This window comes from Oculina patagonica, chromosome 6 (genome assembly GCF_052425735.1).
Source record: "Oculina patagonica isolate OP01 chromosome 6, crgOcupat, whole genome shotgun sequence".
NCBI lineage: Eukaryota > Metazoa > Cnidaria > Anthozoa > Scleractinia > Oculinidae > Oculina > Oculina patagonica.
Genome location: NC_135763.1, coordinates 24187132 through 24248079, shown reverse-complemented (window position 1 = coordinate 24248079; position 60948 = coordinate 24187132). Strand labels below are relative to the sequence as shown.

Genomic DNA, 60948 nt, shown 5'->3' with positions numbered 1-60948 from the left:
ATAAAACTAAACGGTTTAGCGAGCGAAACAATTTGTGTTTGAAGCTCTTGTGTGTTTCTTCGACGGCATATTTCTAGCTTTTTTGAGCACTCTATGATCTGTTTTAGCGTGGAGATGTTTTTGCAGTATAGCACATGTTCGTTCTGCAAACCCCTACTAAAACAACGGGATTGATGCTATGAGTTGTGTGCATATGTTTCTTTCTTTCCACTACTTGACGTCTGTTGAGTGCAGTCGTTTGTATTGCTCGCACGAGGTAGAACGGGGCCCGTCCAGAAATCAACAGTCAATCGTAAATAAAGGTGACGGGCCTACACGACTCCTACGTTCGTGACATTAGAATATTTGCCGTTAAATGTTTAAATTCGGTCTTTCGACCTTATTTGCTTCTGACTTCTTTCTGAGGGTACTGTTTTAATTTGGGGGCAGTATGTGGTAAATAAAGGTGACGGGCCTACATGACTCCTACGTTCGTGACATTAGAACATTTGCCGTTATATGTTCAAATTCGGTCTTTCGACCTTATTTGCTTCTGACTTCTTTCTGAGGTTACTGTTTTTTTGAGACATTATGTATTGAAGAGAGCCGTAAGATGATTGTGGCCAAGGAATTCGAAGTGTCTAGAGACGTTTTACAAGTCCGCGTTTTACTAGTCCGCGTTTTACTAGTCCAGTCCAGTCTACAAGTTAAAGACACATCAAGACCACCCCACTGTGAATTGCCATAGCACAGACAAAATTATAGTCAATATCTTATGTGTTTTTAAGAGAATTACATAAGAACCAAGGCATGTCTTGTCTTGCCTTACATTGACATGCAATAATTTGGAAATACTAAGTTCGTAACAGTTTAAGACAGAATCCATCAGGAATTTGAGTAACATTAATTTTAGTTACGCAAAAATTGAGCACCAGAATAATTTAAATCCTTGTGTTCTTTCATACCTTGTTAAAGGCTTGACATGTGATAACACCAACATAACACCAACAACAGTTCTTTATCAGTGGGGATTGAAGAAAAAAATGGAAACATCATCACACAGTTGACCCCCATGCAAAAACACTCCAGGATGTCACGGGGCTGTTTGGTGTCCGTCTGCCAATTTCTAACTTCAAATTCCAATGTTAAATTCAGTTTAAATTTTCAATATTTCTTAGTTGTCTAAATTTTACTAATTCTTTTAAAAAAACTATCACCTGCCAAACATCCCCAAAAATCACTCAAAAAAATACAAAATACCGCAATACATAGATACATGGGATGAGTGAAGTTTCCTTGGATTCCTTGAAACACCAACAAGATATTTCCGTTTAAGGTGGCTGATAATGGGTTTCAGTATTTCCCAGTCCTTATACTTTGGTTCAGGACTAAAAGCCTTCATCAATTGCTATAACAGTAATGGTATGAAACAAATGTTCAATCATTCATCAACAAGTTGTGATCATTTTCTTGACAATAGTAGTTCCCCGGTAAACGGTTGTAGTACTGTCCCATCAAAGTGCAATGCCTGGAAAATACCGAAAAGCACACGACCTTCAGGTGAAACCGCACCTTACAGTATTACCAATACACTGCACTTTGCTAAGTCTTAAAACTTTACATTGTCTAGTCGTCTACTTCTGCTGTACTGAACCCTGCCTTTCAAGGCAAAGCGCCCGATTTTAAGCTTCTCAAGCTTCTCAATGTTCTTGTTCAAGAATGTCCACTTTTAACAATTTTAAAAGGATGCTTAATAAGAACATATAACGTCTGAAAAGACATACAGGACATTTTAACTTTGGAGTGTTAGATTTTGTGCACATTCCTTACAATCTTATAATCTTAAATCCTTCATCCTAGCAATCTCTAAAAGACCTTGGTCAATGTCGCGTTCCTTTTGTTTATGCACATGGTACTTGTTCAGTAAACCCAAATGTTTTTCAGGTACGCACGTGCGTACGGGTTGTTACGCCCCTGTCTTTGACTACTGGAGATGAAGTCTAGAGATGAGCAAATGCACAAACCTGAGTATTATTATAAACTTTAAACTCTTCGCCTAGGAGAAATTGATTGATACGTAGTTGTGAGAAATGGACGTTTCATCAAGTTAAGACTACTCTTGTCCAGAGGCAAGGAGCACAAAGAGCTGAAATGCAGCCTTCTTATATTTGCTGATCTGCGTTTTATTAACTAATTTCAATTATTTTCTTGTCTTAACTTTCACAAGGAAATCGAAACAACTTTAAGTCAAGTGTATGATCATAAAATACCTATGTTTTCTACGAATTCCCTTAGTGTTAATTTTCTTGTTTTCCTAACTCTTTTACTTCCAGTGTATCACCAGGGCCCACGTCAACCTTGTACAGCAGTTTTTTTCATTTTGTTGAGGGGAAAAGAATTCCCACCCACCCCTCCCCCATACACAACCAAACACCCATAGAATTCCTTTCCCTTTGTCTGTACACACCACAGTTTCTCTATCCAGCAGGGACTTTCTCAAAGAAAGAAACAGATTGAAAGTTTGAACCTTCGCAAGGCTTCATGTGACGGGCTTTGGCAAAGTTAGTATCCTGTTGGGCGTGACGAAAATCAGTTAAATACGAATCATTAAATTTTAATTTGTACTTTGTTTCCCAGGATTCAGTTCCAGACAAAATAGTCTCACTTAATTCAAATATAGACAGACAATAATTTAGTGTATTTCAACGTTCTTGCTGTGTTTTTCAAAGCGTTTTGAAAGCCCAGACGCACTTTGATCACGAATCGTCCCCCAGGCCGAAATTTTAAAATAGGTTCCCCTAAACCTAGCGTCTACAAACTTCTATAATCGATTTCATGCTGATTTCATTATGCACCTGTCTTGCTTGTCCTGATGGGAAAAATCGTAATTAAAATTCGAGTTTTTCAAGCAAACCAAAACTTTAAAATGGTCTTAAAAGCGTCTATCAGTTCCAGAACTTCCACAGACAAATTAGAAGACAGTGCATGAAGCAGAAACAATTTATGCCAAAAAAAAATTGGTATTCGTAATTTCCTTTGCATGAGCGAGTCTATCGGTTGTCGTTCAGTTTATACACTTCAACCTTACCTGATTTTTTAACGTCATTAAGCAAAGATGGTTGCTTCTTGGAGATGCATGTTAATTGAGATACAATGTCTTTTAGTAATAACCATAGTCCAAAAAAAGTGTTCAACGACACCTATTTGATATGCGACTAGACAGAAATAGAATCTAACATGGAGCTTACGTTTAACGTCCATTTTTCTGTAAAATTAAATTTTTAAAAGAACTATTCTAAAGTCTCAGTTCTTTTCATTTTTAACGAAGTTGCTGCAAAACTTGGCGAATGTTTTCTCAGTTTTCAACTAACGTGTTGAAACACAGTGACGTATAAAAAGTGATGGATGGTTCGTATTTTCAAACTTGCTAAACCTTCTGAAACCTTTTCACATTTATTTTGACAATGGTAGCGCTTATTTAATTCAAAGGGCACAAACCATGCGAGTATAATCTATATTCCTTTTATGGTTAGTTTAGCAGTGCTCCCGTTTATTCCCCTCCGAACTCCCCCCCCCCCCCCCCTTTCTTTATCAATGTGGTGTACTTAATTCTGACTGACAGAAATCATATAGCAATGTTAGTATTTTCCCGACTTACGGAGCATAGATTAGATTGAGCTGCCACAAACACCCAGGATTTTAGTATTAATCCTCTCCCAGTAAGCCACTGAATGGAATTTTTTTTAACTTTAAACCATGCAATTATTTATTATCTCTATTTTTTCAGAATATAAAAGTTTAAGTCAGATTGTAAGTGATTTTTTTTCACTTTTTTAAGCGCTTACGCACAAGCTATAGTTAAAATACAATGCAACCACGGGAAGGGGACGTTCGTTTTAATTTCTTCAAATCAGACCCACACAGTTTTTCATACAAAATCGTAGTCGTTAAAAGAGTGTAAATGTTAATTTGGAGAATTGTTATGTCTAAAATACACCCATGTCTGGTTTTTAGAACCAGCTGCAAACCACAAATAAATATAAGGATACTGCGATTGGCTTTTGGCAATAAAATTGAGCTAACGGCCTGCCAACATTTTATCATTCCTCCCACAATCTTCAATCAATGTTGTCTAACAAGCGACGGTTGCTTAAAATCAAAATTAATTGTTACAAGCTAAAGACATGAAAAATGCAAAAGAGCTATGCGGTGGCGTGCAAAATCGTTTTGGCGTGCATGTTGCAATAATCACCCAAAATCAAGCCGACAAGATTCAAGCCGAGCAACAATTTTCTCAGCCGTATCCATTCAATTTTAATCCAAATAAAAAGAAGGCGGACCAGGATTATGACAAGACGGTCTTTTATATTAATTTTTACCAGACATCCTCGAGCGAGACTCAAGGAAAAAACACGGAGCGAAAGGAAATTAAAAAACATCAAAAAACAGCGGGAATCGACGTCTTGAACTAGTCTTGGGGTCCCAGTGATCTTGCCTTGGGCAGTTCGAGGAAGATAGTTTAGTCTTCAAAGCTATAAACATGAATATGTTTGAATAAACAAGGCACATTTATCCCTTTTTTAACTAATCACTTTTTTCTTAACTAAAATCGTTTTAGTTTTATTTTTCCTTCTTTCTGATTTCATCTGAACAAAACCCTTATTCAAGGCCACGCACTGAGATGGATGAACTTTTTAGGAAGGTCCCCTGTATCTTCATGTTTTGATGTTAAGAGAGAAAATGAATAAAGCCGTAAAGAACCCAGTTTCTGAAAAAATCCGAAAACTGATGTATTCATAAAATAAATGGACTGTGGTTCGACATACCGGTAGTCTTTATTGAACGAATTTTTAGTTTCTTCTGTTTAGCACGTGTAACAGGAACGATTAGTAACTGTAAAACCTGATATTGTTTATATTTCAGCCAAGATTGTGTTCTTGTTTATCGTTACCAAGTAAACTTCTTGCACGAACAAAATGCATATTAAACGCTTTATTTTGCTTCGTGCGATCGATTGATAACAATCAATAAAATTTACTTCGTTTGAGATGAACTACACTCGGTGAAGGTTGGCAAGATTATTCATTTAACGAAAGCCAAAAATTGCATCGTTATCAAAAATTTTCCTTTTTTATCATTGAAAAGTGACAAAATCGATCCAGCCATGAACGTTGTTTTGTTTCAATGCACTTAAATCAATTGTTTTGAGTTTTTCGCTGAATCATTGATAAAATCAAAGATTGATTCAGTCGCGATGTTATGTCTAAAATGTACTGCTGGCAGACATTTTCCAATTCTAATCGTTAACAAGGAGGTAAATTGGAAACTAAGATCAAGAATATTAATTAGAAAGAGCACCGAATTAAAATTAATGGGAGTTTAAATTTCTTCGTTGAAAAATAAAAAAAAACCTTTAGATTCTGCCAACATTCAAGAAACTAAAACAACATGGATTTATCATTGTATTATTTTCTTTGGCACACAAAAATATTTCTTAAAATCCAACTGACTTGTCGAAAAGAGGATTTTAACAACAAAGCTCAGAGGCAATGTCGCCAGATAGTTCTCAAACTTGTAATAAATACGTTGAATCATGTTTCCTCGACGTATTTTATAAAATTGAGCTTGATGAATTGAAAAGCAAGCCAGCTATGCCCCTATGAGGATACACTGATTTCCATCGGCTTGTAAAATCTTTAGCCAGCTTTGCGTTCTAACTCTAGCTATAATTAGTTTCTGTCATTTTTCGAGTACTGCTTTATAAAATCAACCCGTCATTGTTGTTCTACGAGTGGTTTTAAATTTCCCGAAATTTTGCTTAAATATTAGATGATAAGAATGTAAATGTCAGATCAAAATCCCTTGAAAGCCGCAATGCAAAAGTTTTTTTGCTCAGTTTAGTTCAAATATCACGCGACTTACTTATGAGTTAAAAATGAAAGTGCGAAGGAAAACTAGCTTTGCATCTTATTCTTGAGCCTGTCCGAGTTAACGGTAAATTACAGAAATGACGCCATAAAATGTCCAAAACTTTGCAGTGAAACCACTCGCCTAACGGCTCGTGGTTCCACTTGAGTTTTGAACATTTTATGACGTCATTTTTTGGTCTATAAGGGTGTACACCATGGACAATGTGGTCGATTTGTTTAAAATACACCACTAGATTGAAAATACTTCTATCACTATAAGTTCTAAACATTTCAAAAGCACTATCTTTTGTGGATTTGGAGTCAAGCTCTTTTGCAACCACTACATGGCCAAACTTCTCTGCATGAAGTCGGAGTTGAAATTTGGTGTGATCACTTCACAAACAAGTTGAGAACAGTGTGGATAGCATATACTGATAAAAAGCTACATTTCCAACATGGTAATGCAATGTTTTTGAGTAGCATACCATGAAATATCTTCTAAGTAACTGTGTATACAACAAAGATGATTCATGTCACAGTGGATTATTAACACAACACTCGTATAAGGCTAAACATGAGCAGGTGTGTCAGACCATTTCACACACTCCACAAGTTTTATCCACTTGGTCGAGAGATAAAACTGGTCAATAAAAAATTCTCAATGTCTAATTTCTCCTGACAATTTCAATATATATCAAGCAGGCATTTTAACGAGAATTCAGACAATGATCAACTAAGGATTATCGACTAACAGCTACAAGAGAAGTGTGGAAATTAGTAAGGAGTATTTTCACGAAGAGAAGCATATCACTTAAGTGATATGCTTCTGTCACGAAGCTTAGAGCTACATAACCTGAAATCATACCCTCCCTCCCTACTACTCTCTCTTTCGTAAAAAGAAAAAAGAACGCCTGATCGCAGGTTAAGAGCTACAAGGAGTTAAGACTCTTTTCTTCTACTGAACTTTGTCGATTAGTCTAGGTCGATCGAAGAACACACATTTTTCCGGTTTTAATTTGTATACTACAGATCAAGTTCCGCTCTGTTAGAAGTTAAACGGTTTCCTCTTTAAATTTAAAATGATAATACGAAAAAAAAATGAGTTCTGGTACTAACGGTGCTTTAAGATAGCAAACTAGAAAACACTTCAACCATTTTTTTATAATCAGTGCTTACCGGTGGAATAGTTTCTGCATCGCTAAATAGTTGCATTTATCTTTAATTTTTCGAAGATTATAAAATACTTGCGTTTATTTCGTTTATGAAGAAATTGAAGGTAAATGTGCTTACGTTCATCACAGATACTTCACTGGAAACCTCTATCAAAGGCGTGGTTGCGCTGGTCATTTGGGGTGCGGTATTAAAACGCGAAACTCGAACCATGAAATCTTTTACCTCGATTAACACAAGGAATTTTCCATCAAGCAAGCAGAAATCATTCTAGAATCATAACCATTAGCTATGTATAAAAGCAAAGTCAAATTTACGCGTGGTTTGGTTTAATTTGTCATTCCTAAATATACACACTTAATTACAAGTATGAACAAACTTATTAGCACCCTGTTTGAGGAATACGCCCTTTTGGGTTAAAAAATAATTGTATAAAATTGTTTCTTTTTCTTGCGTTATTTTGCTAAGGATACTAGCATTGCTTAAGCTATTCTGCTCACAATGAATTCGAATCAACAACACTTTGGAAAATATAACAAAGAATCTAATAGATTACAATGCGAACCACGCTGGGATTGTTTTTATAATGTTTTGCCCTGTTTTGGAAATCTATTTCTTGTAAAACCTTTTTAGATAAAATGTTCTTGCTAGTTTTGATTTGGTCTATTGTCTTCTACATCTGGTTAATTCTGTGCCAGGCCACAATCGACTTCTCTTTCCGTCGTGTCATCTCATACCAATGCCGTAACTCTTCTTCGCTACTGTAATTCTGTCCGAGAGAAACTCGACCAACTCGATGTTTCTTTAAGGCCAGCGTGCGCGCTGTTATGCTTGTCACAGTAAGCAAAACAGTGACAGCGTTCAATTCATGTTCCGGCACGTGAAACAAGAACATCTCATTGTATTCGGGATCTATCATGTGTCGTCTAGGAGTAGTTTTACTTTTGCTAATAAGCTCGCCAGTGCTTTTAACAACTCGAACGGCGACATATGTCTCGCGCGCTTTTGAGTCAGTTAACATTCCTAAGTTCCTTGTCTTGATAACTTCCAAAAGAAGTTTTCCCGTAAGAGGGCGGTATTCCAAAGAGATTAAAATCTCGGGCCTGTCCTCTTCGGAGATAGCTAGTTCCCCTTCGTACATAATCGCTCCTGAAGCTGCTTCGGGGACATATGATCCGGGAGGCTGCAAATCGACCGAAGCAGGTATCATTTCGGAATCTAAATCCACCGAGCGAAGCCGAAGCGTTCCTTCGCCTAATAAGTGCTTGGAACCCATAGCGCCTTGCTCGTACAAGCGAAATCTTAGCGACATGTCCTTGATTTTGTCTTTCGGAAACAAATACATCGCCATGGGCTCGTTAAAATCCCTGGGTTTTGTTCGAAAACTCTGCCGTTTTCCCGGTAACAGCATGACGCTTACTTCTAACAAAGACGTATCTCTTTGATGATACGGTGGAAATTCTATTTTGGTAACAGTTACAGATAACTTGGCCGTGTGCATGGTGAAGTCTAGAACGATATGGAGCCGGCCAACCCCACGTACGTTTGAATCCATTGTCCAGTCAGACACAGTACTAGAGCTCGAGACCCTCTTTGACCCGCCAAATGTTCGCGGAGTTTCACTCCGACTCCGCGCCGGAAGGCTTCCAAACTCTCTCCGGGCTGCGCTAACGCGTACCGTCTCGTCGTCCGATACAATACTGCTGGTTTCTAAGTTCTGCTTGGTGCGGGCAACAACGCCCGACGCAGATCTTCCATTAGTTAAAGCGCTTAGGCCGTAACTTGGTGAAGTCGCAAGGGTGTTTCTACGCCTGATTCCTGCGTTAGGGACTTGTAAAGCCAAGGCGCCGGCGCTTGACTCTTGCTTTGATTTAGAAGGTAGTGGTAGGGAACTATTTCGTGTGAAGAACGCTGTGGTATTCTCCTCTTCATCATCATCTAAATACTCCGCGTCCCTTTCGTCATAATCTCCTTCATCTTCTACCGGTCTTGCTTCGCTAGAAGCTTGCCTGAAATGCAGACAACAGCGAAACAATGGCAAAGGCCGTATAAAAAATTTAACAGGGGCTACATTCATATCAGAAGCCTCAATTACGCGACATTAACAAAACAGTCCCCAGGTAGATATCTCGGCACAAATACATTTGTTGCTACATCTTTGTCTGCTAAACTCTTAATGCCTTAGTTCTGTTTATTTGCTTGCACCGTCTCGCTACCCTCATTGGCTCGCGACTCATTTAAGATGCTTTCATGTACCTACAAAATTAAAACATTTGCCCAGTCAATTATGTATGTTTTTCATGTATTGCATTCGTTCGCTTGGCAATATTTCGATAAGCCCTTTCTTTCCGCGCGTGAATTTCAAATGAGTTTTCGCTTTTGAGTAAATCGAATTGCCGTTTCTCTTTTTTCATTCAATTCAGAATGCTCTATTCACGCGTATTAACTTCTTTCTATTGTCAACTTTATCTTTCCCAGTGGTGGCTATTGACTGAAAAGCCAAAATATTCTTAAGCATTTGACTTTACAATTATTAGGAACAGCTGTATTCATGTTTTGAACTCGGGCTCCTTGCTCGTGCGCGCTCAAACCAAAACATGTCAAACACTCGACTTTTAGTCATATTTCAATTATTTATTTTAGATTTTCTAACCATCTAATTCTCGATTTTCTGCGTGCATTCAGTTTATGTTTAGCTCAAGCCGAGAAGAGAATTTTTTTTGCGGCGGAATTCCCAAACCCCACCCTGACACTTACGCAAGTCGACATAAAGAACGCTATTGAATATGAAAATAAGCTCACAATAAAGAAATAATTTTATACCCTACATTTCAGATTTCCTACCTATTTTCCTCTGATGATTTGTCCGTGTTTTGAGCCTCTCCCTCTGGGTTAATAATGCTTCGAAAAAAGCCACCGATTTTCGCTGTGAAATCCATTTGAGATGCGAGGAAATTCTAGACAGTTGTTCGTAGTGCATTAGCCGTCCATCTGGTCTCGGGAATATTGAAAATGAAGACTTTTTCTCAAACTACTGAAAATATTAGAAAGAACATCAATTAGGACGCGCTCTTTTCACTTTTCGCCAACATAAACAAGATTCTATTGGTCGATTAAGAACTCGAAAAAAATTAACAAAATTGCAATTCGTCGAAAGCGAAAATACTGTTAGCGCTTGCTAGCTCGCTACGGAAATAAGATATGCTCTCCTGAAGTATATCTAAGAACTTTTTCCGCTCAAAAATATCTTGATTACACTTACCGTTTGCTAAGGAAAGAAATCCTTGGCGAAATTCTTCAAATTATCTTGTCTGTCGCTGCGTTTTTCATTATCGGGTTTTTGCTAACACAACTAAGATGCCGAAATTACTCTTGGGTTCTCGGAATTGTTACATTCACCCACACAAAATATTTCATTTTTTTCTTCTCATACGATCTTTCGCGAACGTAATTGAATTATTTAAATGCAAAATCTAGATGGAGTCAAAATTATGCAGCCCTGACCTAAAATGACCAAATAGTACCTTAGATCTGTTTCGGGGTCGTTTCGGAAAAGCTGTTTGGTAAATTCTCAGTTCGCTCTGTGTGAATTCTAGGCATCAAAAGTCTTATCGCAGGCAACAAATTACGACGACCCAAAATACTAGCCAACAAGCTTCGAGAAAATCAATTAATTATATACTGTTTTTCAACGCACCTGCCTCCAAATTTGTATATTTACATAAAATATTTTCCCCATAAACTCTTCACGTCGAATTTTTATGACACAAAATTTACTTTCGGTGGGTGTATATATTTTATTTCAACCAAGCTGACTCATAAATCAAAAATCCTACCACGGGGAAATTGAAACAGTTTCTTTTCGGAGCGCGCGACCGGCCATAAAATGGCTTTTATCATGTAACATTTACTTCGGCTCAAACAGCCTCGCTTATTTTTTTGCGGGCGATCCTTGAGCCTTTTATAATCACAGTTAGCAAATAAAAGCTTGAAAAGTCACAACTTGAAATAAGAATTGCTTTTCCTAATTTTTGACGTTGTGGTTTTCAAATCCTTAGTCAGTTTTCTTTCGCGATTTGTCCATTCGCCTTTCATTGCGAAGACAGTGTGTTTGTATATGTTTCTACAACAAAAGGGATTGTTTCGGCTTTTTACTTATAAGGCAGCCGCGTTCATTTCAAATGCAGCACCGTGAACGCGACCATCTGGCGCAGAAGTAAATAATTCCAAAATTAATTAACCCACCAGGGCTGCGTTCACAAACCAACATGACAAAAAACATGCAAATTACAATACTTCCTACAAGGTAAACGTTTATGAAATATGTTTTCTCATTTCACCTGAGCCGTAGTGCTCTTTGTTTCAGCGGCTCCTGCATGGCGTCGTTAAGCGCGTCATTTAAGCGTATGTAAAAAGGGTAAACCGCCCGAAACAACGCTCGCGATTTTATAAACTATACGACTTTGGAACTTAAATTTGGTCTCCCTTGATTTTCTCTAATCTTATGATAATTTTTGTTCTCAGAGTATTGTTTATTAGCAGGGAGTGAACTAATTGTATTAACTTTTTTCAGCTTAGCTGTAGTATACTATAATTTTGAGGATTTTCTTTGAAGGGGAGACAACTTTAAACGACCCAAGAAAAAAAATGTTTTAAACTGTGTGCGAAATCAACATATCGTTTCAACTTGTTAGATTATGAAGCAAATTTGTGATAACTCTTTCAATCATGGTGATCAGTGGTCTTCCAGAATCACAACTGTTATGTTTAAGGAGCTCTGTCACGATTTTAACGTTTTTATTGAACAGCCATAATTTATATTTGTGTCGTAGGAAACCTAAAAATAATGGTCCATTTTTGTTAAAGCAATGAAACAGTTAACAAGCATTTTTGGCTGCGGATGGCTAGGATGAAAATGGATTTTTTTCTTTTGGAAATGTATCGCAATGTATCTCGTGGCGTAGCTCCTTTAACACATATCTTCTTGCGTGTTTCGAGAATTGAAATTTTTTATCTTTACTGTCCCATCAGAGAAGCACTGGAAGTAAGTAAAAACAAGTAAAGTAAGTAGGTAAAATATTTATTATCGTGTCAGTAAGTTTTTAGAGATTAAAATCTTTGACAAACTAATTGGGGATACTTCAGGGGTAGACGCTATCAGTAGCGGACAATTCACTTTTGCATAGATTTTGTTTCGCCTAATTAAATCAACAACGTTTTGGTATCCCCACATTGACACATGGTATAACCATAAAGGAAAATATATAAGATTAAATAGATCAAATAATGAAATTGTACAAATTTTAATTTGGAAAATGTCACTGCAGTAGTTCTGCTGATATAGAGGTGAACGTTATTAAAAGAACAGTACCTTTGAATTCAATTTTAAATTGTGAAGGAGTGAAATTTCCTCTGTTTCCCAGTGAAATTTCTTTTCCGATTTGGGAATAAAAGACATACGTAGAAAGAAAGTGTTCTTCTTTTTTGACTTCATACAGTTTCTGAGATTTTCGAGTAATTTTTGGATTTTAAGGCACTATGGCCCCAGTCAAAAAAAGGTCCCCGGTCAAAGGTACGGTCAGCGGTAAGCTGATCAGCAGATGGAATTCCAGGTGCTTCTACCACTACCACGGTGCGCTCCCCCTCCCGGAAACTTCTACCTCCTCTAGCCTGAGTCAAAAAAGTCTCGTTTTTAAAAAAAAAGTAAATTTATTGAAATGCACATCGAAATAGTACATAATATATATACGCATATAAAAATTGGCAATCACAGTAGAAAAATTGTTACAGTTACTAAATTGCATTACTAGGTCAGAATTTTCTTTAAAAACCAGTTTCCTTATTTGAAGGAAGTTTTTGACCCCTGACTAACTACTTATTGATGCTTGGATGACCATAAAAATACTTTATCAGTACTCATTTATGAGGAAGTTAAACTTGATACATTACTTGCAGCATCATAACAAAACTACTTAAAACACATTTTGTGCTTTGAAAGTTTCAGGTCAGAAATGGGCTTTGTCACGGATTTTCCCAGATGTCTGAACAGCTATCGAACAGCTAAAATTTATATTTGTTTCGTACAAAACCTTTAAATAATGGTCCACTTTTATTAAAAAATTGCTATATTAGAGCACTGAAACTGTTAACAAGCATCCTTGCTTGCGGATGACTCGGATGGAATTGGATTGCAATTCTTCAAAAAAAAAAGATATTTATAGCCGTAGCTTGATTTCTATCAGCAAATAAAGGTTATTTCTTCCTTTAGATGTTCAAAGATAATGTTTTTCATAGGTTAAGTTGCCTACCACTAATTTCAGAACAGTTTAGACCAAAAATCTGCGAAATCCCCGTGACGCTGCCCCTTACTTGTTTTACCTGTTCTTCCTCTCCGACGAGAACAAAATAAGATGCGATAAGATGCATCTTTTTCTACCCGAGGAAAGAGATTAAAACACCAATGATTCAATCTGATTTCTGAATCCATATCAGAAAGGCATAAGAACTACTGTACTTCCTCGCACATTTACACTTCACTAAACCAACAAGCCTTCATTGCATTCCATTATATTTATAAGTTAAATACATTGAGTTTTGAATATAGAACACGCCCGAGGACCCCACGAGCGGAAAATCAGCCCTTGTATTATACGTATGTGGAACAAATACTTGTATTTTTCGTCAAAGTTGGCTAAGAAACATGACTAGTTGGCGTCATAACTTTCAGAAAGCTTTCGACTATTGTTTTCTGATTGATTTATGCAAACAACTGTATTTTGTTAAGTACCAGCATGAAATTCATGACAGTCCAGTTTCACCAACTCTTATATTTATATATTTTTGCGCGCAGGAGATTTTCGTGTTTAAGATGTCTTCAATGGAGGGTATTTTCTGCAGGGTATTCTTTCATCAACAGTCTTTAGAAGCGGAACTATTACTGAAGAACCCTATAAAACAGCGATATTGAAAAACTGGACGCTTACAATTTGTACGGTTCGACCGTGTGCTCAAACTATTCTCAAAATTCAACGATAGTGTCTATTTCACCACCGGCAAGGCCGTTTGGAAGGCGTTTAGAGGGCTTCCCATTTACCTTAAAATCTAGAAATGTTCCCAGGAAATAAAATGGATCGCATTAAATGTTTGCGCCGTGCTCTTTAAGAATACAGATAGAGGAAGAAACATTTGAATGGTATAGAAGTGTCTGACGATCTACTCCACCAAGAAAACGTGTCCGGCTTCGCCGGCAAACAACTGAATATGATCCATTTGATTTCCAACCTAAATTTTTCAAACCGTTTGAACAAATTACCAAGACCCGTACGTAATTTATGCGTTGTATTCGTTATTTATTCATGTATACCCCAATATGCAATCAGAAGTTCTCTGAGGGAAAAATATTATTTTGATCATTCGTTCTAGTACCTATAAAAGTCGATGTATTACAGATATACAAGAAAGCTCGAACGTAAATTTATGCTAAGAGTAAACTCGTACTGTGAATGTCTCATAATTTCTTGTTTCTTTTCTTGTTTCTTGCTTGGCATGGGTCAACTGAAAATTCTGTTTGTAAGCTAAAGAGGAGATAAAATAACGTTCATTTTTAATGTTATAATTAGTTTTTGACGAGTAAAAACAAATAAGGTTGTAATACAAATATCTGTGTTTATACCTTGTTATCAAGGCCAGAAAGTCCTTCGGTATTAGTAGCTACTACAGGGCGGTTTTTCATTTGACTGTCAGAGTATATGTGGTTGCTTTCCATGCCTTGTTACTGGCTCTTTGATTGGCTAAAACAATAGTCGTGTGCAAACCTGCTGTAATCATTCTCTAGCATGCTGGTTTTACATTTTAACCAATCATGAGCAAGCAGAAGCATTCGTGACTCGAAATTCTTTGTGTCATCAGTGTCATTTGTAAGAATTTGATTAAAAAGCAAGGAAATATCCCCTAATTGAATAAGTTTTATATTCTCATCATCGTTCTGTTTGACAGTGTATAAAACACTGTAATAGGAAAAATTAAAATGTCCACAGACATTAGAATGCACAGAGTTAAGCTGATGTTTTATATCAAGTTTAATTTCGCTTACTCCAAGTAAACTTTTGTGCAAAAATGTAATAAAATGAAAAAAAAAACTGTGCACAGATCGACCTAGAAATATCGTGTCCATTTTAGCTTTGTTTGTGATTAAATTTCGCATCTGCTACATAAAAACTATTTCCGGCTGATAAAATATTTACCATCGTGAAATGTAATTTATGCGAGGGAATCATTAAGAGGAAATGGAATAGAAGGTAAATGCCCGATTCCGCAGGAAATAACTTTCAAAGCTCGCTACACTGTATACTTTTTCTTCTTGTCAAAAGGCTGCAGGCGATAGCATTTCCACTGTTTCATTTTCTTCATTTAATTTCTAGTACTGCCTAAAAGACAAAGAGCGAACTGAACTAAACCTCCAAACAAGCAGAACTTTTCAACCGTTGCAAATAAGAGAAAATACCCCCCCCCCCCCCCCCCCCCCCCCCCCCCCCCCTCCTTTTCCCCCCCCCCCCCCCCCCCCCCACTCGGCCCCTTGGTGCGAGGCACGCAAACACGATAAAATAACAAGCAACATAAACTTAGGGAGTTCCTAATAAATAAAACCGCCTAATGCTGCATACTTAAATACTTTAGCTAGTACAATAATAATATCATTAAACATCAATTTCATTACTCGCAAGTTGCTGAAGAAATAAACAAAGTATTTCAAACTGGCAAGATATAGCAAAAGAATTTAGTTAACACCATAAAACATGCTTGAGGTTAACTGTAACACAGCTAGAAGGGGGTGCTTTTTGTTATGCACGATGAAATGTTAGTCCTGGGCAAGTTAACAGCTTAACAAATAAATAGAACAAGTAAATAATAAAGATGGTAAATTTTAAGCTCGGTGGCAAATAATAAAGATGAATTGTTCAACAATATTATGACACGAGCATTGGACAAAGAAAAAAATCTAAGTCCCCGACGGGAATCGAACTCATGGGCTCCCAGATACCGGTTATCAGTATGGCCTCTATTGTGGCCATCAAATAGAACAACTCATCAAAACTTACCTCATTTAAACAATGGGTGCCATTGCGTGATGACTCTCTCAGAGCCTGTCATGACTTCATTCCAGTGATTCTGTTGCTGGTGACTGCTGGACTGCTTGCCGAAGCACACCTCTCCGATATTCTCCCTCTTTCCTCGCCTCTCCGTCATGCGGTACAGTGTGAAAATCACCCCGATGGTCGCTAGCTTCTCGAATGTCACGCGAAACATAAACATCTCGTTGAATTCAGCATCGATGACGTGTTTCTTCAGCGAGGTTCGGCACACTCGTAGAACTTGGTTGTTGTCTCCGAGAAGTTTCATTTCAACCGCGATGTCTTGTGCCTTTGAGTTGCTCAGAAGACCGAGATTGCGGGTTTTGATAACTTCAGCAATCAGCTTCCTCGTCAGCGCGCGGTACTCTAGGGAAAGCAGGATTTCGGGTTTGCTGTCTTCTGCGGGTGTTTGCCCGCTGTCGCCCGTGACTGCAGCGATGTAGCGGGAATCAATTGCGTAGGTTTCCGGAATGTTCAGATCCAGTGCGATTTTGACCGCTTGTGGACCAAGCTTCACATCTCCAAGATTCACAACCCCCTGACCAATCATATGCTTGGACATGGCGCGATGATCGTACAAGCGAAATCGGAGAGACATCATTTTAATTTTTTCCTTCGGGGTCAGGATCATGGTGAACGGATCTTTGAATTTCTTGGGTCGCGCACGGAAGCTCTGTTGGTGAATTGGCAGAAGCATGCAGCTCACTTCCAAATCATCCATCTTCCACTTTTGAAACGGCGGGAATTCGACGCCCAGGACAGTTAGCGTCAGCTTGGATGTCTGAGAATCATAGACGAACTGCATATTGAGCCGTCCGCCAGTCCCGATGTCCCGCGTGGTTCCCGAAGCCGTGCCATTCTCTTGCACAACTTGGATGCTCGCGGGTGCGTTGAAATTAGGATCTTCTTCGCTTCCCACAGTGGAAGGCGCTGCGGAAGCTGTGCTGGCTTCCTCATAGCTCGGTTTGTAATCATCGCTCGGTGACACAACCGGCTCCGGAGGCGATGGCTTGTATTCTAATTCCATATCACTTGTTTTGTTGTCCCCCTTTCCAGCATCTTGTATAGCTTCTTTTCCTTCTTCCACCGGGGCGTCCTTTTGATCGTTGTTCGCAGTGCTCCCAACAGCTTTTTTCTGTACCTTTGGCTTCGATTCTCCGCCAGCACAACAACGTAGAAGCGAGAAAATCGACACAGATTTTTTCACTTCTTTCTCCTCTTTCTTCGACATGACGATCGTACTTTCACTCAAGCGAATAGCTCAGTCGTAAATCAAACTCGCCAAGGAATGCCTTTGTCTATTAGCCTTCTAATGCCCACTTCAACGCCTAGCAAAACTTGGAATTCTTCGACGAGAATTCGCAAAACTTCGATCGAAACTTTGCTCGCAGACGCTTCTGAGACACAAGAATGTTTACGAGACGTATCGTTAGCAAATAAACACTCTGCAAACGTACGCATACGAAGTATATCGGCACGAAATCTCGAACATAAATTTGACTTGTTAATTAGTTTAACAATCTTTGCCGCTCTTTTCTTCGGGAAATTTTTGTATTGTTTTCACTCCAATAGAATCTAATTTAAGACCACCGCCATACATGCACTTAAAATTGTTCGTCTCACTTCAGTAAATCTTTTCTTTTGTTTTCTTTGATTTATTGTTCAGGGCTATTGCCCAATAGTCAAGACACATGCAGAAATATAAAGTTTTAAATTCGCTTAGTCATAAAATCTACATGTTTATTACACACAACAAAGACTACATATCAGTCAATCACAATAATTTTTTTCATATTATAAATCGATCGACACACGTTTCCCCCATTCAATTTTAAATTTTACTCAAAATAGATTTCTGTCATAATAATTTGCCCTTTTGAGAGCATGAAGATGGCTTCTGAAAGCAACGTTGTGGAAAATTATTCCAAAATTGCGCGCTTCAAAAGTTCGCCTTAACTTTGAGCGTGGGAGTTGGCGGCGGTTATTTTTATAGAAATTTACTTTACAGTTCATCAGTTATTAACCCGCAACACAAACATCAACCCGTTCCCGGCTCTCTCTCACCGCCTCTTGGGGGCGGTGAGGGGCCCGGGCGAGGTTGCACAAACATGACAAATTACAAATCAGAAATAAACAAGAACAGCGTAAAAACAAACAGTCTAACTCAAGTTTTGTTAAAATGTTGATATTTACTAGTTGGGCAGTGTTGCATTCAGTGAGTAAGAATTGGAGGGAAAAGCTGCTATTTGATATTTCTTCCCAAATCTAAACAATAATTTAACTAGTGGTAACCACAGGTTAGAAAGTATTACTCATTTGAAGTAAATATAAATTGTAAAGAAATTTAAAAATGCACACACTTTTGGCTAAACAAACTTAAAATTCTGAATCTTCATGGGCGTAAACGATTGTGCGTGATCGAAGGCGTAATTCGTGAAAACCGTTACAAAAAGCCGTAATGCGCGAAGTTTGTTCAGTTCAACAAATTGAAACGAAATTTCTTTAAAAACACACAAACATGGGACGAAGCGCAAAATATCGCACCTGGCAGGTTAAAGTGGAGGAACACTTTTGTGGTCTAAAGATCTCTAAAAAGAGAATTGTTTATGTGGGTGCGTATTGCGTGTTCCTTATTGATTCGTGTCCGGACGTCGAATTATATCCTTCCTGCACAACAGGAAGGAAATAACTCGTAGTCGAGGTCTGCACGAAGGTTTATCGAGTCGTTTTTGACTTGCCGCAAATGACAAACTGACCGACTGTCAGTCTCAGAACATCCCAGTGCGACAAGGAGGCGAAAATTATTGTATACCTTCAACTAACCGCACAACCAGGGGCCATCGAAAACATTCATCCCGGACAGTTTCGATTCCTGATCGAAAAAGACCGAGTTTTCACGCAACTTACAGATTTCTTTCATGATAAACTCGTTAAGAATGTCGACAACTTTTTCTTAAGAATTTTACTTTAATTCCGACCATTAAAAATCAATTAGTAACTTTCAAATGTAACACGCGATTTAACACCTGCTTTTTGTGATCAGCAATATTATCATCGTCTCCGTGGTATCAACCACAAATAAAGCAGCCAATTGTACCCAATTGTTTTTCAAAATTTTATCTCAGCAAATGAAGTTACGGCATATCCTAGATATTATGCAAAATTAGGGGCTCCACATTGGTGAAACAACGGGACAGGAGAACTGAATTAATATAAACAAGTGCCATAAAAAACACTGAGCCATTCTTCAGATTACAGCCATGGCTCTTTGTGCAGCACAGTCTATCTAAATCTCTCCCTCCACCTCATACAGCAACACAGAAAGTTGTGAAAAATATATTATTTGGAGTAAAGCACTGTTTGTCAAATACGCACTTGACATGTAACTTTTCACGCGATTAAAGAGGAGATAAACTGCTGTATATATCAAGGCAAGGTTTCGAGTCGGGTCTCGTGAATCAGGAAGTTAAGAACGGTGGGGGGGGGGGGGGACAAGAGTTCGAGAGCGAGTCTGTATTTCGTGTCATGATCTCAGTTAACAGGCTTGAAAAAGCTTACTCTAACCGCCAACCAATGACTACAATACTATACTTTTTAGTGGCTCTTCTGTCCTGTCCCGTACTGTTTTGGGTCTGGTTGTTCAAAGCAGCATGCAGGGTGGTAGGAGGGAGAGCTCTGACGCCCTGGCAGCACGATTGAAGCAAGCGCTAGTAGGGCCTTGCTTACTTTTCAGACATGCGCGCTACTAGGCCACATGGTAGCTGGCAAAATATTATTAAATTCTACACCAGGGAGAACAAACTTTTCTAGGGAATTCTTTTCAAGTCTAATAGGAGGACCAGAACTTAAAAAGGGAGGGTAAAATATATTAACACGTAATTCAGTCTAAGGACATGCCAAGTGTAAAATTTTTTAATAAAAACGATATTTCTTCTTCTTCTTCTTCTTCTTCTTCTTCTTCTTCTTCTTCTTCTTCTTCTTCTTCTTCTTCTTCTTCTTCTTCTTCTTCTTCTTCTTCTCAACAGGTCGGGTTCATCGGGTCTGTTGTACAGCGGGTTGTTTCTAATGATCTTTCAGAGTTGTATTTTTCCTTGACCATGTTTATTATTATGGCTGTTTATTTATCATTTTTCAATAACTATTTCAGTTTACTAGCATGTAATAAAGTTGGAACAAATCCTTCACGTTGTCATCGAGTTTTGCTGTTGTCAGCATAAGCTTCTTTTGGCTACACACTTTTCACAGCTGTTTTCACGCTGGTATCAGCAGGTGTTTTGTATATAGCGATGATGTAATTGACAGAACTAATAAATATTCCTCAATATTGTTCAAGTATTTGATAATAAGCCTTATATTGCTCGTATAGAAGAGCGGAATTTGCTAATTGTGTCACAAACATTACACCGCAAACTGTAAATGTATCGCAAACTATTCCAGAATTGCAGTTTCTCATCATTTAATATCGCTGAGTGGCTAAACTTGCTTCAAATAATAATTTTTTCTGCTCAAAAATCGTCACAAACGACTAAGAATCGGCCTTATTGAGTTTGTTGTTTGTATTTTTTCTAGTGGTTTGAGGCATTAAATACAAATATGTGGTCTTGTATTTGTTTATGCAGGTCCTTAATTGCAAAGACAGTAACATAAAATTAAATGCCTTTTACAAAAGTGATTTTCAATAGTAAAAGACACTGTGCCGAGAGGTGTACTACATTTTCCGTTATTTTGTACACCACTAATATGTACGAGGTGCGGACCTATCTTTATACATAGGAGAAGTTGCTGAACTTGCTGGCACGTTCCGGAGGGGGAATCGGGCTTGTGATTTGATTAGTTCCCGTACTTTGCAGTTCTTCGTAGGTTTGACTTACATGTTCCGGAGGGGGACTTGAGCTTATCATTTCATTAGTTTCCGTTCTTAGCTGTCGTTCGTAGATTTTGATGGCATGTTCCGGAGAGGGACTCGAGCTTGTCATTTGATTACTTCCCGTAATTGGCCGTCCTTCGTAGGTATTGACTTACTAGTTCCGGAGGGGGACTCGAGCTTGTCATTTCATTAGTTCCCGTTCTTAGCCGTCCTCCGTAGGTTTTGCTAGCACGTTCCGGAGGGGGAGTCGAGCTTGTCATTTGATTAGTTCCCGTAATTGGCCTTCCTCCGTAGGTTTTGCTGGCATGTTCCGGGGGGAGACTCGAGCTTGTCATTTCATTAGTTCCCGTTCTAAGCCGTCCTCCGTAGGTTTTGCTGGCATGTTCCGGGGGGAGACTCGCGCTTGTCATTTCATTAGTACCCGTTCTTTGCCGGCCTTCGTCTTTTTCCCCGCTGATTTGCCCCTTACCCGCCTTACAACAGCACCATCCGAAACTTGAGAGGCACTTCTTGGGCGTTTTAATAGGAGAGACCGCATATAGCACAGTCAAGGCGAGTCCAAACTCGGTCAGACGAAACAAAGTCTCGTGAATAAACCAAGGCCACGGCGCAATGTTTTTTCCAAGCACGAAGTGATGCTCTATGACTTCCACTAAATCGTAAATTTTCAACGCAAATAGTGCAATACAGAAAAATATTGTTAGTGCGGTGATGGTAAAGACCTTCCGCACCGCTTTCGCGTTGAATGACGCGCGCTGAAGTCGGTGCGGAGTGTAGGTCGACGCTGGCGCGTAATTTTCTATGGCTTTCTTGTGCCGATTGTTTTCGCGAATCACTTTCAATCCGCTTTTAGTGATTCGTACACCCGTAAAGAGAGTCATGGATAGCAGATAAGCGGTGCAAACCATGTACAAAGCAGACGTACTTTCTACTAACGCCGTGACGATATCTGCTATGATAACCACACTAAAGTGCCCGACGATTATAAGAACTAGGAAGCGAATTTTTCGCAGCTTGGAGTATGTCAGAGGCGCAGTCTTTACGCTTGCAGTGAATGTTATCTGGATCAGAGCAAACGCCGCCATGAAGCAGGGAAAACCAAGACCAAAAATAATTCGATGAACGTACAGAGGAATCACGATATCAGCATCGTTCACATTAGTTGTCATCTCATAAGGGAATAGTACGAGCGCTACGGCACGAGTGACTCCCAGTACTATTACAAGTGAATGTACAGCGTACGATACATTGCGAGACACCTTTTCTCTCGATGTTCGTCTTTTGGAAGCTTCGATGAGCCTTATAGTGGAATATAAGGCAAGTCCCATGAATAACACTACAAATGATATCCAGTGAAGTTCCCAGCCCCATTTAAAAACTGCTTTCGCTTCTTCCCAGTTAGGCACTGGCTCGGAGTTTAAAAGTTCTCTTGTTCTTCCAGATCCAGCCGGGTTGACTTCGCTTATATTCCACGTTGCATTAACCATCGCTTTAAAACTGTTTCTTCGATTAGACGTGCTTTCAATGCATTTCATTTACATCATGAAACAACATACCTCGAGCAAACAGCCTGGTAAAATGACAAAGCAATAAAACTTGATGAATACTTTTAAACAAGAACTGAGTAAAATACGTTAAAACAGTCAGTGTTGTTTACGTAACAACCGGTGAAGTTATACTAAATGCAAATCACACAAGTAAGAGATAAAATAAACATAGAGTGGACAAGATGTTGCCTAAATTTTTGCATATGCGGCGACGAAGACCGAGTTTGCGGTTTTCATCCAAATGTTTGGAAATGTTGTATTTGTCGTTTCAGTAAAAGAGATAAACTCATTCGTGTGGATGCGGTTAATTTTCATTTATAAAATTGTCGACTTGGAAATGAAAAGAAAAAAGGCAGACCGAGAAGTCACTCAGTTTAAGCTGGTGTAGATAAGTCGAAAAGACGGAGCACGAATAACAATATTCAAATACCGTACCTCAAAGACACCACTGAAAACTTCAAAGCTCCATACAGGAATATGACTGATCATACAAGCTCGTACAGCGGTCCAATTTGATTTTAGTTCGTCAGTGTCAAGTTGTTTTTATCTTAAATCTCCAGATATGACGTCCAAAGGAACTTGAAACTCGTCAAAGGTGTTGAAAAATATTAGTCCCGCTTACCTGTTAGGAAAATAACCCACTTAGACATCGGCAATTTTCTCATGAACTAATATCTAAAATATTGGCCTGACTCTGTTTTGTTTGACGAAGATTCAAGTGTGTGGACAATAAACACAAATAAGTGCCAAATTACTCAGCGTTAATGCTTTTAAATAGGTTTAAAGGACAAAGTTATTAAATATTTTGCATCGGGAAAAAGTTCGAACACTTGATCAGAAAGGAAGCCAACAAAGTGTTAAAATGCAGTACTTCGAATTAAAGTAAGAAGTCACGCGATTTGAAAAGCGCCGGTGATATCGCTGCTTCGACAAAATTTGTGTTTCTTAGCCCTTAAATATATTAATTCCTTTTCTTGTGAAATAATTGTTCTGTTGTTTATACCGTGTTTACAGCCTTTATCACCATGGGGGCGGGTTTGGCAACGGGCCGGTGGAGGGTACCGGGTGGGGTGGCTGGAGTACTAAACACTCATAATCTGTATCACACATTATGACGATAAGTTCAGACTGAAAGATTAGTTATTTTTATCAGGCAGGGCTAACGTTGAAGTTTGGAAGACGGCTAATTGTGAAGAAAATGTTTAGAAGTTTACAATTTTGTATGTGGACTACTTACCCAGCCACCTCCACCCCTAACCCTACCCCCACTGCTCCCCCGTCAAGGATAAATACATAATTTCTGGGACAGGCAAATGGCTGTTGTTGTAAATGTCATTGCATCTGCAAACAAAGCAATTACATGAGCTACAATGCATGATTTACAACTTCCTTACAAGGCCTTCAAAACTGATGCTAGAAGGAACTTTGTCATGGATAAATTCATCAGTGATATTGTCTTTCTTTAAATTTTGTGAGGCGAGGGCTCTACGAAATTTTTTTGAACTTCAAAAACAGTACCAAACCCCGCGTGATAGTTGATTCGGGCTTCGCCCTCACCCTCAACTTTCACGCGAAGAAAATTTTAAAAAAAAAAAAAAAGGGGAATTTGAGCGCAGCGGGACAGCTGTACACAGGCTCGAATAGGTCGTGAAACCGGGGAGAGCAAGTTCTTGCTCTCCATCGGCAGTTTTATTTCGTTCGCTTCACAAAGAGTTTCGTTCTCTATGACTGTTCACACACGCATCCAATAATCAATACTTGTTTATTTGTTAATATTCCGCCGTGTAAACACGAAAGGCGGGGTAAGTCAAACAAAGAAAACAAATGGAACTATTTTATAAAGAAGAGAAAATCCAATACTGAATGAAGTAAAGAAAAGAAAGTTAGACAACAGTTAAACATATGACATTAAAATAAATAAGACAGCAAAAGAACGAAATCTTCCTTGAATTCCAAATGAAAATGCACAATAGTGAAGCAGGAAACGAAGGAATCAACAAGTTAGTTCTTGAACAGTTTACCCAACACTTCGACCTCACAAAAGTTCTCTATTTAGTTAGCAAAAAAATGTCAACAATCTAAACTTTCAACTTATTAAAACGATGCGACTAACGCTCATTCTGAGCTGCGACTCCGTTCAGTTGTAATCTGTTTTATGATTATCTAAAAGATTAGGACTAGAACGATTCGGACATCTGGAACAACTATGTAATGCTGAATATCTTGGCTTAATTATCCATTACAAAACAAGCGTTCAGCAAAACGCTCACTATTTCACACATTCTGTCGAGCGTAGTAAGGAATGGTTTTGCATTCTACGGATATTCCGGCAATGAATGCGCTAACCAGCTCCATAATTGCCGTAAAGTTCCAACACGATGATGTAAGGGCTGGCTGGGTAATTAGATGCTAACTGAACACAGATCCAAAGAACCGCAAAGAAGGTGCAGCCGAGTAACGTAAAATGAGAAAAGATTTACGTCCCTGAGTTGTTCAGGACTTTTTTTAGCTCTGAAATGGTCATATTCAACGCCCACAAGATCCTCAAACCGCAATACGGTTTTCTGATCACTATTTATTTCGGAAATACGAAAAGTACTTGTACTAAACTAAAGTACTAAGGTACTAGTTTCTCCGGAAAATCGACTATCATCTCACTGTAACCGTTACCCCATCCACCGACACTACTCCAACATGCGATATAAGTTGAGAGGGAGGGAGGGGGGCTAGGGAGACCAATTTTTATGCGCTAAAATTTCACGTGTGCAGGCTTATACACCTGATATTTTTATAATTGTTTGTAAAAGTATGTCAAACGTTTTGTCGTAAGGTGTATTTTTGTAAACGACACGTAAACATAAATCATTTAACCACACAGTCTTTATAAATAATTTCACTTATTCTGTATATTAGGGTACGTTCCTCTGCGTATCTCACGGAAATATGTTTGATAAGTTTTTGATAAAATAAAACAAAGAAAAGACAACACAAGCTTTAACACAAACCCTACAAAAGAAACATCAATCGTATGGAGGTGTTACAACGTCTTTGGAAACTTTTTACAAAGTTCCTTTACAATGAATTGTAGCTCTCACCAGTCACGTGATTGTCTTTGATTGACAACAACGAACCCAAACCCTTGTGCATTACCAAAATACGAACGACTCTCTCACGAAAGCCGCCGTAAATCTACATAAGCATTTCGAGTATTTACGTCAGTAACAGAGTCATTTAAGGTTCTAGCTCTAATGTGAACACAATAAAATGCAATATTCGATCGTAACTGCAAGCCGTTTCAACATTTCACTTCAGACGCTAAAGGATCGTTTGAATCTGGCTCAAGGTCTTTATCCACTTCGCTCCTAGCTGTTGCGACTTCTTCCTCTGTCAACGTAACCCAAGGTTCTTTATCTGTATGTTCTTTGTCTTCGCTGCTCTCCTCTTTATTTACTTGCGCTGTTTCTTCATCGTCTTCTTTTTCCGCTTCATTTTCGTCATCTTTTTCTTGTTCGTTTTCGTTTTGTTTTTCGTCGGGTTTGCTTCCTCTGTATTCGTGCGTGTAAAGCGGGACAAATGATTCAAAGAAGCCACATTCCTCGGTCAGGTTCGGTAAGAGCCAGAAGTGATGCCGCCCTGCTGTAAATACCCAGACGATTGCAAAGAAAACATAACGCACTAGAAATGAAAAACGAAAAAAAAAAAAAAAGTTTCAGGACAACATAGGTTTGCAAGCAGGCGATAATTTTGCTCAGGTACTTTCGGCTAAAAATAACCAGGGTCAAAACCCTGGGGGGGGGGGGACCAAATGCAGTGTTGCCCCTGAGATCCCCGCTCACTGCTCCCTACCCTAGCTTAGTCAGGTTGGCGACTGATTCACCACTCTACCCTAGGTACTGAATGAATGAAATCTGGAAGAAACCCTCGTATATTTTAACCCAGCACAGAACAGAACAGCCCGGAGCACCAAAAAACCCCATTAGTGTAATGTTAGAGTCGGGGTTCCTGGTTGGTTATAAGGATTAGCCTTTCTAAGGGTGTCAGTTCCAGACAGTGCTGGCGTGTTCCGGTTTTCCTGGTTACGAAAAGCCACGGAGCTTAAGAAAAGCCACGGAGCTAAGAAAAGCCACGGCTAGAACGGGCTTAAGAAAGCCACGGAGCAAGGTGAGATCGTTTAATAAACCCAGCCTTCATATTACTCTAGGTCAAGGGAAAGTGAAAGATTTTTTTGTTTGATTGCCTATTTTCATGCAACATTCTTGCAATGGGGATTTGTTATGATCTTTTATAATCTTTTTTCTAATCTAAATAGATGTCTTACCATTAATTTGAAACTGTCATAACAGCAATTTCCAAATGAGTGCTGTAAAACCGAAACCAAAGTAATCACTTTGGCCAATCACAAAGGACACAGACAATCCAGTGAACCAATCAAAACTCAAAGCAGATACTTTTTGCTGGCACGAAGCGCAGGAAAAACGTGTGCGAAGGAGTCACGATTGGTTTTGGTTTTACTTGTGATTGGCTGAGAAAGTGGCGTGAGTTTTTAAACCAATCACTAAGCGTAATGCAAAACCAAAGCAAATGCAAATTCTTTTTGACACTTATTCATTTTGTGTCCCTGAAACCCCTTCGGGGTGGTCTCATTTTCTCGTGCTCACTCTGCCGGTCAGTCTCCACTGACTCCGGCCTTCTTTTTGTCTCTGCACAGTTGTGGTGACTCTCCTTGGTCTCTACTCCCTGTGGCGATGTCCTCGCTGCCCTGACTCTCACTGGCTCGTATCTAATTGTTAAATAGCAAACCCTAACAAAATAGATACTTACAGAGGGCAAGCACCAGTATGGCACCCACAGCCACAGCAGCCAGGACACTCAGATACCACACATACTCTCTGACATAACTGGGCCACAAGGGGAACAGACAAATGGCAATTGTGGCTATCACTGTTGGACAAACAAGAATGAGGGAGAAAACGTTCAACATTAGCATTCAGCTGCAAATATTGAGTAAAGCTAATTTAAGAATAGAAATACTTCATAGGTTTGTCATCTAATCGTTAAGTGACTCTTGATTGATTCATTGATTCATTGACCACTGACTGTGACTGACTGACTGACTGACTGACTGACCATATGATGACTGATGATGACTGACTGACTGACTGACTGACTGACTGACTGACTGACTGACTGACTGACTGACTGACTGACTGACTGACAGTAACAGTAAATCTTTATTGTGCCTTACACTCCAAAGGGAGGTATTGGTCTAGTTACAATAAAGGCAACTATGCTAACAAATTACTTAATAACAAACAATGAAATTACAATGCAAATGTTTACGGTAATAATTGAACTATTAATTATACAATTATTTATTGATATAACTTTCAATTTAAAATTTCTTTTCTTTTTTGAAACATGAGGTAGATAGACAGACTGACGGACTGACTGACTGGGACTGACTGACTGATTGATTGATTGATTTTTTGATCGACTGCCTGATTTTTTGTTTCTTTAATTAATTGCTTCATTCATTTGTTGATTAGTTTGTTTGTAAATCAAAATGATTGGTTCATTGACTGACTGACTGACTGACTGACTGTTTCTTTTTTTTCTTCATTGATTGATTGTCTTTCTGACTGATCCACTGACTTACAGACCCACCAACTGATGGATGGACTAATGTACTTACCAACCAAAACTCCCAGGACAAAAGTCTTTGGATGAACTGGGTCAAACCTCCACACATAAGCCTGTGAAAAGGGAGTAATAATTAATGTATTGAAAATAAAACATGCTAACAGAAACATTACACAATCACAAAAGCTAGCCAGAAAAACAACTATGAAAATGCAAGTTATGACGAGACTACAACAAATAGGTCATATTCACAAGTTATAGAGCTTTAATTTAAACAAAGAAAAGAGCATTACATTTTACACAGTTGTATCACTTAAAAAAGTAATTTCACTTTAATTGTACCAACCTCTTCATCACCATCCAAAAATATCTGATCATCGTGTAATTCCAGCTTTACTTTCACCTAATAAATATCCAAGTCATAAAATTATATAACTTTACAACAGATGTCATGGCCCCACTAAAGGAAAAGAAATCCAAAATAGACAGTGTTTTGAGAGCTGGGGGGGGGGGGGGACTCCCTTATGAAAGGGATGGGGATCATGATGCCTGTCATCTCGTTGAAGGGTGTAAATTACAGATTTTGGCCTCACTGAGGGTAGGGACAGAGCACCAACATTTTTAGCTATTGAGGTCTTGTTTAGGGTTGCACAATGACATTGAAGAAATAAAAAACACAGTAACCAGTATACTGTGTTCGTGGTCTAGACCAAAAAGGCATTAAAATGGTATCATTTAGGGGTCAAAAAAAGCTTGAGCCATGCCAGGATTGGTCTCCTTTAGGGTTTAATTTAATAGATTGTCCTTTGGAGTCAACCACCAGGGTTTTTGAGAAGAGGGACAGTGCACGATAATGCTTTTACATTTTAAAGGAGCCAACATGTAACTACAACTAACCTTTCTCTTCTTTTTTCCATCACCATCTCCATTTCCTTCAGTTGACTAAACCATGAAACAACAGAAAAAAACTCAGTTACAATAAGTTAATAATATTGTTGATCTATGAATGTAGTAATAGCAAAGGTTAAAGCAGCATTAAGTCTGCTTCTGCAAAATAACTGAACTATTGTCATACTTTTTGTTTGCTTTCTCCGCTATCATCATCCTTGAAATTAATTAGAAACAACCACAGGTTAGTTTGCTTGGTTAGTCTGTTATGATGCCAGAAAATGTGCTGCACACAAATAACTTTAGTAAACATTTTTTTGGCACATGAAAGAAACATGAAACAACAACAGCAATGTTGTATTAAGAGTCCACTCAAGGAATCACAAGATCTCTACTGGACATTGTTGTAAATGAAGTCCTATAAGTGGTATTGTAAATACATGATGCAATCATATGCCTGGATCATGTAAGCACACAAATCCTGCAAATGTACACATTACAGAACTGCTGTAAGAACTGCTAGGATGCACAAAAAAAGATGAGGTGTTTGGTGTTCTTGGGACACAAGTCACAAGTAATAATATGTTCCACTCAAAACATTACTTTCTACGTAATACATTCATGTCCTTCAGGGAACCAGCACCGACATCTGCAGAATGTATATTCAGGAATTTACATTCTCTAATTCATTTTTATCATAAATTAGCCGTTTGGTTTACTTGCCTTTTTCCCTTCTTCTGTTTTCTCTTTCTTTTGTTTCTTTTTTGGTTTCTTGCCTTCTGATTCATCTTTCTCTTTCACAGCCTCCTTCCTCATTTTCCTTTTGCTTTTCGTTTTCTTTTTCCTTCTCTTTTTCCTTCTCCTCCTTGGTCTTTTTTACTTTTTTGATTCGAACAACACGATTGAAGAACCCCAAAATCAGTAACCTAAAAAGAGAACAATTATTATAATTATTCCCTAATTAATACTACTAACTTCCCCTGAATATCAGACAAAATTCCCCCTGTCCAACCAGCACACAGCCCTTAATATTTCTAAGCCCATGGGTTGTTTTAAGCTAAAATAAAGTATAACAATTTCAAGCATAACTTTGTTTTCAAATTAAATACAGCTGTTTTGTTTTGGATCAAGGTTTTGGAAAATTCTGCTTAACGGTTGGCTAAAGGTAGTGTGTTTAAAATTAAGTTCCTTGTGTTGTTAATCTCAGCATAATTCAGCATGTGTTACCCATTCTAGACCTTTTGGTTTCATCAATTTTCTTTTCATGACTTACATGTACCATGTTGTAATTAAATTTCCTTACATGTTCACTTAAGTTAATAGCGGAGCTCCCAGCGGCCCGAAAGGGCCGCAGAGCAGAGCCCCATACCCATAGAAAATTAACGGACCCATGCTTTTGGTTTTTCATGGTCTCATTGGCTGCGTATGGTTCGCGGGCGCGTGACGTACGTACGTCTGCAACATGCAGCCCCCCGATAGGATTGGTATGGTTAATATCAGCTTACATGTTGATTTGGACATCCCTGGTCTAGCAGCTGTCAAAACAAGGTTTCCGCTGACCAGTATCACATGACCATATCGCGGGCTCACATACAGAACTCATCGAGGTCGAATGTTTTTTCGAAGTTTACTGCTGACCAAATAATGGTTTATATAGGATCGCGGGCTCAAGTGCTATATTTTTTTCTGTTATCGGTCAGTAAATTCGGATTTTCAAAAAGGGCGAAGTGAATAACTGGGGAGCTCCGCTTTTAGGCTTGGCTAAATCTATTTAATATTTTTAAACAAATACTGTAATCTATAATAAATTTAAGCCCAACCATTTTGGAAATTAGATTTTTTGAAATCCTAAATTTCTCTTGCCAGTGGTAAAAAGCTCAAACATTTTGATCCTTGTACTTGTTTGTTATTACATAAAAATGCTTGTGCTAGTACACATTTCCCTTACTATAAATAAACTGTTTTCTTCAAAGTTTCTTCGCCATAGAAATCTTCAGCAAAACCAGGGCCGTACCTAGCAGGGGGCAGGGGGGGGGGGGGGTGGCAGTTTTCCCCGCTCACTTGCAAAAGGTGAGTGTTTTTTTATGTTTGTGATCCAAAAAAATTAACTTGGTAAGCAATCAGCTGGAAGAAAACATTTGGTCATTACTTATGTTTATCCAACTTCATAACAAGTACTAGCAAATAATTATTTACTACCTTATTCTTACTAATTTTCGCGCGTACTTAATTTCGCGAAAATTCAAGAGCCGAATTTCGCGAGTATTAATTTTTGCGATTGCAAGAAAAGTTAGAGGAAAAGTACCAGTATATTAAATTTCCCGATTTTGTCAGCATTTTATGGATCAGTTGCCAAAGACTAAGGAACCCCTGCACTGGAAATACACAAAGGTCTGGCTAAATGTAACTACAAGGAGCCTGCAAACCAGTAATCAGAGTAAGTGTGCTAGTCAAAAACAAGACAGAAAGGTATTTTTATAGGTAGATAGTTGCAGTTCCAAACACTTAAATTTTACTGTTTTGATATAAGATACGGTATTAATTTTCGCGTGTTTAAATTTCGCGCATTGTTTTTTTCGTGTGTACTAAATTTCGCGATTATTTTGAAATCGCGAAAAACGCGAAAATTAGTACTCGCGAAAATTAGTAAGAATAAGGTAGTGGACTAAAAAGTTAATTTCAATCCCTGACTATGGCATGGTCATAGGGGAAATGTATTTATAACATAACTGTAAAATCTAGTGGCTTACCTGTCCAAATATGATTCCACAGACACACGATCAGTGAACAGTATCTCAGTGCCTCCTTTACCAGATGCCCACTTTGAGTCCAGCAAACAGTCAATTGCTTTAGACCCTGAATGCAAAAATTAATTAACACGGAAAAGGTTTACTCTGCCTCTGAGTTTAGTGACCCATCAGGCCTGAACTTATCTCGGTTTTGGATGAAGCGACGAGGAGGCATTTGTATTGTACAAATCCCTCCTACAGTACTCCTCCATGGATGGGATGCTAGTCCATCACAGTGCCCATTTACACACCTGGGTGGAGAGAGGCACTATGAAAGTTAAGTGTCTTAACTTTTTAAATAACCAATTTTTTTTTCAAAAAACAACCGGCTCCGCCGAAGCCGGCTGCTATTTTGAACCCTGAGTGTCTTGCCCAAGAGCACAACATAGTGACCTTAACCAGGGCTTGAGCCTGGGCAGCTTGAACTGGTTTCCCATTTCAGGGTTGTTTTGCTCATGTCCAACGAAATCCCAGGGTGTGATCATAAATCATTTTACGGCAACGATAAATACAAATCTGTCCGACCACAATTTTGTTTTGTCCGACCAAGATGCTGTCAAAGTAGGACATATGTCATTTAAAGTGAGAAAAATTATTTGCAGCCCTGCATTTGGGGTAGCCTGCAAGTAGGCTCACATTTGGGAAAACACGCAAGAGTGGCAAAGCCGCAAAAACAGAATAGACTCACAAGACGTGAGACTTATTTTTTTAGGTTTGCTTCACTCTCAGACTCATTCTGGCAGTTTTGCCTATCACAAATGTATTCCTGAGAGTGGACCTGCTTGCAGGCTACATTTAGTAAATCAATCACTCAATATTTTAAGTTCTTATATAGTAGTTCAATTAGTTTTAAGCAATAAGAACAATAATCTATTAATTATTAAATTATGTAAATAGTATTTTCTTTAATTTTAGATTCTTATGACTCCTGAAGATTTTTTTGAGCCCAGCACTTATAAAGTTACAAATAGGTTTTTGAATCATATTTTTGACAGCCATGGATATGTTTTTCTATTACAACTACAGCTTTTTATACCTAAAAAAATAAATAAAAAAATAAATAAATAAGGGGCCAGGCATGTCCACCTTAAAGACCCAGTTTTTTATCGAGAAAAAAATGGTAAACTTCAGTGTTTGCTAATATAATAAGATTATTTCTGCTGAAGTTACATTAAAAAACCTTGTTGTGAGTACGGTTCACACATTTGTGGAGAGAAGTTAATTTATTATATTTATTCATGTTCCATGAAAATCAAGTGAACATAAATTTGGAAATTTGGAAAATTGTTTTTTCTGGTAAAAATGTTTTAACTGGAAAATTCTGCATACAACCCAAAGATTTTTGGTAGATTCAGGTTACTGGTATATACTTACACTCAAATTAAAGGGATCCTGTTTATGAAACATAAAACAAAATAGATTTTGAAAACAAAACACGAATTTAGGATATATACAGAAAATAAAAATAAAATAGGAAGCATTCAAGTATTCCAGATAACAAAATTCGCTAATAATAAATATGGCAAAGAAGAATAAACCGAGGTAATTAAATATTCAGCCAAAAGACGTACCACAATGAAGAGATTTGCACTAAAGAAAATAATAAAAGGTCGACCAAAACAACTGCTTAGTTGTGTTGTATGAGCCGAGAGAAGGTTAGCATCTCCCTCGATAAGGACGAGAAAAGTCTTCGGACTTTCAACCTACAACACATGGTTAAGGCTTTGCCACTTACTTCGTGGCATCTAACCAATTTTTTTCTTTTATAATTTCGAGTCAAGTCAGAAAAGGACACGTAATTGATCGTGGTCACATATGTGCAGTCTATGAAGTTCTGGTCGACCGCTCTCTCAATAATTCTTTCGCAAAATTCTAGAATTCAAAGTTGTACTAAGAAAAGGCTGCAATCACATACTCCTCCAGAATATAATAATATTTCCTTGTTGACGTTTGATCAGGGAAATAAATCTTCGTATTTTTCCAACATGCAAGTTTGCACTTCGCTATACAAGCTTGAAAGTAACCATAAAGCTTAAACCATTCAAATATTTGGGTAAATTTGTAGTGTGGATTAGTCAATTCAAAACTGACAGTTGAATACCAATAGCTTTCGCTTGTAAGGCAGGGCTAAAACTAGAGAAATAAAATCGATATTTACCGATGAAATAATCTACTTTTTCTCCCAGCAAAGTGGATGGTTTTGACGGGCAGTTCCATTTCAGATACTTTCCAATCTCGTTTTCTTCTTTTGTTGGTTCTTGTCTGTCTTCTCGTGACTAAGGAGCAAAAAACAAATACATTTACTCAGTTTACGTCAAAAACAATCCAGTCAAAATTCCGTCGTATACGGCTTTACGAAACTGAAGAACAACAAACGAACATTCATCGTTCATCGACCGAATATGTCGAGGGACTGTAAAATGTCCGTTCAAAATCGAAGTATCGCGTTATTAATACACAAAACAGAAATATAAAGTTACTCACTTCTTTCTTCTTTCGTCTCTTAATCAACTTTGTTTGATCACCCATGTTTCACCGAAGAAAAAAAACAAAACAAATGCAACTTCAGGAAGATGAACAAACCATTCACGCGTTGTACTTCTTGCCGTGGTCGGAGATATCCGAACAACGACGAACGATGTCGTCGGTCTGTCGGAGATTTTCGGTAGGTACTCGTAAGCCAATGCGCATTCGCAAATTGAGTCACGCAATTTAGATACCAGCGTGACAACTCAATTTGAGATACGGTAGACTTTCTGATCTTCTTTCGAATTGCCAGCTTGTAGTTACATGTTTTCAGCCTAATTAGGTTTTCAGCCTTACTTCGGAAACATTCGTATGACCTTCGAACAACACTTGGACAATCGTATGAAATCTTCGGTCTAGAAACTGCAAAAAGTTGCTCGAAAGGAAAAAAGTTACTCAAAAGATGAAAAGTTTCCCAAAATGTTGCCGAGCATCTTTGGAACTGCCCCAAACATGACTTACAGTGAAAATGCATACGTATATCCTGTTCAAGACGAACTGGTGGGGCCCTGAAGTTTTGCCTGTCCTGTAACGAGTTCCGCGGATAAGGCCAAATAAGGGAGTGCCCTTCACCAACAAACAAGGGTTTTACAATATTTCGCTTAGCCTTTCTTCATTTTAACACACTAAAAACAGGACATATAATAAACTGGCAAAAGGATACAGAAGGTAACGTGTTGACAAGCCGGTCTACATTTCAGTACTTGCGTGGAAAACCACACGTATTGATGTTTGTATAATCCTTTAGACCTGGCTTGGATCAGGGAGCCTGCGGCAAGTCTACCCGACTACAATTGGTCACGTCACTTCATAAGTTAGAAAGGAGCTGGAATAGTATGACTCCAGATGCTATGACATCTTGTTAATAAAATGAAAATTAAATTCATTCTACTAGGCGTAATATTTGTTAAGTTTGCCGTGAAGTACAAAAGTTTCTTACTACAAATTACGCAGAAATGAACTTACCATTAACACTCTTGTTTGTCAAATCATGACGTCATACGCCATGTGACTACCATGATTGCCAGTTAACAATTGGTTCATGCGTAAACAGTACAATCAGCATATTAAGGTGTTTTTTTTTCGATGTTTATCGGAGTTTTAAAAGTTTCTCTTAAACGCTAACTCGATAGCTTAACTCTTGATAAGAGAGGAAGCTCTCTTCTCTTGAATTCAAATCCTTCGCGCCATTTCCGGTCATTGATTTATGGCGTATTTAATTGGAGCTTATAAGTACTGACAGTAAATTAACTAAAGTAACTGTCCGATTAATATTTGAACACTTTTCTTGCTTCGGTCAGTTATTTCGAGCTACACAACATAATAGAGGCCTCGAGAATCTGCTGAGCTTAAAAATCGTTTTATTTGTATTAGATACAATATTCGTGACAAGGGCTCCTGTCGTGATGTAAGATGACATCAATCTCGTACTTAGTTGCCTCGTATCATTTATATCAGTCGTGTGCCTTTGATTTGATAAACAGTTTCTTTTCGTGGACCCCAGAGTACGCAGTTCTGCTTATTCAATCAGACACCGGTTTACCGACTAATGTCTCGTCAGGTTTTTTGCGCTTACTCAAAAGTTCAGTTTTGTTCTGTTTTGGAAACCGAAACTTACTCGGGGTTTCTCAATACTCCAAACCGCGAAATATTGAGCAAAATCTTAACAAGGCTATTAAATCAATAAGGTAATCTAGCATCAAATGCCGGGGGGGGGGGGGGAGACTCGCATATGAAAGTGACGGGGATGCTCGTCGTCTCGCTTAGGGGTGTAAATTCGGTTTTTTTTGGGGGGACTCGCTTAGGGTGTTCTGGGCAAAACGTCAATATATGCCAATATTTTAAGCCATAATGATCTCGTTTAGGGTTCCACACGAAGAAATATACAAATATAAATTCCAACCGCCGCCTGGTTAGCTCAGTTGGTAGAGCGCCGGACTGCTGTGCGGGAGGTCGTGGGTTCGAACCCCAGACCGGACCAACACTCAGGGTCTTAAAATAACTGAGGAGAATGTGCTGTCTTTGTAATTTCATCTGCAAATGGTTGGCCATTCTAGTCTTCTCGGAAAAGGACGATAAACCGTAGGTCCCGTCTCCTGTATCTTCAGTCTTATAACAGGGGACGTTAAAGAACCCACACACTATTCGCAAAGAGTAGGGCACGAAGCTCCCGGTGTTGTGGTCTGGCCTTTACAATTGTGTAGTAAAATTACAGTACGTGTAAAGCGCATTTGAACATATACATATGAAAAATGCGCTATATAAATACATTATCATTATCATTCTTAGTTTTTTGGTTTCTTTTAGGGGTTCTTTTCAAATTTTCCGACGAGCATCCCCGTCCGTTTCATATAGGAGTCCCCCCCCCCCCCCGGACATCAAATTTATATTTTGTGTTGACCACAAATTTCCTTCAAGTCTCTGTGTGAAAATTTTGACACCTTTAAAAGTAGGCATGAGATTACGAGGTGGTTTCATTGCCAGTCCTGCTTGAAGATGTTTAAAGGTTAAAAGGTAATAAGAAGTTACAAATGAAGGAATGCGGGTGGGTGAGCAAAGGATTAAATTGAGAATTACTGTAAAAAACATAACCTCTTAAATAGACGTGAGCGCTAAATGGCCGCGCAAACACTGGTCCGAGGCGAACGAATCTTCCATGATTGACAAGTTCCGCACCCATGGCCAAGAGATTTTAAAAAGTTCTTTTGTCTGCAATTGTTCTGTAATCACTTTGACATTTGGTGTGAAGAGGTTGACATGAGTGCTAAATTTGGAAACGTGCACTTGCCTGTATGAAATTTTAATCGTTCAGTTAGAGATTCGGCTTATTACAATGAAGATTAACCGTCCTGATTGTGAACATCAAACGTATTGACTTCGAGATTTAAGTCTCTCTTGAAATGCAAGGGTCGTAATTTTTATCATTTTTACGGCTTTTGCCCTTTGTTGACAAACGCACGTCATGAGGTGTAATATCAACCTCAATGTATTTTACACCCTGCAAATTTGATAATTGAAATATTGTCTTTACATGTTTATCATGTATACTCTGTAGAAGGAACATTTTATTCAGCGTTTAAACCCTTGTTTCAGGAAGATTTAACCAGTCAGGTTGTCGTTAGACGTTTACGCTTCATTAACTTTGTGTATAATCCTGAATAAACACACATTCCTGTTGGAAACGTGATAAAATTCACCACACCGCTTACTTATGTTTACATTGATCAACTCTTCAAAAGTTAATTATCAAATACCGGCCATCAACAGATTGATGTAGTCACGGCATTGTCACAATGCTTTATACCAACAAAGTAATCGGGCTACGGTTTACGAGGAATTTAAAACTCGCCGAAAAACTCGATCAAAATTACACTAAAGTTTTGCGTGTTGTGTATTATGATGTTAAGCCCCTCGGGGGTTTAACAAAGTGGTGAATCAATTGTTCCCGTATGACAGACATTAGCTAATATCATTTGACCCCTATGACAACTGCCATTCTTGTAGCACTGTGTAGACACTCATATCCACATTACACGGCTCAAGTAGCAGAGGAGTAAAGAGCTAAATTTTGCTCGTCTTCTTCAGTTTTAGAAAGGTGAGGATCTGTTGTAACGCTATCCTAATGTGATACTTAAAATGGCTTCTCGCATTCTGCACTTAAAGGGGTTCTAAAAACCAACTAAAAGGCGCGTTTAAAGGGTTTCGTATCTGCTTTGGCTGTTGCATGTAATATTGATTAGGGGCCATGATTGCATTGCTAATCTTTTACACAAAGGAACAAGATGGCTTGTGAAAACAAATAGCTCTTATTCTCACATTTCTTTACAAGCTCTTTACTTGTTTTAAAATACGCTTTCCCAAAGTAGTGGACAGAATTTGAAAGCCATTACTTGATTTCCGAGACAGACGATCAGTCCTGTTTAGAATTCCAGAGTCGAGAATACACAAGCTTGGGCTCTTTTGGATCAGATGGAATGCAAGCGAAGCCGTCATTAGATTCAACCATAATCTTTCAAGGGGTCGACAGTCTAGGTCATAAGATTACGAATGACTCTGGGCAGATTAGATTCAAGTTTATGTTATTGAATAACGGACACTGCGTGAAAACAGTATCTACAAAAAAGCATAACTTTCAAATCAACATCATTTGCAAGTTCGACTTTTGTCTAAGGAAATTTGTGACGTAAGAGGGGCGGATTTGTCGTGAGGACTCTTGTTTTCGTCTGTGTCGCCGCGACACATCTTTGGAGAACAGATTTAAAGAGGATTCGAGATTATCGGTCACTTTTGTGTAAATACATAATATTGAGGTCATTATGACGGGTCAACTGTGGCGAGGATCGGAACAAATATGGCTAAATTCCTGAAGAAATTAACGTCGTTTTCGTAAACTTGGCACTTTTTGTCAGCACATGCAGCCATTTGGGTTTGTAGTTTCGATCTTTCCGTAACACATTGCAAATTTTTTGACGGCGCTGACAGCTTCGATAAAGAACAATAGGCGAAGTGGGAGGTCACACGCATTTCACAGATTCTGTGCTCCTCATATCAACACAGGAATTACAGCTGTCGATTACCAGCTGATAAATGCCATATTTTACCACTAAACGCAGGAACTTTGTTTCAAACCGCTGTCAATCGATCACCGAAGGAAGCGAAGCAAGTAAATGGTATCAATCGAATTTCCGTTTACTCTTGCCTTAATAGTGTTATCGCGTATTGTTTGCCAATCAATTTATTGTTCTTTTCCGGCGTCGGGTCTAGTTGGTATTTCTAGTGGTCACGATACTCGGCGCTGGTGTATTTACTGATATCACTGTTTAAGCGCTTTTTATGCATACCGCCCTCCATTTAAGACCGATGCTCTATATTAAGGCATCTTAGCCTCTTAAGGCATATGTTTTTTCCAGACAATCCGGAATAATCTAGATTTGTTTCTTTAAACGTAATTTTCTACTCATAACGAGATTATCACACGCAAGCTCGCATATTTGCAATTATATTCACCATCTTTGTTGATTCAACCTGAATGAAGAAAATGAACCAGTTAAAAAATCAAAAAAAACGCAAAAAAGAGAGAAGTTATCGTTCAGCGAACATTAGCTTACTCGCGCGACACGAGCGACTCGCGCGCGTGATCAACGCGTGGATGTTTAAAGTCTGGAAACAATCACCCTCCACATTCTACCTCGATGATATTGATTTGATTTTTTGTTATTGAGTATAACAGTCACAGGACTATTAAGAGTTCAGTATCTTAAAATAGTATTGACCGCCAATAAAAACTGTTTACGTTACAAGCCTGGCTGTGTTGGCAACCAGAAATAGAAAGAATCATTTGCAACAACTCGCCACTTCCTGTCGTTGAAAGTGTAGCTAATGATTGCTAATTCTGACGGATCAATGGATTACAGCCTTCTTTCCGTCGCTTCTGTAAAATAATCTCATATTACTAGCAGATCCAAAGAAACGTCGTGTAATAAAATTGCATATAGCCCCTAGCGTGCCTGACCACCGGAATGTGGCGCATTGAATTGAACAAAATAAACTTCGCCCACTCATACTACACCCCCTCATTTTCCCATTTTCTTTCATCTTTTACACGTGTCTATTTCAGCCCCTTCTTGGAATGTTTGGTTGGGGTGTACTATTTCATAGTAAAACTACTCGACATCCATACCCTCTGGGTCGCACATAGCCATACAGCCTGTAGATTGGAGCATGTCCTACCTACCTCGCCCGTTCTCGCACGATCTGTGGCCAGGATTTTCGGAACAAGCGAAATATGGCCAAACATGACACGTACATCACCCGATTAGATGATAACGAGACTTTTCATCTTGACTTGAAAAGAACACTTCATAACAGTATTTTCTAAATTTTCATTTAACTTTATTAGATTTAAAAGTGTGCGTAATAAGTCTAACCTTGCCCTATCGTATTGGCACAAACCGCAAATGACTTCCCGACATTTTGCGTGCAAACGCAAAACTAACGCAATTGCCTCTGACACTTGTAAAGATTGCGTGACGGAGGTCGCGTGCCATGCCACACATCATCAGACAAGACTCTCCAACATATCTATCGACGACAGAGATAAAATTGTGTTAAATAATTTTTTTGACAGCTGCGACGGAAGATAATTGTCCTTCAGAAGCACGCCTGCGATCCTTTCGATATCATATTCACCAGATACGCGCAAAAGTTATTTTTTACGCAGTAAACTACTGTTGTGATTTTTCAACCGCTGTGCAATTCACACTGAAGAGAGTAAAGAAGCGGTCTTTACAGTGGCAAACTGCAAACATTGATTTTTGCAATTTGGAGTAATGACTTGCAGATGTTCGTCACAAAGCCCCTGGGTGGGTAAACCGTGGTTTTCTTTCGTACAGTCGCCAGGATCTGGCGGCCGTCTGATAAAAAGAAGTGGATCGCTGTTTTCCTTCGTCTCCTCGGTTCTTCAGAGAAAACAATAAATAAAATAAACGGCTGATGTTTCAGCTTAGAATCCATAGAATTCCCTCATTACTCAGCTTGATCCGCTAGGCGGATTTCCGGATCTCTTGTAAACGCATTATTATACCAGGTCCCTTTTGTTTTCCTCTGAAAGAGCCCGTAGCCATGAAATGGAACCCAGGATTATTTGTGGAACGCAAGCGACTGTACGTACAGCACACCGTTAGAAGCCCCTGATGGCAGAGTGTGCTAGTCTGATAAACGTCCTTCTTGCAGCAAGCACATTTCTGTCCGTGCCATGAAAATGATTAAAACATTTTCCGTGTTTTAGCTTGTTCTGTAGTCGCTGACGTGTGTTACCGATAAACTCCATATATTTACTTCCATATATTTAGGCGGGCAATAATTAAATATCCACTCCAATGCAGGGCCGATATCATCGTTTTGCACTGCCTTCTTTACCGATAGCTGCCAAAAAACATATGGAGATAAAGTCCTGTCATACATTATTTTCTCGTCGCTGAGTGCTATATGCAATGTAAAACCTTTTAGAATTAACATCATAACAGTTTTATACAAGAGAATATTGAAAGGATGGCTCAAAACAGCGATCTATATCAACATTACTTTTTATTCGTGTGTTAAAAAGCGCCTGTGTACACACGTTCAACAATTCATTCAAAGAACATTTGTTTCACAAACAAAGCTAATTTAACGCGTGTCTGCGCCCGAATAAAAGAACAAACTGTGGAACATGTATAAATTACGGAAATTACAACGGGAGCGCGTTCACAAATTCGTTTCGTGGTTCGTGTGTGTTTATACAAGCATATATATTGGCTTCAAACGAAACACGATAATTTACGAGAGTGGCGTCTTTTTTATTTTCTCAGCTAAAATTTATTCCAAGTGTAAATTAAACTTATCTTCTCTTTAAAACAAACAAAATTAAATCGCGCATGCAAAATTTGGAATAAAGAAGTACCTGACTCGCTCGCTGTCGAAAGTTCTTGCTTTAAAAAAGTGCTCTTAGTAAATTACCTTATAATCGTATCCAACCTTTTAAATAAACCATTTACAATACATAAATATCGACCGATAGTTTTCATTTGCTTTCATAAATCATCTTGATCAGTTATTCCACCCAGTGCCATGCAGCTGTCTTTGAAAACAATATAAGATAAAACCCGTTTTCTACAGCCGATAATTTATGTCGCAAAATCCAAGCTAAGAGTGCAACAATCCGCTTCTAACTTCAGTAATTTCTCAAGGTGGAGGTAAATGAAATATTGGCGAGGAAATAGCACCGAAAGCGAACTGTTGCCTCTGTGATGTTGTTGCTATATAAACTTGAAATCTACAGTATGTCGCCTTTGTGATGTCAATTTCATTGTTTATTGTGTTATGCCAACCGCGTGCGCTACGCTTTGATAACTTTTCAAATTTGTTTTAAATTTATCGTTTTCTTACAAAAGTTACAAATAAAAATAAAATCTAGTAGCAGTTTCCTATACGTGATCTTGGAGACAGGGGACACAGAGGTAAAGTAACAAAAACGCGAGATTCGGGGTGCTGGCATACGTCACTGTAGCGACCACTTCCGGTAGCGATTATCTAAAACATGAATAACTTCTCCCAAGGGGACAATTTAAGTGGGCCAAATGTGTGATATCGAGAATTCTATTTCAGATCTCAAGTGATAAACACCGAGAGATCTGGCTCTCGTCGACTACTCCTTCGAAATCGGTCCTTGTTTTAGAAAGGTAAGATTAAGGCTTACTATTTTCGTATACATTTGTGTTGTAATTCGAGTCTGTGTTTATCCTGTTCTCGGTTTGTGAATTCGAACACAGTTGAAACGGCATACTTCGTGAGATGCGGCGGTGTCGAAGGCTCGCAACGGATGTCTATTGAAATCGCCTTAAAATTATCAACTTCTTGCATTATCCTTTTCGTGCGATGGGACTTGAAACATTTGAAAGAATAACACCTTTTAGCTTTTCAAGGCTTGCAGAGATTTTAGAAGGATTTTTGTTTGGGAGCGTGCGAGTGAACAAAGTACAAGGGCATCAAAGGTTATTTTCAACGGAACTAAATCTACTTTCGGAACATGTCGCATGCTGTCGGGGTTATAGATCACGATTGTATGTCAAAAGATTTCTAATGGGAAATGTACTTTCCCTTGTTGTGCTTTAGAGTTCAAGTTTTGATATCGTTTCGTCAAAGTTCGATTTGAGCTCGCCAAACCTTCCATGCATTCGGAAAGATCTTGATGAATGTTTAATTAGTAGAATTAAGCCGGTATGTTTGTAATGTATTCACATGTCTATTTTGCTCGCGTTTATATTTCCTAAATGATTTTGTAATTAGCAATAATTGCATTTAGACTCGCTGCTACCAACCAAGGGGATTCTAGGCAAGGATTTCAGCCCTTTAACTCTCTGAATACCCAAAGCCAAATATTCCTCTAAGAGAAAGGTAAATTTGTAGTTATCTCTTAATCAGATATTGCGGTTGGCGCGTCATACGGCGTTTATAAACTGGGCTATTTTTTTAGGGTATTACAACAATTCACAATGACTTCAACGAGACGTTTCGTTAGCTATAGTGTTGCGCCTTTATTCGCGAGCAAAGAAGCGTAAAAGTGGCTTTTCAACAACAACAGAAAATAAGATTCTTCTAGTAAATTCAAAGCTAGTTGCGTTGTTTTTGTTTTTTCCACTTGAGCGAGAATCAGGGATCGGTTCGAATATCTGCTAAACACAGATGACACGTTTGAGCTATTAAAACCGCAATATCACAAGCGCTCAGGGACACGACAGTTCATACGTCAGTCGTATTGGGGGTTATTTTAGAAAGGCAGGAAAAAGGTCGATTACTTCTATTTCAGTTTGTTTTTTTAAATTTACCGGGGTAATAAAGCGCTAAAGAAATTTATGTATGTTTTATTTTTATTTAAAATGCCTGGTGCGGTGTTTATTTCATGTCAGTTTCACGACACACGAGCTGGCATGCACCGCACCAGACATCTGCTCATCAGGAGTATTTCATGCAAAATTATTATCACGCAAATCTTAATTTTACCGATGTTTTAGAAATCTGCAAGCAACGTTTTTTTTTCTTTTAAGAAATTAACTCCTTTACTCTTTAAAATGCTTTTTAAAGTGCAACATACATATTCGCTTTAAAAAACCCGAAGTCACGTCAATTTATTGTTGAAATGTGTCAAGAGATATTTCAAAGATATTGAAACAGCAAGCATCTTTTCTAGTATTCTCAGCTCATCGCCTTTCTGTCTAATTTGTTCCGCTGATCATTAGAAATCAGAAATTAAGTTTTTTACAAGAAGAATAAGGATATTTCTTCTTGAAGAATGGATGGAAATTTTATACGCGACCGGTTTAATTTCAAGAATAGTACACTCGGGTACAATGCTTATGTATATATAAACTATATTTGCCCAGCCTTTTAGACTACAGAGGAAGCCGAGTTTTTTTTAAGCGGCTGGTTTCGCAGACTAGCCGTATACGAGATCCGCTTTCCACTGGATTGTTTATTTTACCCTTCATTTTGAGTTGGAAAAAATGCCAGACTCTCGCATCCAAAAATAGAAAAAAATCCACTTTATATTTTTATATTTGTATATACGGTTACGCACACGAGAATATATTGCAACTGACTTTATAACACCCCCCATCGAGCGACATCAAGTCGTGCCTAGAAGTCACAGAAACTGTTAGCGTTAAATCAAAGCATAATAATCACATTTTTAGTCGTTCTTAACTCTCTGTGTTTTTTGGAAGAGTTTGATGGTAATATTTAGCGCAATCCCCAAATTCAAGACATTCGCGGTCGCATGTATGATTTTAATATTTCACGGTTATTGCCTAAAGCTGTTCGGGATATCCGTTGTTATGTGTCTTGTGTTCAAGATTTTGTATAACAATAATAACACAATGAATGATTATGACGTTGTTGAACTTTTCTAGCATCGTAAATGTCTTCTCATAGGCTGCTCGACATTTTTAAGCCCTCATCTTTTGTAATTATATTTTCGCCTGGGGCGCGAATTTGCCCTGTTTTTTCAAGCGAAAACGAGGAGCGAACTGTAAATTTACTTTTCAGCTACGAATTGTTAGAGAGGCGACGATTTGAAGTGTGAATGCATGATTGACAGGGGAAAAAAGTGTTTACAAAATGAGCTTGTGATCGTTGTCAGCAAGACTATTATTTAGCTCGTGGTATTCAAAATTTCGATCGGAAGTGTGAAATAAATTGTGTAAGGCCCTGCGGAAAAATCGCTGTCCTAAACGATTTTGTGATGCTGTATATTTGATGCTTCGGACAAGAAGAGTTTCGGAAGACTTGATTTGTATTTGAGTAGTTTAACGCTCGGATTAGAAATGTAAGTAGTTGAAATAGCCTTGACATGTACTTAACTCCTCAATCAAAATAAGCTCGCAGGTGATATGACAGGGTTCACGCATTTAAGAATCCCTCAGCCAATCAGAGCGCGTCTAGCTGCGCCTCATGCTGATTTCGCCAATCACGATCGACAAAGAAACCATCTGTTCTCGGTTTGTTCACTTCTCTCTTGTCTTCTTTGCTCATCTAAACAGCCAAATTGTGCGGTTTATGCATTGAGCTGACGGAAAGAGCATTTTCTCCGCCGGGGGTAAGCAGTTGTTGGGCTGCTCGCAGCGATTTTTGCCAGGATTTGTGCGGTTGTTCTCTCGTCAAAGGTGATCCGTTTCGTCTTGAAAGCTCGTGCATCTCTCGCTTTGAAATCGCCTGATTTGACTCTGCAAATTTCCGTTCATCTCGATTTAAATGGTTAAATGGTTGTCGTATTGTAGAGGTAAGATGTTCCTTCGAAAACATATTTGTATTTCTGGCCGTATTCTTGTTTTTCTATGTTTGCGCTTTCACGGCGAGCTCGGTCTCGCGTAGACAACATTTTCATTTGGACAAGTCGTTTCAACGGTTTGAAGTGTAATCGTTGTTGAGACAATAATCGTCCACATCTCTCATGTTAATAATATATTATATTTACAACACATGTAAAACAGAACAGAGCTATTATATCCGAATTTTCCCCTTGAATTCGACAAGCGTTCGTTTAGGAGCAAGTAACGGGAACTTCTGTGGGCGGATTGTATTCAGTTGTTTGTTAATGTTTTTGTAGGGTTTTTCAAACACGAACAAGGGAATAAATCCCACGGTTAGCATGTTTACTTTGCTATTTTGAAAAAAGTTACGTTCCAAAGTGAAAGCGAGATGAAAGCAAAACAATATTCTTTTGAACCGGCGTTTTATACTTTAGTCATCTAGTTTTTGCTTGTGTAGATTCGGGTGGAAAATTGTTCGCTTTGAAGGCGGTGAACATCTAGTGTGGCTCGTTGTCTCCATAATCATCTTAAAACAATAGATTTTAGAATGTGTCACCGAGTCGACGACTTTTCACGATAGGAAAGATTTTGCGATCTCCTTATCGCTTCTAGTATGTTTAATCTGACGCACAGCAGTGTAAAATCGCTTTCATTTCGCTTTCAGCATCAACTGGTTCGCAACCGAAATTTTATGTAGTGGTAGCCGTCAATTGGTTTCTAATGTGGTTTCTTTGGTGTCATTCACATTATACACAGAATTTATTCAAGCGGAAACCGCAAGGTACTCGACATTCGTGACTCCAAAGACGTTGAAAATCAAGCAGAGCGATCGACAGTTGTTTTATGGAGTTAACCTGACTGGAACTTCGATTTAAGGTAAATAGATTTTAGGATTGAGCAGATTTAAAATTTCCTGTCGCGAGAGCGTGTCTATTGTAAGGTTAATTGTCTGAATAAATTAAGAATTACATTATGAGGTGTTGCTGGAGAGGTGTTGAAAGGAGCGTTCATCGGAAGGGACAAGGATTTTTCAAGTACAATTATCCTCTTTCCTGTTCCATGTTTTAGGTCAGATACAAGTTTGTCACAGAAAGATCCGCGAAAAGAGTTTGTGGTTTTACAACTTCCGAAGCATACAAACGATCTTGGAAAAGATAAAGCGGCGAGTTTCTCTCAAGCTGGGGAAATCGCTACTCCTTTGCGCCAAAGACGAACATTCTGTCGACAAGGAACATGGGTGGCAGAAGTGATTCTACTTCAGAGAGCAAAAGTGTGACGAGTTCAAGTCGTTCAAATTCGCTCCCTCAAGAGGACAAGGGAAGCGAATTAAAAGGAAGGAAGCAGGCCGGCCGATCGGCGACTGACGACAAGAAAGGCGAAAATGCCGACCCTTCGAATTTGACTTACACTTCAGAAGAAGACATTTACTATGAACCGGGAGGTAAGCGAAAAAAACAACTTTAAAGAAATTTGTCAAATGTCAAACGCCGTTCGACGTCAAGACGATATGGATTGTTTGTACTATTAGAATAATTACTTGTAATTAATATCACACACGAAAGGAAAAAAATACATCGAACGCTGAAAATTCTGGATCGCCCGTCGAGTCGAAAGAACGATTTCTAAAACATTTATTTTGTTGAAAGCGAATTTTAGAAACAAACGTGCTATCTACCAGTTTCGTGTGCGTCCTGTTTTTTGTTCGAAAAGATTCTGCGGTCTATCGCGAACAATGCTCTTTCTACTAAACAATGTGGCCTGTGGCTCGTGTAAATTGTAAATTTGCATTCGACATGTTTACCTTTGTTGTGGAAATCATTATGAATTAGGCGCGTAGCTGATGCGATATAAAAAGCAATGTTTCCACGGGATGTTGTTAAATCGTTTCTCCGATAAATCGCGCTGTTAAAAATTCAGAGTTGTTTCCACAGAACTTGGTTAAACGCTTTCAAAACATTTTGAAACAAATAGAACAGAACATCAAAACAAATAACACGCGTTAACGCGGCACGCGGATTTCAACCTTTTTGCATTTTGTTAGCTCCTTCTCGATCAAATAACTCAATTGTGTTGGTCTTTTCACAGACTGCGTGTACATCGACAGCCAAAGGCCGGATGTGGCATATTTTATTTGTGCCATCAAAGAGTTTCGAATGGTAAGTTTTTTTTATCGATAGTGTTTCCTTTGTCAATGTTTATGTTTAGCTTTTTGCCTGTAGATTCCGCCTGGTGGCCGCTTTTTACCCGCCCAGTCTGTGACACCTTTGAAATCCTTACAGCATAAAGTGTGTTATTTACCCAAAAAAAAGTTAAAATGTTTATTTTTTATTTCAAGTTTCATTAACGCATTATCGGAAGGCATCAATTTCTTGAAGATTTTGATTCAGAATAATTTAGTTATTCATATATTTCCAAGCAAGCACCTCTTTATATGTTTCATTTAAAATTCTGTTGGGCACATATATTTTTTCCTAAAATTTGCCCCGAATCGGTAGAGGTATAAATTAATTTCTAACATGTATTTTTCAACTGAAATTTGTCGTTTCACCTCCAACACAAATTATTTTTAACCACTAAAAGTGATTTTCAAAGTTAAAATTATATATAAAGCCTACTAGTAAAATTTTGCCATTATACCAGTGCATTTATTTTTGCTTTCATGATATCTCAACATATTATAAGAATAGAGATACTTTCTCTGCATATATCGCTTTATTTTGTTATTTCCTCTATCACACAGTGCAGCTGCAATCCATTGATTAGTATTTTATTAGTAGTAATTTGAATTGCAAAACGTTAATGAAGAAAAAGTTTTCTTGTGGCTTATAACTAAAAAATAAACTGATTTTACATTTAAATTGAGAAATTCAAATTATTTAATTAATTTAGTAAATCTACTTGTAACCATGCTGTGATTGTATTTAAATTTCACACAATGTGTTTTTTTTTTCTATATCTGTCATTTTGATTGTTTGGCTGGACAAATATCACAAAATAAAATCTTTGTTTTTTTTTATTCAAATTATTAAAGCTTATAAAGAAAGTTGATAAATTAAATTTATTCAAATTAGGCTTTTTTGGAATGGTTTTACTAAGAAAATGAAGTTATATATTTAAAGTACAATTAAAATTGATGTTCTCAGATAAATCAAGAATCTATTGTTTAAATTTAAGTTTTTCTTAAGAAATGTGCATGAAAAATCACAAGATTTCTTAAATTAAAATGTATGATTGCTACAAGTGCTTGTTTAGGTATTTAATAATTTATTTTGTTTGTTAAAAATTAACATAAACGTAATATTCAAGTAAAAGGTGGTGAAGTTGAAAAAATGATGGTTTTTTAATGTATGTTTAATGAAAATAAAAAATAATTGTCAAGACAAAATTAATGAATGACAACAAATAAATTTTTAGCCATAGGGACCTTTAGTTTTTCAGATTGAATGGTTTTGGGTACTCTATTAAATTACTGATGCTAAAGATATACCGGTAGTATAATACGGTTTTTAAAGAAAATTAACTGTTCTGTTTTAATCCTGACAGAGCAAACGAGACTCTCTAGTTGTTGTCGTAAGATGGTACTATCGTCCGTCAGAAGTCCCTGAATCAGTGTACCAGCTTTTAATTCAGGATAGAAATGCAGAAAATGGTAAGGGAATTTTTACATGTAAGTGTTTTTAAATCATTGCAGCCAACTGCATTTTGTCTGTTAAATGACAGCTCATCCATGTTTTAATTTCAGTTTTTCAAAATGTCAAGTTGTAAATATATATGTCAATTGTCTTAAATAAACTTAAAAATTAATTTTTCATTGGTCATTAAAACAGAAGTAAGTTTGGTTAAAATGACAAGATTTCAAAAAAATGGTCTCTTTTAATGCAATAATTGATTTGTTAAATATTTTTTAATATCTGAAGGTAAATATTATTTTGAAAGGAAAACCTGTTCAAACTGGTATTAATTAACATTTTGGTTGCTAGTATATGTATCATTGTGATGGCAAGAAAAAAAGCTAAATAATATTTATAAATATTGTCTTTTTGTTGTTTTTATAACTTCAGATTAGGTCAAGTTAATTTCCTATGAATGTAAAGACCATAGCATTTTCCATTTTGTGGTTTATTCCAAAATGTGAAGCATTATTAAATATTCCTGTGAGCATAGAAAAATAAGATGCTGATTTGTTGTTAGGGAATCAAAGTGTGAAGCAGCTGATATTTAAAATTTATTTAGGTTCTGGTGATCACATCCTTGAGGATGTTGCTGTCAAGGAGCGGGAATTGTTCATTTCAGATGCCACAGATGTGTATCCAGCATCTGCACTAAGGTGAGTAAAAATAACTTTCATAGTTCAATGTTTTCCAATTCTTATTTACTGGCAGGAGGCCCTGCCAGGGGGGTTCCCGTGTCGCTTGTCTAAATTAAAAGTGCCATGTCGCTGTTTTTCCTCTTTATTCGCTGTTGGTTTAAATGAAGGGAAGCCTGTCCTCTCGGAATTTAGTTTCCAGGTGTCGTTGTCGCGTTTTTTAGTTGCTGTCGCTCTTTTTGGGCCAGTCGTTTGTCGGTTACCCGGCGGGCCTCTGACAGCAGCTTGCTTCCACTAAGAGCAGCCCTGTGTAGGAAAATACTGTTATCATCATCATCATCATCATATATAGCCGCATGTTTACTACCAAGCAATCTGTATTCGTTCTTGCATTCATTTTTATATGACAGAAATTTCTTTGAGATAAACAATACATTTATTTTTGTTTTCATTGCTTGAGAATAAATTGGTACACAGCATTTAATTTATTCAGGAGCTGAGCTTCAAAGTTTTGATTTTTTTCCTTAAATTTTTCAAATTGCGCATTAAGAGTTCTCCCTTCACAATGTTGCATTGAAGATGCCAAAAATGTCTGTTTATGTTGATAAATGCCACTCAGAAACAAAAGTGATAATTCACAAATTAATACCACAGATGTGTACAGTTTTCTCATTTGGAAACTTGTGTCTTGTTGTTTTTAGGGGAAAGTGCAAAGTGCGACCATTTGTGGAGATTGACTCAGTAAAAGGATACATACAGAAAGATGATTGCTTTTTCTATGTTCTTGGCTACAACCCAGAGACAAGGTATGTGTGGGAAAATCGCAAAGCTATATGAAATCAAGATTCTCTACACTTGTTGTGATTGTGCAAATAGACACAGCTAGTTGCTTGTCGAAAAAAAAAAAAATCACTGTTTCCCGACAAGACTAAAGAAACACACTTAAAAGAAATTGAATGGAAAATAGCTGACAAGAAAACACTTGACAAGATGACTCATGTTTCCAGAAATTTTTTTTTGGCTTTCTCCAATCTTTTACTTGTATTTAAGTGGACACCTAAACAAGTATTTTTTATGTGTTTTTATTTCAGGAGGTTGGCAAACACCAAGGGTGAAATAAGAGTTGGAGTTAGCCACCAGGTAAAAAATGCCTACTTGCTTGTTCCTTTAAGATATAACATCTTTCATCAAAACAACTGTCAGTTGCCCATGTCTGTCGTACACCTTTTCCTCCCATGTCAGTTTTTCTTCAACCTATGCAATGTTTCAAATGAGGTCTAATATAATTGGTCTTACTGACAATTTTGTAGTTATAATGTTTGTCTGCGTATAGCCTGCATCTATCTGTTGGTATTAAGTACTGTTACATAATTTGTAAAACACCTTTCGGTTTATTTTCACAGGCCACACTCCCAGAATGTTGTCCATATCCTGTGAATGGATCAGAGGAACTGGAAAAGACCAAGAGAGGATCTGGTAGGGATGTTTTCTGACCTTACTCTTGGTTTCTTTTTTTTGTTTGCACTCTCAGGCAAGACAGTAAGCCACTCCCTTCAGTGCCTCTGTTTACTCAGAAGTTAAAATGGTACCAGTATATATCAGGGCAACCTGACATAATGCTGGGGGATGGGGGAGGGGGGTGGGGGGGGGGGGGACCTGCAATGGACTACCATCAAGTCCAAGTGAATAGCAATGCCCCTAATCCCTTCATGTTACGGAGATCAAATAAGAAACAATAACCAACCTTGTAAGCCATCTGGGCTTGCAGAGAAATTATTTATTTTTCTTTCTTTTCTTTTTCTCGACCTTCTCTTTTTCTTAACCTTCTCTCTTTCTTTTCCTTCTATCAGGTGTGGAATCCATCTCTTGATGACTATGAGTTGATGATGTATCTACGTGCTGCCAGGTGAGTGGAAAAACTTGCTGATGTTTTTAATGGCATGGTTAATAAGAAAGTTTTTATTCTGTTGAAAAAATAATTTGCCACATTACTGGAATTAAATTGTTGTTGTATTTGTGTGTTCCAGGAGTATGGCGCAGTATGCTGGCATGTGTAATGGTGGTTCACCAGAGGACGGCTACAGTGCTGTGTCTCAGGACGCCACAACTAGTAATGCACTTAAAGTGGTGAGTTTAGTTAAGAAATTAAAAGTTTATACTCTTAAGGCTCCTTAAAAAATCCTTGGGTTCTAATGCATGGTTGATTAGTTGATTAACCAGAAAAAAAAAAATTATGCTTTTCTTTGTTCTTAGCTTCATCAGAATGATTACGATGCAGCCAAAGCTTTACAAGCGCTGGTGAAAAAGCCTTACCCCAAAGAACTGGAAAAGAAATGGTCTGATGATGAAACGGTAATTTACGACTGTTTATGTTACTGCATGTGGCGGATGTATAGGAGAAGAGTATCTGAGGGCTCCCTCGTGTATGGAAATGCTGAAAACGAATTGGTGTCTTTCCTGCCTTCCTTCTAATTCCATCTCCCTCTCATATAATTTAAGATTACACTTAAGTTTATTTGCTCTTATCAAGCAGGTTTAACAGTAGCATCATTAAAAAGTAAATGTAGTCTTATTCTCTTCCTTCATGATTTTAGACATCCACTCATTTTTGCTCTCTTTTTTCCTTTAGAAAAAGTTTGTGAAAGGACTGAGACAATATGGAAAGAACTTCTACAAGATCAAGAAAGAACTGCTTTCTCATAAAGAAACGGTAACAATCTTTGTGTTTTTTAACGTCTGCATAGTTCTTTGTTTCTGCTCATTGTTACTGCTCAAATATCTTTACAACCATTTGTTCTTCTTATCTAAACGTTTTTTCATTCCGACGTGCAGGGAGAGCTCGTAGAGTATTACTACACATGGAAAAAGACCCCCACAGCACTCAGCTCTCGGCCACACAGACGTCGCAGACATAACGTCCTTAGACGCAAAGCACTTCCCAGAAGTTCCAAAAACATTGTCAGTGAATTTGGTAAGAAGCACATCCATTTATGCAACTTCAGCTATTTGCTGTTCTTAATTGTGGCCTAGACTTCCAGCAGAACTTTAAAAGTTTATCAGCTCATTTGATTGTTTTTTTTTTACCCGCAGTTGATCTTAGCTCTTGCAGTGAAGATGATTATGACAGCGATGACAGTGAAAGAGATTTGAGGTTGGTTGCAGTTGATTTCTCATCTTGCTCCTCGCGCGTTCACGCGTGGCCTCCACGCTTCACGCACGAACTATTCTATTCCGCGAGGCGATCACGCTTCCTCGCGCAAAGTACTGTATTTTTAGTTCAAGTTTTCTAATTTAAGCATGGTGTTTTTGTGTTTTTAGGTTGTACTGCTGCCGGCATTGCTACACGACCGAGTCCCGCAGCTGGCACCACGGCAGTCAAAACAAGGTGATCTTGTGCGACGATTGTCGGATTTACTACAAGAAATACGGAAAGCTTCCCGTGATAGATGAAACACGCGAGCCGCCTCCGTACATGTTCAAGGTTGTCGTGGAAAGTCAACTCAGAGATGAAGACGGTTATGTGGTGAATGGAAAACTAGCTCTGCGCAGCAGAAGAGCTATTCCTCCAGTCCAAACAACTTTAAGATCTGGAAGAAACAAGACTGCTAGCCCTGTCGAAGGTAACTTAAATTGTTGCGTGGACCTGTACGAAACTTGCGTGTAAAGCGCGCGCGTAAATTGTAGCTGAAATTGCGCCCTTTACGCTTTTTTGCTTGGAGAAAAAGGCAAACTATTTACTAGTTTTATTTTACGAACAGTAAAAATAGTGGCTATGGTGTATTCATATCATGTAGACTTGAAACCTGAATTTTTGTCTCTTTCGCTCAATTAGTAAACAAATTGAAACAGTTGACTTGTTTTTAAATTTATTTTGGGTTGAACAAACACGAGCGGAAGCGTGATAAAATGACAAATATTGGGAAAACAGAAGCCAAAAACCAGCAGTTTCACAGCTGTTTCGGAAGTTCTCAAAAACTTTCACGAGTGTTTCCAAACAATGTCTTGTATGTCGAGTGTTTCCGCAGTATTTTCGAGTTATTCTAAACTTAGAAGTGTTTTTGTAAGTCGATACAAAACAGTGTCTATGGCAAGTATTTTTTATTTTCAAAACCCGCACGAAGTGTCTTCGCAGCTTTATTCAATTCCTGTAAAACATTCATCAGTGTTTTTTTAAAAAAAAACACGAGGAATGTTTTCCAATAGGCCGCATCCGTAAAAAGCAGCAATGTCTCTTAATTTCCTCTTTCGAAAAGTCGATCAAGAAAGACTTTCAGAACGCGCTCAAATCTCAAATAATGGCAATCGTGTTGCAGACTTTTAATTCTGAGAATTTTCCTTTAGGAGCAACGAGTGAATCGTCAGGAGGCAGCCGAAGATTAGCGAAGATAAACAAGGCTCCCTCTCCCTCAAGTGGCAGCACGTCAAGTACAGGAAGCAGCGGAGGAAAAGATAAACTCAAGAAGGTATAAAACTGAGCAAAACATCGTTTGTATTATAGTTTGTCTCTTTATTTCTGCTACAACTTTTCGGTGCTTCATAATTCGAGTTCAGTACTGAATTGATAAAATGACGGAGTTAATCACATAAGACAAGATGGTCTGTCGGCCTGTTATACTCTGGCGGTTTAACGGTTTAACACCCCAGTTTTATGTCGTTGTGCGGGTACATTCGTATTTATCTGGCGGTTTACGGTCGAGAAATGGCGGTTTCGGTCTTAGAAAAAAAAGAAGCAATTTGCGGTTTAGAAAGAACAAAATATGGCGGTTTGCGGACTGTTCGACCCCCTATAATAAACCCCCATATAATAATGCTATATTATATAATAATATAATATAACTTGCAATATAACTATTGCAATTTTTAACTTGTTTTTTAGTGATTTTTCTTCTCTAGGGTCTTGTCTTTTTTTTTTTTTGTCCGCCCCCTTTTGCTTTCTTTTTTCCGTAGGTTTGTGATGTAATAAACTAAATGAAACTTTGTTTAAATAGGGCAAGGTGAAAAAAGGAAAGAAGCGTCGACGAGATCAATCACCAGAGAATCAAACGACAGACAAAAGAAAGAAAGCTCAGGCGCAGGTAAATTAAGAACCATTTTATGTGTTTAAAACTGTATTACGCCCCATAACTGCACTGTAGCGAATTTCCCTGACGTTACTGTCTACCACCCTCTTAGGATTCCGACGAAGATGCCAACGACAACGCCAGCGACACTAGCAGCACTAACGGGGGTAGAGACAGTGTACTTCCAGACCACGATGCCAGCAGTGTGTGTAGCAATAGTAGCAACAACAATGATGACGCGGCTAGTAACCGCTCCTGCTCGCCGGCCGGGAGTAGAATTGAAGTGCCTGGGCCTGTTACGCTTCCTCCTAGATTTAAGCGCGTCATTACGGGCGAGGAGGGACGAAGCTGTGTGCGAACTGACGTCATCTACGTGCAACCCGAAAAGCCGAAGAAGGACCCGACGTGCTCTCGGGAAACGTCGGTTTCTAAGGACTCTCCGTCAAAGGCTGAGGTATGTATGACCCTGAATGACTTGACAAATTTGATAAAAATCAAAACCATAGTAATGACATCTGGCCAATCACAAAACGTGAATGATGCAATGAACCAATTAGAATTCGAAGCGGGAATATGCCGCCAGCGCCAAGCGCGAAAAACGGGTGCAAACCAAATCAGACTCGGTTTTAGTTTGCTTCTGATTGGTTGAAAAAACAACATGTTTTCCTGATTGGTTGCACGAAGTTTTTTAATCAATTACAGTCGCGCCAAAGCATGTTTTTGATTCAAACAAGTTTTGAATTGTTTTTTAGCATTATCGAAGTTGAATTGGCAAACTATCTAGCCTGCAGGACTTTCATCGACTTTCTAACGAGACTTTGAAAGTTTGCTGACAAATAAAATGTGCTCTCGCCTGTTGGTAACACTTAAATGCTAACGACTCTATAAGGGAATCGAAAAACGCTCTAATATATTATAAGACATGATTTCACTCTTTGGAGGTTTCTGATGGATATCTTTCTGTTGTGTTCATAAGGCAAGCACGGAATCCTCATCAGAAGCTCCAACTCGCTCAAGTAACAGCCAGTCACCGTACGATACCCCAGCCACCGTAACATCGCATTACGAAGCGTCAATACGCAACATGATGGCCGGAGGACAATATCATTTGTACCCGCCGAACATCCAGCCGGGTATGTCATCCCAGGGCATCAACATAGCGGGATTCCACCCCCCGGCTGTCGGTATGGATTATAGGATGCTTCCATTCCACATGTTCCCAGGGATGGGCGTGGTCCCCGGTGCGGAATCACGCGAGAATCCCGCGAAATATTCGGAAGGTTTTGAGAAGTGGTATGCGCAGTATCGCACTGCTCACATGCAATCTGCTGGCCACCATCTCCCTGCTATCTCCTATCTTCAGGGGCAGGGACGAGCACTGGAGCAAGGCTTGTTGGACTCACGAAGCGTGGCGCATGAGTCCCTTCTCAAGGGGGGCCCAGGACGTGTTCTCACTACTGATCCTGTGACAGGACTTCAGTATTACGGATCTCAAAATCACTCGCACAATCATCTTCACACGCACTTTCACATTCATCCTCACGAGCAACAACATCTTCAGAATTTACAGGCTGCTAATCAATCAGCCATTGATCAAGCTTATCTACAACATCCGGGATTGAGTGCTTGGAGGAACCATCCATCTCTATGGCAACATCCAGAACTTATGCATCTCCATGGCAACAGTGCGCGTGGTATTTTCCCCGAGGAGTTAGCACATGCCGCTGTACCGGTTCACGGGCTCGGCTCGACACCACTCGATCGTCAACTTCAGCAACAATTAATGATGAGCCAGCAAAGCAAATATCATCCTCAACATGTTTTGGCGCACGAAGAATTTATGCGGTACTGGAGGCAGCACAATCGAGTTCAACAAAGACTAGAAAGTGAGAAAATGAACGATCATTTGCTCTCGAACTTCTTTAAGAAGGAACATAGAAATCTACAGAGTCCTTCGCAGCTTGAAAATGTAGTCAAGAAGAGTATGGACAGCTCCGGTGTTTATTCTTCGCCTTCCAAGAAGCCCCCAGTCACTATAGACTTATCAGACGACTAGCCTAGTTATTTATCATTTGTTAAGTTGAAATTAAACCCTAAAGAAATTTATTCAAAGTGAGAAATAATTTAAAGATCGTTCTTTCATAATGTTCGTAAATCGATAAATATTTCGCCTCTGCGCACTGCACGTTTTCGCATCAACTTTAAAAAAGGCAGAATTGTTTAGTTTATATTTAAAATTTATTATAGATCTGTTGTACTTTCGAAAAGAAATAACTTATTTATTTCTTACTAAACGTATATAAAATTAGCTGGGGATTTTGGAAAAGGGTGATTTTTATTTTCTTCCACGGTTCAATATAGTTTTACATCGAATAGTTTAAGATAACATTCTTTTTCATTTTATTAGCATCCAATGATAGAAACGAACTTCTACAAAAGTATTTTCTATGCGAAGTAAGACTTCATTCCTTCGTATCCAGTATCATAAACAAAGAGTGAAAAACGTAATGGGATATATAAAAAGCTTTAAAAATATATTTTATTTAAGAAATTCTGTTTTGTAGATTTTGGGTATAATTTTTTTTCATTTCCTAAAACAAACGATTATCTTGAAAATAATTTCATATCAAGTTATAAAATCTAAAGACCTGTAAAAAATGATTACTTAACGAAAAACAATTTAAAACCTGAAAGTTGTACATACATAAGTTTGGTTCTCTTAAAAAGGAGTTTTGCGACTAACTGAACTGACTCATTCAGCCGCCCTAAGGCACCTACAGTAGCAGATGAGATTTTAAGAACTGATCAACAAGGGGAAATTGTCTTAATATATAAAGAAGTTCAAACTCTCCCAAATAGTGCCTAAGAACTTTAGAACGACCAATATGCTGTTTGCAGAAGTTTTCAGCAAAATGAACCGAAATTGTTCAGTAGCCCAAGACATACGTTATAGGTTCAGTATTTCGACCGTATTTCCAAACACTCCTTACTTAACTACAGAGAAATCGTGATGTGATTTGTAAATAAATGTTATTTATATCGTTCTTGTAAGTGTAAGGATTTGTAATAAAATCCTTTGAAATTTATGATAACTATGTGTTGTTTGTTCGTTTAAAAAGTCGATTAGAGCTTTGTTCTTTTATTCTCGATATTTCCGTAACGTCACGCAACACGTCTCAAGGCGTTGCGTTGCGTCCCAAATAAGGTCTCGGAAGGAGACCATGTTCTTTGGCGTTCTTGAAAAAGGGGTGCATTTCCAAAGGGTTCCTGGGAACACACCTCACCTTAGTCCCGACAATGCAGCGAAAGCCGGCGCAATGTAGTCTCCTTTAGAAGACGTGATTCCGAGAACGACATTTTCGTGTCTTACAACCACAGCGTAAGTACTTTAAAAATAAATACCTGCATATTCAGCTAACTTGTCTAAGATGGAGGTTGCTCGCCGACTCAGCGCTCTTACTTGACCGATCCATGGTCATCCATACATTAATTTCTTATTAAAGTCACTCCCCCCTAACGCCCCAACGGCGCCCCCAACCACCAAAAACCCTCTACTTTTCATTTCTTGGCAGAAAGTGCAGCATTAATTAAACAAAAAAAAAAAATTTAATCAACCTCCAAAAATTTTTCAAACACAAAATTCACCAAAGGCCGGACACACTGCAACATTGTGCGCCATGGATAAATTGCATGGTGCGTGAAATTGTTGCGCGCAGCGTTCTACTGCTACAGTGTGCGCAACAATTTCAACATGTGTCCACTATCTGCAACATTGCGTGCCATTTTCTGCCTTCTGGCTGTCCATTATTTAATTCAGCCAATCTCTAACGCAAATACGACGGTGCTTTTCTTTTAATGACTTTTCTCCTCCGAGAGAAATAGTACAAAACAGCCGCGGTTTTTTTCTCCCTTCTCTCTCCCTACTTGATCCCGCTACCGTCACCAATTTTGTAACATGATTGTAAACGCCAGAAATCAGAGAAATTAATTTTTGGTACGCGAGAAAATTTTCCTTGTAACTTGAAACACAACCAATGTTGTAGTGCCAGTTACCAAAAGCTTATATTTACCTGTAAAATCCCATTTTTGCAAAAAAAAGTAGAACTATCTTCTTCTTTTTGCAACGTTGCGAGACAAGTTGCTGCAAAGTGACATTCTTATGCTATATCGTAATTGCTTGTTAGAGCCCTAGTCCTTCAAGCTCGCGGAAGACTTTCAATGCGACAAAGGTAATTTCTATCGTGTGACAACCAATCTATAGATCCCTCTATATAACTGTCTCTTTCGTTTATACATTGTAGTGTTCCATTCTAACTCATAAGTATTTTGCTTAAGTGTTTTACGGGATTCAGCCTTGTTAAGTTAAACTTGATCTCTGCTCGATCGGGCCAAACAGGCAACATCAGAATGATCTGCACAAAATGTTGCAGCGAGTGTCCACGCCATCGTTTGAAAAAATGACGTGCCCGGGCCTTTATCTTGACTGCAGTTACTCCAGTTACACCCCGACTCCCCTCTTAATGATAGAAATGAACCGTTCAAACACCCCCTCCTCCCTATTGGAGGCGGAAATATTGGTGTCCAACCACGCCCTACATGTACAAGGTGGCATATCACAAGCCTTCCTCTTCGCAATGGCCACATCCTTAAACGGCTTGATCATTCATTCCCTAGGGTGGCCTTGTGAAGGGTCGATAATTTAACAGTAAGACAAGAAAACAATGTCCCGTGTAAAATCACTTTACTTAAGCTCCAAGATTTACTTTCTGATTCAGAATAAAAGTCGTTTATATTCAGTATTGTTACAATTCATTTTTATCAAGAACTATACATCCATTTGAGTTCCATTGATTAGAAGATCACATATACAAGCGACCAATTTTATATTATTAAGAGTTACGTATATTTGTCATCTGTATAATAAATTAAAGTTACACCTGTAAAATTCGCGAACAACAAATGTGACCAGGAACAGTGGACAGCCTTTTGTAACCGTCCCTTTGGAATGTCACGCAACACTCGATTCCGAGAATTGCGTGACCAGCCAAATGAACGGATAAAATTCTGGTTAACTTTTTCACAAGAATGCAGGATTCACATTTGGTCACATTTGTTTCAAACTGCACTAAATCTCGACGCCATCGTAGAGGAGTGATCATTAGTTAAACTTGACTAAAAATATGTAACTTTTCTTAGAAATTGTGGGAAACGACATTCAAGACAATTGATGGATTGCAAGCACTCGCACGAGTGTCTGTCATGTTCAAGGCATGTTCGGCAATGCCATTACCTCTTGAACGAGAAGTACAAGAAAACGAATATAATTAATCAAAAATAAATCAAAACTATTTTGGAGCGTTTACCAAGCCACCATTGGAAAAATATACTTCCAGACCGGAAGAAAATCCAACAAATCAATTTAAAAAATATACTTTTGAAAGATTCGATAGTCACTGTTGCTCTTCTGAGGAAAGAGCGGTGAAATTATACACGGATTATGACGTAGCACTTCCCAGACCTGCAGAGTGGTTCTGTTTGGTTGAAATAAATAGAATTCAAGTAGGAACCAATCAGAAGCACTAATCATACCTGACTAATGCTACGTCATAAGCAAGGAATTTTCAAGCAAGTTATAAAACTAAAAAGTCGCCAAAGGGCGTTTGTTAAAAAAAGCGAAACTGAAGTCCCTAAAACACGGCTTTTGCGTGCAATAAATAACTTGGGATTGATCACAACGAAACCTGCGTTGATAAACTTGAATAGTCTCACTTTGTTAGCATTTTATATCAAA

General features: G+C 38.3%; 5 protein-coding genes, 1 non-coding gene and 1 pseudogene across 9 annotated transcripts in view; 2 read left to right on the top strand and 5 right to left on the bottom strand.

Moving 5' to 3' along the window:
- Positions 1–7370: 7370 nt before the first annotated feature.
- Positions 7371–11769, bottom strand: LOC144658742 (synaptotagmin-14-like). 3 transcript variants are annotated; one of them, XM_078519207.1, is made up of 3 exons: positions 10321–11769; positions 9903–10092; positions 7371–9067 (listed from the first exon to the last, which is right to left on the bottom strand). In XM_078519207.1, the coding sequence occupies exons 2-3, from the start codon at positions 9995–9997 to the stop codon at positions 7732–7734; spliced, it is 1431 nt and encodes a 476-aa protein (XP_078375333.1). In that variant the 5' UTR covers positions 9998–10092; positions 10321–11769; the 3' UTR covers positions 7371–7731. The 3 variants fall into 3 exon arrangements, with proteins under 3 accessions (XP_078375333.1, XP_078375334.1, XP_078375335.1); XM_078519208.1 differs by having other exon boundaries at positions 9903–10089; XM_078519209.1 differs by having other exon boundaries at positions 10583–11769.
- A 978-nt stretch (positions 11770–12747) lies between these two features.
- On the bottom strand, positions 12748–17680 carry LOC144658743 (synaptotagmin-14-like). The gene is made up of 2 exons (XM_078519210.1): positions 16157–17680; positions 12748–14632 (listed from the first exon to the last, which is right to left on the bottom strand). The coding sequence occupies exon 1, from the start codon at positions 17418–17420 to the stop codon at positions 16158–16160; it is 1263 nt and encodes a 420-aa protein (XP_078375336.1). The 5' UTR covers positions 17421–17680; the 3' UTR covers positions 12748–14632; position 16157.
- A 2535-nt stretch (positions 17681–20215) lies between these two features.
- On the bottom strand, positions 20216–22610 carry LOC144656327 (uncharacterized). The gene has a single exon (XM_078516559.1). The coding sequence runs from the start codon at positions 22589–22591 to the stop codon at positions 21170–21172; it is 1422 nt and encodes a 473-aa protein (XP_078372685.1). The 5' UTR covers positions 22592–22610; the 3' UTR covers positions 20216–21169.
- Positions 22611–25465: 2855 nt separating this feature from the next.
- LOC144656329 (translocation protein SEC62-like) lies at positions 25466–34556 on the bottom strand. Its single transcript, XM_078516561.1, is given in 11 exon segments — positions 25466–26278; positions 27425–27544; positions 28296–28356; positions 28590–28646; positions 29141–29185; positions 29319–29348; positions 29855–29935; positions 29937–30057; positions 31882–31987; positions 34079–34196; positions 34405–34556. Coding segments are annotated over 11 exon segments (1164 nt in total). The 5' UTR covers positions 34450–34556; the 3' UTR covers positions 25466–25898.
- Positions 33554–33681, top strand: LOC144659037 (U6atac minor spliceosomal RNA). Its single transcript, XR_013571848.1, has one exon. It is a non-coding gene; the product is annotated as a U6atac minor spliceosomal RNA (small nuclear RNA).
- Positions 34557–45412: 10856 nt separating the features above from the next.
- On the top strand, positions 45413–58249 carry LOC144658828 (uncharacterized; annotated as a pseudogene). Its single transcript, XR_013571792.1, has 20 exons — positions 45413–45760; positions 46548–46667; positions 46860–47232; positions 47877–47947; positions 49335–49440; positions 50025–50118; positions 50799–50903; positions 51189–51237; positions 51501–51573; positions 51948–52003; positions 52125–52224; positions 52351–52449; positions 52727–52807; positions 52930–53068; positions 53188–53248; positions 53416–53717; positions 54439–54560; positions 55086–55172; positions 55270–55611; positions 56134–58249. The product of XR_013571792.1 is annotated as an uncharacterized LOC144658828 (transcript).
- Positions 58250–59881: 1632 nt separating this feature from the next.
- LOC144656111 (D-glucuronyl C5-epimerase-like) overlaps positions 59882–60948 on the bottom strand; it is a 12094-nt gene continuing 11027 nt past the window's right edge. The window contains exon 2 of the mRNA XM_078516336.1: positions 59882–60948. This exon is cut by the window's right edge and continues 1092 nt beyond it. The gene's annotated coding sequence lies outside the window, so the exon portion shown is untranslated.

Excerpts from the sequence above, each read along its gene's own strand:
- LOC144658742 (XM_078519207.1), bottom strand. The coding sequence starts at position 9,997 with ATGGATTTCACAGCGAAAATCGGTGGCTTTTTTCGAAGCATTATTAAC. Across the intron at positions 9,068-9,902 it reads AAATCATCAGAGGAAAATAG|GCAAGCTTCTAGCGAAGCAA; the intron begins GTAGGAAATCTG and ends TCTGCATTTCAG.
- LOC144658743 (XM_078519210.1), bottom strand. The coding sequence starts at position 17,420 with ATGTCGAAGAAAGAGGAGAAAGAAGTGAAAAAATCTGTGTCGATTTTC.
- LOC144656327 (XM_078516559.1), bottom strand. The coding sequence starts at position 22,591 with ATGAAATGCATTGAAAGCACGTCTAATCGAAGAAACAGTTTTAAAGCG.